Source organism: Amblyomma mixtum, chromosome 3, assembly GCF_055824585.1.
Source record: "Amblyomma mixtum isolate Tamu chromosome 3, ASM5582458v1, whole genome shotgun sequence".
Lineage (NCBI taxonomy): Eukaryota > Metazoa > Arthropoda > Arachnida > Ixodida > Ixodidae > Amblyomma > Amblyomma mixtum.
Genome location: NC_143014.1, coordinates 418,459,546 through 418,531,449, shown reverse-complemented (window position 1 = coordinate 418,531,449; position 71,904 = coordinate 418,459,546). Strand labels below are relative to the sequence as shown.

The 71,904-nt window shown below is 46.9% G+C and overlaps 3 protein-coding genes across 6 annotated transcripts in view; all 3 read left to right on the top strand.

Annotated features, from left to right (window-relative positions):
• Window positions 1-2,760, top strand: part of LOC149357817 (uncharacterized) — a 19,662-nt gene extending 16,902 nt beyond the window's left edge. For both annotated transcript variants that reach the window (XM_089584951.1, XM_089584950.1), the window contains exon 6: window positions 2,688-2,760. In XM_089584951.1, the coding sequence (XP_089441077.1) occupies window positions 2,688-2,697 (10 nt within the window). In that variant the 3' untranslated portion in view covers window positions 2,698-2,760. The remainder of the gene's footprint in view (window positions 1-2,687) is intronic.
• Window positions 2,761-12,305: 9,545 nt separating this feature from the next.
• On the top strand, window positions 12,306-44,798 carry LOC149357816 (anaphase-promoting complex subunit 10-like). Of its 3 annotated transcripts, none has more exons than XM_089584938.1 (5): window positions 12,306-12,400; window positions 12,822-12,961; window positions 33,491-33,571; window positions 33,645-33,807; window positions 44,427-44,798. In XM_089584938.1, the coding sequence occupies exons 3-5, from the start codon at window positions 33,508-33,510 to the stop codon at window positions 44,710-44,712; spliced, it is 513 nt and encodes a 170-aa protein (XP_089441064.1). In that variant the 5' UTR covers window positions 12,306-12,400; window positions 12,822-12,961; window positions 33,491-33,507; the 3' UTR covers window positions 44,713-44,798. The 3 variants fall into 3 exon arrangements, with proteins under 3 accessions (XP_089441064.1, XP_089441065.1, XP_089441063.1); XM_089584939.1 differs by having other exon boundaries at window positions 12,312-12,400; window positions 33,465-33,571; XM_089584937.1 differs by having other exon boundaries at window positions 12,396-12,961; window positions 33,465-33,571.
• A 25,594-nt stretch (window positions 44,799-70,392) lies between these two features.
• The window catches only part of LOC149357815 (uncharacterized), a 2,517-nt gene continuing 1,005 nt past the window's right edge, over window positions 70,393-71,904 (top strand). The window contains exons 1-3 of the mRNA XM_089576672.1: window positions 70,393-70,427; window positions 70,532-70,676; window positions 71,717-71,844. Of these exons, the coding sequence (XP_089432798.1) occupies window positions 70,578-70,676; window positions 71,717-71,844 (227 nt within the window). The 5' untranslated portion in view covers window positions 70,393-70,427; window positions 70,532-70,577. The remainder of the gene's footprint in view (window positions 70,428-70,531; window positions 70,677-71,716; window positions 71,845-71,904) is intronic.

Below are 71,904 nucleotides of genomic sequence, written 5' to 3'. Positions count from 1 at the left end.
TTGGCGATTACAAAAACAAGCAGATTTAATGGCAGGAAACTAAGACACTTATTTACAAAAATTTACAAAGGAATCATAAGTTTAAGAGTTCATAGCGTCGAGCGTCTGGATGAGCCTGATACCCAAGGCTCAGAGCCACTGGATGAACCTATTACCGTAGGTCCAGAGCCACACTGGATGAACCTATTACCGAAGGTCCAGAGCGTTCGTGCCCACTTTGGTCGCAGGTTATATAGCCCAAGACTCCGCCCCTGCACCAGGCGACATTCCATCGCGACACAAAAGATCGGCACCAGCACGTCACTGCCAACTAAGACACCTGCTTAGAGCCCGCACGTGGGAACTGGCGAGTCCGCATTCCTAAGTCCGCAGTCCGCAGTCCGCATTCCAATAGCATTGTGTCGTGTTGACGTCACAGCCGCAGCTGCGCAGGCTTCCTCTGATTCGTTCCGGGTTTTTTTTTCAAGACGAGGGACACCCTTTCTTCTCCTGTCGTCGGTTGCTTCTTGAAGGGGAGGTCGTTTTCGCCGAGCCGAGTGTGGGAAGAGCCTCATTGGCCACTTCCCAGAAAGTCACCCTTTTCTGTGAGGTCATCGTGGGGTCAAGTTGAAGTCAAACGACCCGTCAAAATTGCCGCTACGTTGAATCTCCCTTTGTTTCATCTCGGGTCTCAAGATGGGTCGTAACAGTCTTCTAAAACGTAACCTTAAACAAGCGCCTTTCCACCTGAAAAAACTAGCATATGTTACCTTAATACGGCCTAAAATCGAATATGCGTCGGCCATCTGGGACCCGGATCAAGCATACCTTATTGATGACTTGGAATCTTTGCAAAACCGTGCCGTTAGATTCATCTTTTCTGATTATTCTCGTCATACTAGCGTCACCGCACTAAAGGCTCGCGCCGAACTTGATACGTTATCACATCGCCGCAAACTATCACGCTTGACCCTTTTCCATAAACTTTACCATCTTGTTCTGCTCCATGACGATTTTTTTCAATCACCTGAATCGTTTTTTCCACGTCGCGACCACCCGCTGAAAGTTAAACGCATATCATGCCACACTTCTTCGTTTGCTAACTCTTTCATACCACGTACTATAGTCGACTGGAATAATCTTCCATCACACATCGCTTCTGAACGGGATCTTAATAAGTTTCAGGACCTTCTTACCCAAATGTCTGTTTAGCTTCACTAATTGATTGTACCACATGCTGCATTCAGCTTTTTTGTTATTTTGTTTTGTTCCTGCGGTTGTTATGCGTCTAAAACACTATCTGTTCTTTTTTTTCTGTAAATTACAATGTATACTACAGGTTTTTGTTTATTTCTTTTGTTTTCTACATGTGCTTTCTGTTCTTATGTATAGCACATTGGCGCTTGCTCAATATTATTTTGTGTTGCGTGTCATTGCTCCCCCCTATGTAATACCCTCGATTGAGGGTCTTTAGGGGTTTATTGAATAAATTGAATAAATAAATTATTGAATAAATGAACCAGACTGTTACAGCACTTATGGACCACATTAGCAGACGGATAAAAGCAAGGATCAGGAGTGTTTTGTAGTGTTCACGGGGCATTATTGAAGATAGCATCCTTGTGATTATTTTCTGGTCATCTAAAGTAAACTATCTTCCCTTTGCGCTCATGTTTTGAGACTGTTCTGAGACGGCGCGCAGCCAGGCTTTTCAGCATGGAAGAGGCGGCTTTAGACAAGGCAGGCGAGCGCTCTGTTCCTGCACGTTATGTAGATGTCGGATGAATCTCGAAAAAATTATATGAACGACGCGCCAGGAATATGACTACTCCAACCCTTCGGAGATGTGCAGCGCACAGTATACGGCCGTGCCAGCGACATGTCTTTCTGTTCAAACTTTCTCTAGAACCGCTGTCACTACGCAGAAGCAGGTAGCAGTATCTATCTGTACTAAGAATTCGTATCTTAAAGGAAAAAAGAAAGCGCAATGTTCACCTTTGGCACGATATCTGCAGTGATGTGCGTTCTGCCGGCTGACAGTACACCGCTTGCTTGGCGTTGTAGGCCTAACCTGTGCTTTACTCAAGCTGTAGCGGGAAGCGCTTTTGAACTAGCCACCAGTGATCACAGAAATGTCTACTTTTTTTACCGCCTCTACAATAACTTTATGGTGGTTTATTTCCCCAACGTCTTCGTAAGTCAAGCGCGCGGAAAAACGGGCCAGGCGGACCGCCTCGCACTGATAGATGCGGGTTGCATGCACGGACTCAGTCTGAGCCGTTGGCAGAACCGTCATTACAGGTCATGATGCACTTGGTCACACGTTGCATGCACGTCTGCATCTTGATTTCTTGGTTGACGTCACTTCTGTGATGTCAGCTTGGTTGACGTCACTTCTGTGACGTCAGCTTGGTTGACGTCACTTCTGTCAATAAAGTGCTCTGCATGCCAATGTCTCACCCATTCCGGACGGTTCCCACCAGCCATCGTATGAAGCGGGGTGTGCATATTCTTCAGTTGTATAATTGAGGCTTTTAATGCATTATTCCTATGGGTTTACGTCGGGCCCGTGCCAATTTGATGTTAAATGTGGATCGTTGCATGAAAAGGGAATGCATAATCAAGATTCCACTATGACTTTTGTAACATTTGCATGCGTTTGTTGTGTATGCATACTATATATATCACTGTTCTTTTTCTTCACCTAGGACAGTCTGAACAAGAGAGACCTGCTGAAGAAAAATTCTGTATATATGTAATAAATAGTCAATTTGCTCCAAATGAGGTGTTTTTGTGCCTGGCTGTACTGCAGGAATGCATGGAATGTTCAGAGTGAGACTGGTGCTCTGTAGCTGCATATTAATTGACAAATAAAGCGTACTTAGTAATGACTACAGGAATACAACACACTACACAAATGCACTACAGAAGGCAGACTACAGAGATACGACACTACAGAATTATGTCACTACAGAAGACAGACTACAGAAATACTACACTACAGAAGACAGACTACAGAAATACTACACTACAGAAGACAGACTACAGAAATACGACACTACAGACTACAGAAGACAGACTACACAAATACTACATGCCCAAAATACGACAGACTACAGAAGTTTTCTGTCGTAAATTCCTGTAGTGCGTTTTGACTGGGCGAAGTTGCCCGCCCATTGCATTTCAAGTTCTGGTAGTGAGCCGATGTTCAAAGACATGAACATTCTGGGCAAGAGTAAAAACAAAATAGCCCGTGAACTTTTAGAAGCATTCCACATCAAAGGAAAAGGCGACAATTGTGTTAGCGATACCTCTGTCACCTTATCTGATAGGGAAAGGAATTTTTTTCGTTGCTTTTTCTGACCTATGCATGCTTGACTCGTCATCCCTTTCTTTTTTCTTTCTTCTTCCCTCGCCCCTTTCTTTATTGCGCGTGTGAATACTGCATACATATGCTGTTGTGGAAGCAATAAATTCAGTTGATAGTTTGCACTCTATCTGTCATCTTCTGCTCCTTCCTATGTACGTTTTTAGTGTGCGCAACGCCATCCCAATAAAGACTGCTAGTCGACCGATAAGCTTGGTAATGTATAGGGCATGTGTGCTCCGTGGACTGGGACAAAACCCACTCGTGAGGCACTGCATACCTTCAGCTTGCGAAACCAGGCGCGCTACTGCACACATTTATGTTGGTTCTTATTATGCCTGCAGTCCATTTCTGTGAGCATATAAGCTTCGCACTCAAAAAATCTGCGGAACAAATGCGATGTTACATGTGAGCGGTGCTGAACCAACGTGTACCAGTGCGCTGTTTCATCGCGCATGCGGCATCGGAAGGCAGCAACTGTGCAAGGACTCCGTCATTTGTGGGCGCGATTTACAGATTGACGCCGAAATAACAAAGTGAAACGACAAAACCGCTGAACAAAGAGGTACAGTGGTGAGCAGCCCTGTCTAGAGCGCTCGGGCGGTGCACTTCCTTGAAAACAAATCCAGATTTTGGGGCAGCCTCTAGGGTCCAGCTGCAACGCTTGCACGGAAGTAGCGCCAGATAGCCTCGTAAACAAAGCAGGCACGAAAACTTTGCCCTGTAATGAGGGGCTGCACTCTAATTTCGGTTTTTGTTACCAAGTGCGCACTGCTCAAGCGCTCTAGACAAGGCTGCTCACCACTGTACATTTTGTTGGCATTGCAATCCAGTCTCTTTCGACGCGATTAAGCATGCAGCGTTCTCGACACATAAGCCACATGGGGTCGAGCCCTCAACAACGTACACAGCAAAAACAGCGCATCACTTATTAAACCTCATTTTGAAGGAACCACAAAGCTCAAATGGGGAGGGTCGATAAAGGACGAAGATACAAGCGCCGTCCCCCGTCCACTGTCCCACCTCGCGCTATGTTACCCCTTCAAAACGAACGCCACTCCAGTAAACCAACTTGCCACCCGACTCATAAAACGCCTTAGCACTCGTTTACTGCAAAATGAGAGATAGGTGTAGTAGCGACAGCTTGGCTTGATATATATACATATAACAACAACTTTATTTCTTAGCAAATAAAATGAAGGGTCTGCAGGGTCAATTCAGCCTCTCCAGCTGGACGGCAGTTGTAGTCTGTCGGCGACCTCTACACTGTCGTCGTCGCCCTGGACTGCACGCCGGAGTCCGAACTGACGGGAACAGCTTCCCATTGTTCTGAGGAGATGTAACTAGATCTATAGCGGAGGCGGATCCTCCGAACAGTTCCAGACTACTATGTGGTCCAAAGTGGCAGGCTCGCCGCATAACTGACTTAACGGATTTACCAGATCGGGGAATATGTTGTAGCATGTCCACGGGTCCGGCTGCGACCGCGCCTCCAGACATCGCCACGTGGTAGCCTGTTCTCTGCTGAGCGAATCGTGCGGAGGAGGCCAGCGCACTCATAGCTATCTTTAGCATTGCGTTATGGCCTGATACGAGCCCAGGGCCTCACTTCGATGCGCTCCCGTGTCAGAAGCCTCCTCACCTACTCGGCTTACAAAACCTCGAGCGCAGCGGTGAGCGGCTTCTTTACCTGGATCGCCCTCATGGGCCGGGGCCCAGACTAGGTCCTCTTCGCTCCTGTCTTTCGGTAACGTTTTTGGAGTTTTATTGGCTCTGGCACAGATGTGTCGCCTTGCAAAATGACAAAGGGCCACCTTTGAATCACTAGGAATTGTTTCGATGAACCGTCGGTCATGGCGTCGAAGGATACTGGACTCGTCAAAGCAGCGCCGTGCCGCGGTCGGCGCAACGAAATCTGTGACCCACCTCGTATGCTGCGCCGAAGTGGTACTAACTGTTGTCGGTGCGTTCCAGGCTGCCCTAGCTGGCGTTCCTTATACTCTGTGTCTGTGAACCGCAGCAGGTGGACATCGGAGACCAGCGTGCACGGCCCTCGGTGGGTTGTTTGGCGGGAAGCCTATCTCTCCGCAGGCGCTCTTGGGCAACGGCTATCCGCGCCGCAACTCGCCCTGTAGCCCGCTTCCACTTCGCAAAATCCAGGCCGTGCATCGTACGGTCCTGCAAGCTGCGAGCGCGTGAAACTAATAATAGCAGCTATTCTTCATGGTGGCAATAAACTATTCCCATCTGCACAGTTATAGCGACTATGAAACGATAGTTATTGAGGTAAGGAAAAGCGCGTTATGTCAGTTATGCGGCGAGCCTGCCACTTTGGACCACATAATCTGGGACTGCTCGGAGGATCCGCCTCCGCTATAGATCTAGTTAGATCTCGTTCTCCTGAACAATGGGAAGCTGTTCCTGTCAGTTCGGACTCCGGCGTGCAGTTAAGGGCGACGACGACAGTGCTAGAGGTCGCCGACAGAATACAACTGCCGGCCAGCTGGAGAGGCTGAATTGACCCTGTAGGCCAGCCATTTTATTTGCTGGAAAATAGTCATTTCTATATACAGGGTCTGTTCTGAAAGTAGTAGGACTGGTTTTTTACTGGTAGAACGGGCGGACGAGAGGTGGCCTGCGCGTGCAGGATCGTTGAAGGGGGATATTAGGAATGCTGGGGAAAATCGGCAAATGGCTCACGGCCGTTGAAGGGAGGAGGTCGCTTGTACTGTGAACCCCTGGCGAAACGTCTCGTCACGCAGAATCGTCGAGCTTTTACTGGATCAGCGATACGCGATTAAATTTTGAGTAAATCTTGGTAAAACGGACAAAGAGACTCACAACATGACCAAGGAGGCCTACGGTGAGGCTTCCATGGGTAGATCAGGTGTTTTTTGAGTGGCACAAGCTCTTCTGAGCAGGTAAGGAAAGAGTGGAGGAAGACGACCGCTCCAGACGCCCTTCGATCAGCAAGACCAACGAAATTGTGTAGCGAGTGAAACGTTTACTTAACAGTGATCGTAGAATGAGTATTAGAATGATGGCTGATGACTTGAGCATTCCTCAAACCCAAGTTTTTGAGATCGTGATAGAAAACTTATCCATGAGGAAAGCGTGCGCGAAGTTGGTGCCAGGAGTGTTGTCAGAGGAGGAAAAGGCCAACCGGTAGGATCTTCTTCATGATGTGAATGAGGACCCCTATTTTTTGCCCAGCACAAGGCGGCAACGCAGCCTCAGCCCCCCTACAGCCTCGACTTGGCCCCGCCAGACTTTTTTCTATTCCCGAGAATAAAATCGACGCTCGAGGGGAAACATCACGGATCGGTACAGGTGGTTCAACAGGCCGTGACGAGGGAGCTAAACAGCATTCCGGTCCAGGCGTTCCTGGAGGCGTACGAAAACTGTGAAACTCATTGGCAGCAGCATGTAGGTGCGGAAGTGTGCTACCTTGAAAAATTGTAATCGTTTGTACTATTCTCTTGAATATGTTTAGTTTAAAAAAATGAGTCCTACTACTTTCAGAACAGACCATGTATATATATATAGGTTGTCCCAGCTAACTTGGACCAAGATTTATAAAATAACTAAGCGTTTTTCAGGACTTAAATCGCGTGGATGTTGTTAAGGTTTATCTAAAGTTACAGTACCATTTTTTCGCTCCTCCTATTTGAATAATTAGTGGGGATAAATAAATTAAGTTTTTAAATATAGCTTGAAACGTTCAGGCGTCAATAGGAAAGTTGTGAAGCTCCACAAATATTGTCCAACCCAGGCACTTCCAACGACATAGACTTAGCGTCACCGTTTTTATTTGGGAAAAACGAAAGCCCGCGGAGTTTAAAAAGTACCACGTGACAGCGCGCTCCGTGCGCCCGGATGCGCCGCGATTACAGCGCTCTCATCCGTGCTTTGTAAGAAATATCACCCGCTTCGGGCCTATCGTGCTGCCCAAGACAGGGCTTCGCGATGTGCTTCGTTCCAAGATAAGCGGCAGTGGGTACGGACGGGAGTTGAAAGAAAGCGCGGGTGCTGTTTTGCGGCGTAATTCACACGACGTTATCAGGCTTGTTATATGCGTCTTTGCTTGTTGAGATCTTGTTCCCAAATTCAAACTCATGAGATTGTCATCGTTCCTCCGCATGCATTCTGCTAACCTGAGTGTGCAGTTATTGCAGCAGAAACGTGAGCCGCGCTTTCAGCTCCCGCCCGTACCCACTGGCGCTTATCTTGGAACCAAGCAGCACGAAAGGCCCGAAGCGGGTGATGTTTCTTACAAAGCACGGATGAGAGCGCTGTAATCGCGGCGCATCCGGGCGCACGGAGCGCGCTGTCACGTGGTATTTTTTAAACTCCGCGGGCTTTCGTTTTGCCCGAATAAAAACGAGCACGCTAAGTCTATATCTTTGGAAATGCCTGGGTTGGACGATATTTGTGGAGCTCCACAACTTTCCTATTGATGCCGGAAAGCTTCAAGCTATATTTAAAAAGTTAATTTCTTTATCTCGACTAATTATTCAAATAGGAGGAGCGAAAAAATGGTACTCAAACTTTAGATAAACCTTAACAACATCCACGTGATTTTAATTCTGAAGAACTCTTAGTTTTTTTATAAACCTTGGTCCAAGTTAGCTGGGACACCCTGTATAATATATATATATATATATATATATATATATATATATATATATATATATATATATATATATATGTGAGAGAAGCCAAGAGCTACAGAAACCAAGGGGACACAGGTGATTTTTCAAATTATTTATTTTATTTTGTGGTGTTGATCAATTAAGAATATTACTGAATATGTTATCGCTTAAAGCTAATTGATTAGAAAAGCAGAAGATTTGACGGCCGTTGCCGAGCTCAGAGGTAGAGCACCGGACGCGTAATTCGGAGGTCATAGGTTCGGATCCCACCGGCGGCATGTGGTTGTTTTTTGTGCTGCTTTTCTAATCAATTAGCTTTAAGCGATAACATATTCACTAATATTCTAAATCGAGCAACAGCACGAAATAAATAAATTAGGAAAAAAATTTACGCTAACTTCGTTAAAACCGTTGATATCGACAATTAAAAATGGTGCTTCTCCTCTTTCTCCCCCAACTCATACTCACCGCAGTGCGCTCCAGGTCCGCGCTTCTCTCTGTGTGTGTGTGTGTGTGTGTGTGTGTGTGTGTGTGTGTGTGTGTGTGTGTGTGTGTGTGTGTGTGTGTGCGTGCGTGTGTGTGTGTGTGCGCGCGCGTGTGTGTGCGTGTGCGTGCGTGCGTGCGTGCGTGTGCGTGTGTGCGTGCGTGCGTGCGCACGTGCGCGCGTGCGCGCATGCGTGCGTGCGTGCGTGCGTGTGCGTGTGCGTGTGCGTGTGTGTGTGTGTGTGTGTGTGTGCGTGTGCGTGTGCGTGTGCGTGTGCGCGCGTGTGTGTGTGTGTGTGTGTGTGTGTGTGAGTGTGATGAGGTAATTTGTGGAACATACTGGCGGAGGAGCCTGATTCAGATCAAGTTTACTGTAATATGGGCGAAGCAAAGCGTGAGCAAAGCAAAAGTGTGAGCAAACCTACAGGTTTCATTTGTGTGCCCCCCACAAACACAATAGAGCAGCAAGAGTAGCATGAGGACGGGGCTTAACTCGAAATGCAGAGGAAGCGTGACTGCGAGTCCTGGTTTTAAATACCGTGTCGTAATTCTTTAATATTAAAACTATAGAACTACATTACTGTGTCTTGCATCATACTGCAATGCTGCGTCGACTGAATGTGCTACAAAGTCTAGCATATCCGTTTATTTAGTGTTTATAAAATCTTGCTTTTTTCACTAGAACAGTATATATGCATATCTTGCAAATATCCAAGGAAGGCAAGCAAGGGTGAGTGAATACTGGAAAATTGCAGTGCAGCACTAACAAGGATGATATGAGAAGAACGCAAACACAAGCGCTGACTAACAACTGTGCAGTATGCAGAACCTACAAGCCAGTCGCTATGTTTTAAGGATGAGTGAGGTGGAGCGAAGTACGCTGCGCAGCACATTTGCCGCCTAGCGTGCGAATGCTTAGTCAGAAAAATCGCCATGCGAATGAAAAATTCATCATCTAAAGCTTAGCACCAGCTCGGAAACACCATTCACTCAGTGCGAGGCCGTCGTCAGATTTTATTCCCTCCTCTGCATTTTTATGCTTACTTTTGCCTTTAATAAGTGCAACTGTTGGTCTTTTAACTTTTTTCCCGGTCTTTACGAGGTCTTAGTGTGAGTTCATATATGCAAGTGAAAATGCGTTATTGGTAGCCTGCAGGCAGTACTAAAATGCTGCTACTGCTAATGATAAGAATTGCCGGGAAAGGAAATGCACCATCTCTTTCACTGCTGGTGCACACTTCACCGACACCGGTGTGGAGAGTCATGATGAATGGAAACTATTTGGCTTTTTGGGGGGTTACACATCTTATAGCGACTCAGTATGTATAAGAGAGATAAGACTCTCGACTATCTTGGGTTCCTTGACGTGCGCCGACATCGCGCAGTGTACACGCGCCTCTTGCATTTTGCTTTCATCGAAATTGGGCGAAATGCAGAAGCCCCGCGTGCTGGGCATGTTTGTGCGCATTATATAAATACCGCATATACTCTTGAAGCATATATAAAACAAGCATAACAAAGAACTTATGAAATGCGGCTTCCGAGTATGACATAACGGCGGCGGAGAGCACGGGACACCACCGACGTGAAGAGTACTGCAGCGCCATCTATTCGCGTCTGGGAAAACAGCCTCACAGCGAATCCGGTTCCCACTACACCTAATTTAGTACAGCATACTTGAGACTATTAACCCGCCGCGGTGGCTCAGTGGTTACGGCGATCGGCTGCTGCCCCGAAAGACGCGGGTTCGATCCCGGCCGCGGCGGCTGAATTTTGATGAAGGCGAAATTCTAGAGGCCCGTGTATTGTGCGATGTCAGTGCACGTAAAAGAACCCCAGGTGGTCGAAATTTCCGGAGCCCTTCACTACGGCGTCTCTCATAGCCTCAGTTGCTTTGGGACGTTAAACCCTAATAAACCAAACTAAACTTGAGACTATTACGCCATCACCGCAGCTCTTTGTTTACATGGTATTTATTACACTAAAAATGAATTCTATTTACATGAACCATTTACAAAGGTTTTAGGAAACGCCACGAAAGACATCTCAAAAGAAGGAGCAACAGAGCACTAGACGGGAGGTAAGGCTGAGAACGTCAGTAAAAGGGAGTGCCACTACGGTTTAATTTCAGTCGGTACATACGCTTCCCTCAGACGACCAAACATTTGGCAGAAATCTTAACGTACTGATTGTTCGAACTGCCAGGCTATGGAGGTTTGCTCGCAATGTCGTGGTCTCTGTCATCTACAACAAAACGGAGAGTTGAGCTAGTTGGTACATGTTGCTTGGAAAAAACAGCGCTAAGAGGAAGGACAAAGAAAAGAGTACAACAGGACCGGCGCTGACTATCAACTGAAAGCTTTAATAGAAACAACACGCAATATATACTCCATCGACAACCAAGAGCGCATGGCAACGCCAAAAGCTACAATGATATGTACCCCCATTCTTAATGAAACTCGGATCTTGTACAAGCACAAAGATAAACTAACACGGAAAATCAGTGAAGCCTTTCATATCAAAAAAAAAAAAACAGTGCATGACTCGTGCGTGAGCATCCCCTCTGTAACAGTTCATGACTGTGAAGTAAAGTATCTTGACCCAGGTGATTGATGTATCATTGTAGCTTTTGGTGCTGCCATGCGCTCTTGGTTGTCGATGGAGTATATATTGCGTGTTGTTTCTAATAAAGCTTTCAGTTGGTACTCAGCGCCGGTCCTATGGTCCTCTTTTCTTTGTCCTTCACCTTAGCGCTGCTTTTTCCAAGCAATCCGTCACCCACCCGCGTTCACGCGTCTTAAACTGCCAGTCTCTCTCGGTGTAGTTTTATAAGGTGGTCTTCATCATCCTCCATACGTGCTGGTGGAAGCGCCATCCGACGAACATGCAGCAATCCGCACAAAATGTCGGGAGCTTAGAAGCAGTGAAATTCAGTTAGAAGACAATGCTATCGCAGTGCTATCGGGTAATGGTGATTAAGCGACCTAAAAACTTTCCTCCTTCGTAGTAGATTCCTTGCTTAGCAGTTATTGTAAGTCTTGTGGTACATGCTACTGCATTGCTTGCGGAATGTTCTTAGCGTATTACTTTCCGTACACCGACACAACAACGCAGTGACTCATTTTAGCAGTGCATACAGATAACAATGAAATGTTACAAGTGCAGGGCGCATGTATGCAGGCAGTGCGTGCCAGAAGTGAAGCCAGAGTGATATCGTGAGGCTCAACTCGTGACTATCTCGATTTTGTCTCGGGTATTAGCTCGAACAGCTCACACGCCCAAACACACAACAATAAAAGCATCTAGCCTCTCGTCCAACTCTGCCTTTGAGAGCTTCTCTTATATTTTATTACTCAGTAATATTGCAAGAAGTTGCGGACTAGAAAAAAACTACTTGGAAAAAACGAACGAAACTATAAGTGAGGGTGAGGGTGAAGAAGGGTTGACGATATGTGTGTGAGGGCGAGGGATGGCCAGCCAATTTTGCGAAGAGAGAGTGGTGGAGGGCCGGATAATTTCTCAAAATTAGGGCGAAGGTGAACGAGGGCCATGTATTCAAAAGTGACGGTAAGGAAGGAAAATAAAAATGGGGGCATTTTGCACCTCTGGTCGAAAAACAATTATCGCTAGAAAGGTATAGTGTTGTCTCCGTTGGTGCTGGCAAATGGTGGATGGGCTAGGAACCTCTGCGTACTCGCTGAGTGATGCGGCAGAATCCGATTGCTGGCCGCACGTGACACATGGTCTTGTATTGTGTCAGTGTCGTGTATCTCTGAGGCAGCCCAATAAAGGGGAGTATTTTTCCACGCTTGCCGGGGCCAGACGTCGGGTTTCGTCTCTCCACCGAGGACAGGATGCACGGTGTCAGTTCGCGTCGAAGGAACGGCACCGAAGCGGCACCGTGACTAGGGCAAGAAGGGTGTGGTGGGGTACCTCAACTATAGACTGGTTCTGAAACCGCGAATGCACACTTTATAGAGGAAAACAAAAAAAGCACTGTATTACAGAACTCAGTACATGAAAGGTCCTTACAGGATGGTCAGCAATTGTTGTCGGAGTCGGCGCTTCTACGCTGTCTTGCTCCATTTCCTGTCGCCATCGTCGGCGCCAGCCTCTTCCGCTCAGGTCGTCTAGCGCCGGAGCCATCTCGTATTCGCAGCGGACGTGCCATGTGTGGCCGTGTGGCATCCATGCGGAGTCTCGCTTTTGTTCCCACTATGGAAGGGGATACTCTTCACGTTAGAGGCCTGTTCTCACCAGGCTGCAATCCCGTGACGCGGGGGAGAAGACAGCCGAGCGATCTGTTTGTACCTGACTTTTTTCTCCCTCTTCCTTTGCAGGTGTATCGCTCTGGCAGAACCGCACCAGTGCCCTCACCTGAGGAGCGTCGAGGGAAGTGCGACCTGCCAGACTCTCATCAAAGCATCCTCGACCGTGGAATCGGCTGGGAACGTCGAGAAGAGCGTGGAGAACAGAAACAGTAAGGCTTCCTCCGTATACGTCCATGCGGCGTTATCTTTACAAAAAAGTTGAGAGTGACCAACGTATTTATGCGATCAAAAGTTTACGGAACGCATGTGTGCGGAAAGAAATGATTTTTCAGAGCACTCACGTACTCTAGTCGCTTGAAATGGCCATAACAATACCACGCGGCTGGGTTGGGAGGCGAAGCTACGATTTTTTTTTTTCGAAGAACTCGTGTCCCGTAATCTTTTGATCGCGATAGCACGTGCTGGTCCTTCCGGTAACAGGATAAAGTCGTCGTCGCGTTCTCTGTCCACTAGGTGTTCGTTCGTAGGCTGACGTAGGCAGTCAATATTTTAAGCGATCGATGTCACAAATGAGGGCTTAGATATGTTTTTTTTTTTCGGGCACCAGTGGCGGAAATCAACTGCGGCGTTTATTCGCCGGTACTAGAAAAAACCCGGGCTATCTTTTTGGTAGCATTCCTAGGAATATCTGTGGCTTCCGAGTGCGGCTCACGGCCCACTGTGCTCACTGTCACGGGTGTGATCCCCAACTCCCATCCTCATAGGCCCGAAACTAAAACATCCTGTACTATCCGTCTCAGTATGAGCTGCAACACACAAACTCTGTCCAGGGCCCAATTCTCGAAGCACTGCGAGCCCAGAGCTACTGAAAATTCCTGCATATAGCCGTTGATGGAAGAAAAAATTTTGGATTGAGTGTTTGTGCTGGTTGGGTGCTGTGTGTGCAAGTCGTCGCAGGCTGTGCGTGTAGCACTAGCAACCAGTCGTTGTTAGTTGCACGCCCAGGTTCACTGCAGTAAATATCTAACGACTTGGCTAAGCCCATAATTGTCTGCGCTTTTAATTTTCAAAACCTGCACTTTACCTATTGCTGTGCGTCCGTCTGCTATGTGGAATCGATGAATACATGTTCATGCATCCCAGGGGGACGAAAACGCGAGCCACTACTGTTCCGGCTAATTCGAAGAACCCCCTCACACTAGGTGGATGAATACAGAACAAGAGGGTTATGATAGGCGGAAAGGTCTCTCCCCCTCTATTCCTTTTGAATTTTCGTATTGCGCGGCCGTTACAATTGCAGCGCGTCCTTGTTTAGTGAGCGACGCCAGGCGTGTTATCTCGGGCGCTATCACCTGCTATGCGATGCCGGTCACTTTGGCGTCGTGTTCCTTCTTGTTGTACTGATGTCGGTGCAGCGGCAGACAGGTACGGTGGTGTTTGGTTCTGTTCTCCCGACCTTCTCAATTGCGAATAGCACAATGAGACCCTCAAGGATGCAGCGAGCCCTGCAACCTGCGAACGTTTTATCGCGCGCCTCCGCTAGTTGCAGCGATTAACAATCATTTAATCACTGCTGTTGATGAAACAGTCATCGTCTTTCGGCCGAAGACGTGTCGATACATTGTGCGAATTCATTATGCAGCTGCATATTAGCTGAATTTGATTGATTTCGCCAATTATTATTATGGAAAGTGAAGATCTTGCATGATATTGATTTGATGTAATTTGTTTTCGTAAATACAAAACAATTTTTGCAATTATCTGGGATTTCAAAAAGCATAGAGCAGGCATTAAATTGCGTACGCTCAGTGTATGGACGGTATGATCGTTCATTAATTTGCTGTAATTCAGTGGGCACGAAATGATGCTCTGGAAATGTCAGCTGCACCATTTCAGAATTACTTCACACCTCTTCACGATGCACCATTATATGTGCACTGTACGGAATATTCTAACATGGATATGTAGCGCCTCGTCTTCGCTGCGGGATAAAAATAAACTTGCTGACAGCGTGCAGATTCCGAGGAGACTGATTTTATTCTCCACAAAACAGAAACGAATTCGAAAGGAGAGCGCGGAGGCACCGAGCGAGAGAGGGAGCAGAGCGACTATACGTTTTGATGATGCCGTGCCGTGCAGGTGTGAGGCATCTCAAGTTATCGACGACCGGCGCGGATGCGCGAGGCATCTCGCGTGTCCGACCCACGGCGGCGCCGGCGCGTCCCGTCGCCTCCTCTCCTCGCCCTCTACAAACATGTAGTACATTTCAAGAAGAAATATACTACGTTAAACCCCATAAACTAAACTAAACTACTCAAGAAGAAATACCTCTTTTCGACTGAAAGTAGCGGCAAGGATGTGTCGGTATAAACATTCAAAGTGTGTTCTCTGCTAACCCTACATTGGTCCAGCGGTTTGGTTAGTTGGCCGGCAGCTCGACCGATTTTAAAATGCTACAACAGCAAGGAAAGGGTGTGCGAAAGCCCAAGAAAAGCGCAGCGCGCGCCTGCGCCCCGAGAAGTCGAACACCGAATCACTCCCCGCACCCCCCCCCCCTTTTCCCTACAGTGAACCCGACTTCGGGCCAATCCGCGCACGAAGCACATGCCATGGGAACAACCCTTGCGCCCACGAGTTTCGGTCGTCTGTTGCAATGGAGATTAATGTTGACCGTTGTTGCGTCCACCACCAGCTATGAACACACCTGACGGAAGAAATGGAGCTAGAATCTGTAGTATACATGGCCAAGAGGAGGTATAGGAGCTTGCAGAGCCGTGCTTAGCCTGTCTAAGCTTTGCCGTAAGGTCCAGCAGCGCCACGTTCTGCCTTCTGGGGAAACAATGTATTCTAGTGGCAGAAAAATTAGGGCGAGGTCAACTGTAGCGTTGCGGAGCAAATGCGATAGCAATGCACTCTTCTATTCCTCTCTAGGTTGTGTACCAATTTCTACTTCTATTCGCTGATTATATTCTGGTACAGAGCGCTTCTTTACTTATTTTTGCTCTTTCCGCCTTAGCCATTTTCATATGACCTGAGTCATTCTTAGCCCAGCGTCTCTTTCCTCTTCCACAAAAGTGGAAGCTGTGAAAAGCTGTGACGACCCCAGGTAGCACCGAACATTACAATAGTGTTATAAAAATGTTATGTAAGTCGGAGTAATGTTGCACATTGCATAGTAACTTTACATTAACATTAAAAATTAACATATAACGTTATAAGTTACATAGGAAACGTTACTTTCACATTCTAAACAAACGTTGTTTTAATATAATCTTCTAAATTTTATTATAATGTTAGAGTCGCAACTATAAAACAACATTGCAAATATATTTCAAGCACGGATTTCCAGACATTTTCTCACTGTTCTTAGAGTAAAGATGTTTTTCAACTAACAGTACCTTGTAACCACATCTCTTAGATAGTACTCGCCATAGATTACGTGAAGAGCCCCATTATTTTGTCACAGAACTTTAGTTATTACCCATTCCCCACTGTCACTCATGGGACATCCCGCAGTAGCGAGTACATAAGCTCGGCGGCATGATATCCGTTTGGAGGTGACTGAATACGAGTTGCTGTGCTGTAGTAGTGGAGTAGTGTAGTGGTGTCGCTCTTGTTCTTGGTTCTTGCTAAGTGTTGTAAGTTGTGTGGCGTCACCACTGGCAGGCCTGCATGCTTGTGCAGGGCTGCTTCACCATTTTCGAGAAAGTTCCATTTATGTTGTTTACAAGTTTCATGAATGTTTGGAGAAGGTTATTCGAACATTTATACGTAACATTACAAAAACATTAGAAAGAAAGGACATTAAGGACATTGAAATAACATTTGAACGTAACAAAAATGTAACATTATCGCAATGTTTCGGTGCTACCTGGGACGGCGCGCGCTAAGTTTTAGCTCCAGCAAGGCTCCTATACTATCACGTTGTAAGCACCAAGATCTCTAGCTCTAGCGCCTTACCGCACACGGCACCACTCGAATCTTTACTTGCCTCCACGAGAAATGCTTTGGGCTACTCGACTCATCCGCATTCGACGAATCATGCTCAACATTTTGGAGACTGTCAGTAACCAGGAGCTGATGAGTAAGCGGCCACCGATGTGGTCGAGCAGGTGTCACTTCAAGGCATGGCAAATAATGGCCGCCCCCAAATCTTGCGCTGCGCTTGCATGTTTTCTTCAAGACTGTACCCGAGCAGAAATCACAGGCGTTCTGAATTTGTAACCGTACTTGAATATAAAAGGTGTTGGCCTACTGGCATAGTCAGGTGCTCTCTGCCCTGCTCTGTATCGCGGTGCGTTGTTTCACATTCTCTTGTGTTCAGAGATCAATCCAATTATGTGCAGAATTGTCGTGAGGAGTTCTAAAGTGGGCTCTGACCAACTGCATTTATATGCTCGCAAAACGTGGTCATCTTTTCTGTTGGCATACAATAGCAAATACGCATCATGTGATGTCGCAGAAAGTACCCCCCCCCCCCACCCCCACGACTTCTCGCTGACTACAAGACTGTCGACATCCAGCTCCAAAGCTGATCATTACTACTGAATGTCATCAGCACGAAGTGATAACAGGCAGTGCTGAATGGGCAAGTGGTGGCACTCTGCCCTGGTGGCTGACAAGTGTGTCCCAGCTAACCTTAGCCAGAGTTTGTAAATATGCCGAGCTCCCTAAGACAGTGGGACTAAATGCATGTTTGTTACTCGCTATTGTATGGCGCAAGTTGCGCTATTTTTTTATTCTGGTTAATTGCATAATTAGTCGAGGTTAATTAACCAGCTTCGCATGCAACGAAGTGTGGCAAAATAAATTTATGCAGAAAGTCGAGGGATGGTCCGAAAAACATACGTTTGAAAACTTTCTAGCGTTCCATTTATTAGGTATTAGGTTTTGCCGCTCACTGCAGATCCCCCGAAGTACAAAAAAATACCACCCGACAAGCCTGCTTGCACGCCGCGATTGCGCGACTCTCAAACGTTTCGCCTACAAACGAATTGATCGTTCAACTGGGGGCGCTGCCGCTTAAAACACGACAGGGCAGTGACGGAGACGTGGCTGTGCGATTTGCGCCAGCCTAAGCGATAAGCATCTGCTTATCCTTATAATGAACCCCAGCGAGGGAAGCATGTCGCTGGCGTAAATGGCAGAGCCAGTGCCTGCGTCGCTGCCCTGCCTTCTTTTAAGCGGGAGCACACCCGGCTAAATATTCTGTTGGTTCGTAAGCAGGATGTTTGTAGCTTTGTAGTTCACGTTTGTAGTTCACGCGAACTGTTTACAAATATGCTGTTGTGTGTCGGCATGTTCGTTTTGTGGCGGCAGCGTGGAGCGGCTTCCTTAAATGGGCGTCCGCAAAGAGCAATGTTTCCAATGTTGCAGCGCCTCCGCACGCGCCTCTTTGAGCAAGCATGCGTGGACGCACTGTCAATGAGTGAGGCTGAGTTCTTGCGCAAATGGTCGACATATTTCATCGTCCTGCGCCGCGGTCGAGTGTCGGCTCAGTGCTCAGTGCTGCGTCACTGCGCATGTGGTTGACTAATCAGAGCATTGAGTTCACAGTTTTGCTTTGTATTTTTTAGTTGACATTAGAAAAAAATAAACTTCTCTTTATATGCCCTGCCTTCTTTTAAGCGGGAGCACACCCGGCTAAATGTTCTGGTCGTTTGTAAGCAGGACGTTTGTAGCTTTGCAATCGCGGTGCCCCAGCCGAAATGTCATGTGGTATTTTTTTGTATTTCGTGGGCATACACCGTTGAAACCGTTGAATCGGTACTTTGGGGATCGGTCTGGAACTTCTCAATTGGATTTTGTAGCCCAACTTCGTCGCTTGCGAAGTTGGTGAATTAAACTCAACTATATATGCAATTAAGCAGAATAAAAGAAGAGTTACTTCAGCCAGCCAAATGCTTGTGTTCGCGTCATCTTAGGGTGCCTAGGCATATTTATAAACCCTGGCTAAAATTAGCTGGAACGCCCTGTATTTGCTTTTCTTTTTTTATATTGCGACCTTACTAAAACGATTTATGTACGTTCGGTGAAGTTCACGCAGCCGAAAAGAAAAAAAAAGTACGTTTCAGGCCGGTAAAGCATGCTATGTAGAACTCGCTGGGCGAGTTGGCGCGTAGCTTTCTTGGGGTGGCTTGCATCATGTCTGTTAGAAATATGCTCCTCGAGCACAGAAAGCACTACTTCCATTTGATTCGGCACAGTCAAAGATTGCGAAAAGAGCACTTGCAAACTCGTGCCTAGAATCAGCCTCAACCAAATCATGCGAGCACGAAATGCATACCAGCTTTCATAATCAGATCACCAGGCTGCTTTCAACCGTTTTCCCCTGCTCGCTCATCACAGCGGTAGCCAAGAACCTTCTCCAGAAGATAAAGAAAGGCAAGCGCAGCTGTGACCTTGAACGCTTTCGCAGTACAAAGCCGTCAGTGGTTCCATACTTGCACAAAATAGCCCACAATTTAAAAAAAGTGGCAAACAGGCATGGTGTTTCGGTGGTTTTTTCGGCCCCAAAAAAAGCTTGCTGGGTTATGCCCCAGGATCACCGAGGAACGAGCCCCACGAAGCGAATGTATGTAAATGAAACATGCTGAACAGTATGTGAAATGTGATGTACCACGGGCGTGGTCTATCAAATCCAGCTCAAGTGTGGACGCGTGTGTGTCGGCAAAGCTGTATTTATTTATTTATTTAGTAAGGAACCCACAGCGCCGTGGCATTACAGTGTGTGTGTGGGGGGGGGGGGGGGGGCAATGTACAAAAAAGAAGCACACATGACACCTCCGCTCGCCGGCAGAGTTACAAGCATAAAGCGTTCGCCATGTACATCTCACTTCAAAACAACACATCACAATCGCATCACATCATTAAAGAACGAAAAAACGCATCATCTGATGTCACACTCACAACATCGCTCGGTAGTCTGTTCCATTCTCTAATGGTTTTCGGAAAAAAAAGACATTTTAAACAATGCAGTTTTTGCCGCGAATTCGCGGACTTTAAAAACATGGTCAACACGGTTGGATCTATAAAAAGGCTCCTGCACATACCTTTCGCGTTCAACCCGAACAGTTGAATAATAAACAGCATGAAATAGCTTCAGACGCAACTTCTTTCGGCGCGTGTCAAGCAATTCCCAGTTGAGTGCATCCTTCGTACGCGATGCACTGTAATGAGCCCCGCGAGTGCCAGACACGAAACGAGAGGCAATGTTCTGCACCCTCTCCAACTTATCTTTATCTCTAGCAGTAGGTGGGTCCCAGACAGTGCACGCCCCAAACAGTGCGGGTCCCAGACAGTGCGGTTCCCAGACAGTGTACAGTACCTGCGTCAATGAACGATCAGGGGAGCATGCTCTTCCTATACAAAAAAGAAAAGGGGCGAACTTGCCCGCCCATTGCATTTCATGCTCTGGTAGTGAGCCAATGTTCAAAGACATGAAGGTTCTGGGCAAGAGTAAAAACGAAATAGCCTGCGAACTTTTAGAAGCACTCCACATCAAAGAAAAAGGCGACAATTGTGTTAGCGATACCTCTGTCACCTTATCTGAGAGGGAAAGGAATTTTTTTCGTTGCTTTTTCTGACCTATGCATGCTTGACACGTCCTCCCCTTCTTTTTTCTTTCTTCTTCCCTCACCCCCTGCTTTATTGCGCCTGTGAATACTGAATATATATGCTGTTGTGGAAGAAATAAATTCAGTTGATAGTTTGCGCTTTATCTGTCATCTTCTGCTCTTTCCGTGTACGTTTTTAGTGTGCGCAACGCCATCCCAATAAAAAGTTGGAGGCTTATCAATGTTAAACCCAGTGGATGCGAAGCAGCCTTCGTTTTGCATTCTTATTATTAACGTCCTTAGCGTTTGGAGGCATCTTGACCGCATACACGACCGGCGCAAAGACGCTGGCGCGGTTGCGGGCACAGAGACTGACGCGACAGCGGGCGCGCGCCGCTTCATCCCTGGCGTGACGTCACATATCACGTGATGCAGCGATGGTGGCGCCGCCGCCGCGTCGCGCGCGACGGCGCGAACCGAAGCGTGGAAGCCTCCGCCGAGCGACGTCCGACGGCGCGATATGAGGCCCCATCTGCAGCCGGTGTGACGTCATCTCGTGACGTCACATCATGTGATCTCACTTCAAGGTCAATGGTGGCCACCGCCGGGCGTCGCGCGAAGGCCCGAAACCTACGTTAATATGCTTCGCATAAAAGACTGCTAGTCGACTGATAAGCATGGTAATGTATAGGGCATCTGTGCTCCGTGCACTGGGACAAAACCCACTCATGAGGCAGTGCATACTTTCAGCTTCCGAAACCGAGCGTGCTACTGCACACATTTATGTTGGTTCTTATTATGCCTGCAGTACATTTCTGTGAGCATATAAGCTTCGCACTCACAAAGTCCGCGGAACAAATGTGATGTTACGTGTGAGCTGTGCTGAACCAACGTGTACCAGTGCGCTGTTTCATCGCGCATGCCGCATCGGAAGGCAGCAACTGTGCAAGAACTCCGTGATTTGTGGCCGCGATTTACAGATTGATTACGAAATAACAAAGTGAAACGGCAAAACAGCTGAACAAAGAGGTATATTTAGTTGGCATTACAAGCCTGTCTCTTTCGACGCGATTAAGCATGCATCGTTCTCGACACATAAGCCGCATGGGGTCGAGCCCTCAACAACGTACACAGCAAGAACAGCGCATCACTTATTAAACCTCATTTTGAAGGAACCACACAGCTCAAACGGGGAGGGTCGACGAAGGACGAAGATACAAGCGCTGTACCCCGTCCACTGTACCACCTCGCGCTATGTTACCCTTTCAAAACGAACGCCACTCCAGTAAACCAACTTGCCACCCGACTCATAAAACGCCTTGGCACTCGTTTACTGCAAAATGAGAGATAGCTGTAGTAGCGACAGCTTGGCTTGATATATATACATATAGCAACAACTTTATTTGTTAGCAAATAAAATGGCGGGTCTGCTGGGTCAATTCGGCCTCTCCAGCTGGCCGGCAGTTGTAGTCTGTCGGCGACCTCTACACTGTCGTCGTCGCCCTGGACTGCACGCCGGAGTCCGAACTGACGGGAACAGCTTCCCATTGTTCTGAGGACATGTAACTATATCTATAGCGGAGGCGGATCCTCCGAACAGTTCCAGACTACTATGTGGTCCAAAGTGGCAGGCTCGCCGCATAACTGACATAACGGGTTTACCAGATCGGGGAATATGTTGTAGCATGTCCACGGGTCCGGCTGCGACCGCGCCTCCAGCCATCGCCACGTGGTAGCCTGTTCTCTGCTGAGCGAATCGTGCGGAGGAGGCCAGCGCACTCATAGCTATCTGTAGCATTGCGTTATGGCCTGATACGAGCCCAGGGCCTCACTTCGGTGCGCTCCCGTGTCAGAAGCCTCCTCACCTACTCGGCTGACAAAACCTCGAGCGCAGCGGTGAGCGGCTTCTTTACCTGGATCGCCCTCATGGGCCGGGGCCCAGACTAGGTCCTCTTTGCTCCTGTCTTTCGGTAACGTTTTTGAAGTTTTATTGGCTGTGGCACAGATGTGCCTCCTCGCAAAATGGCAAAGGGCCACCTTTGAATCGCTAAGAATTATTTCGATAAACCGTCGGTCATGGCGTCGAAGAATACTGGACTCGTCAACGCAGCGCCGTGCCGCGGTCGGCGCAACGAAGTCTGTGACCCACCTCGTATGCTGCGCCGAAGCGGTACTAACGGTTGTCGGTGCGCTCCAGGCTGCTCTAGCTGGCGTTCCTTATACTCGCTGTCTGTGAACCGCAGCAGGTGGACATCGGAGACCAGCGTGCACGGCCCTCGGTGGGTTGTTTGGCGGGAAGCCTATCTCTCCGCAGGCGCTCTTGGGCGACGGCTATCCGCGCCGCAACTCGCCCTGGAGCCCGCTTCCACTTCGCAAAGTCCAGGCCGGGCATAGTACGGTCCTGCAAGCTGCGAGCGCGTGAAACTAATAATAGCAGCTGTTCTTCATCGTGGTAATAAACTATTCCCATCTGGACAGTTATAGCGACCATGAAACGATAGTTATTGAGGTAAGGAAAAGCGCGTTATGTCAGTTATGCGGCGAGCCTGCCACTTTGGACCACATAATCTGGGACTATTCGGAGGATCCGCCTCCGCTATAGATCTAGGTAGATCTCCTCAGAACAATGGGAAACTGTTCCCGTCAGTTCGGACTCCGGCGTGCAGTCCAGGGCGACGACGACAGTGTAGAGGTCGCCGACAGACTACAACTGCCGGCCAGCTGGAGAGGCCGAATTGACCCTGCAGACCCGCCATTTTAATTGCTAACAAATAAGGTCACTTATATATATATATATATATATATATATATATATATATATATATATATATATATATATATATATATATATATATATATATATATATATATATATATGAGAGAAGCCAAGAGCTACAGAAACCAAGGGGACACAGGTGATTTTTCAAATTATTTATTTTATTTTCTGGTGTTGATAAATTACGAATTTTACTGAATATGTTATCGCTTAAAGCTAATTGATTAGAAAAGCAGAAGAAAAAACAACCACATGCCGCCGGTAGGAACCGAACCCACGACCTCACCCAACCCCGAAAGCAGAAAGAAGATTTGACGGCCGTTGCCGTAGCTCAGAGGTAGAGCACCGGACGCGTATTAAGGCGAAAGCCTTTAATGTCTCATCGTTGTAAGCAGCAGTTGTCGACAGAGAATATCACGCTTTTCAGTTGGTCGAAACGGTCGTGACGTCACAGTGCGCCAATTTCAAACGGGGCCAATTGTACTTCGCTAGTAACCATGCAACCAATTGAAGGGACCATATAGTGATGCTCCAAGTAAGTGGGACTGAGCTTAGTTAATTGCTTAATTACCCAAAAAGCCTAATTACCTTCTCTAGTCAGGCCATATAAATAAATAAAACCTAGTAAGAAATTGGTCGAGCTCGGGAATCGAACCCCGGTCTTCGGAGTGCGAGACGAGAATGCTATCCACTCCGCCATGCCAGCTCGATGGTTTGGAATGAACAAAGGCACGTCTAGTGAATACGGTGTCTTCGCTCACTGCCATCCTCCTCCCTTCCCTTCCGGCGAGGTTTAGGTGTCCACCGAGATGTGAGAGAGAAATACATTTCCTTTCCTCAAAAACCAATTTACCGACGAGCGAGGCATAGAACAGAATGGGCGATGGCGTTCTATGGACTCCCTGGCAGCGTTGCACTCTTAGAGGCGAAGCTTAACATCTTAACCACGCATCAGTGACCATACTTTAGGTCAAAAAAGTGCACCCCCCCCCCCCCCCCGAATTTTGACGGGTGTCCACCGAGATATGTGAGACAGTTACTGCGTAATTTTCTTTCCTCAAATACAATTTTCATTTTCTTCATTACGGGCCATCTTCGTCTTTCTTCTTTCACTCCCACTTCCTCCGTTCCTCTACGGTGCGGTTCAGGTGTCCACCGAGATGACAGAGATTAACTGCGCCATTTCCTTTCCTCAAAAACCGTTGCGTTGAAACGGCAAAGCATCGCGCCGAACGGGTGGTGGCGTTCCGTGGACTCCCTGGCAGCGCTACAACACGCTGTCGCGTTCCACTCCTAAGGGCGAAGCTTAAGCTTAATTAGCAGTTAATTAGTATTCAGGCATTAATCAGTAATTAACCATTAATTAGTGATTTGTCATCACTTAGTAATTAGTACTCAATTACATGTGACGCCACCAGTGCCACAGAAGCACAGAAAGTGGTGCGGAAAACGCTTTCGCCTCTACGCACTTTAGACAGTCAAAGTGCCCCCTGAATTTTTTTTCGGAGGTCGTTGGTTCGGTCGCCACCGGCGGCATGTGGTTGTTTTTTCTTCTGCTTTTTTATTCAATAAGCTTTAAGCGATAACATATTCAGTAATATTCTAAATTGAACAGCACCACAAAATAAAATAAATAATTAAAAAGATCCCCTGTGTCCCTTAGTTTCTGTGGCTGTTGGCTTCTCTCATATTTATAACGAGCCCCTCATTCCCCTCGCTTGTTTGCTTAATTTCTTAGCGAGGGCCTCGGTTCTGGCTGCCTTGACGTCATAAGAAGCTTAAGAGGGTTCTCACACAGCTTCCACCCTCGCCGTTCGATGATGTTCTACGTCACATCAGCGGTAACTCAGGACGTATTGTGTCCGTAGATATTGGCGATTAAAAATGGTGCTTCTCCCCTTTCTTCCCCAACTCATACTCACCGATGCGCAAGAAAAGAAAAGTCCGAAGTGCACTCAGGTCCGCGCTTCTTTGTGCGCGTGTGTGTGCACGCCTGTGTGTGTGTGCGCGTGTGCGTGAGTATGTTCGTTCGTGTGTGTGCGTGCGTGCGCGTGTGTTTGTGCGCGTGTGCATGTGTGTGTGTGCCTGAGTGCGTGTGCGCCAGTGTGTGCTTGCCTGTGTGCGCGTGTGCTTGTGTTATTAACCCGGTACCCCATTCGTAAATGCGATGGCAGCTTGACCGCAATGTCGCCTGTCCGGCCGCGACGGAAGAGCAAGTTTTAGAAATTGAAATACAACCGCAGTTTGCGCGTTTTATGAACCGGCACCTTTCCACGTGGTTCGCGGTGGACAGCAACACGTGTATTAAGGCGTAAGCGTTTCTTGGCTCATGACTGACGTGGACGGAAGTTGCAGACAGAAGCCTGTGGACGGAATTTTTCCGTCGAACTGTCAATCGCAAGTTGTGTGATAGATAGATTGTGAAAGTTGAGTAAGCAGCAGTTGATAAGCAAGATATAAGTAATGAAATTGAAGACCCCCAAAATAAAAAAATAAATATGAATAAATGGTGATAATAAACAAAAATGAAATATAAAAATAAAAATAACAAAAACTAGAAAGGAAAGTAAAAATATAAATAAAGAGAAAAATAAAGGGTGAAAGAGAGGATAGGGAATGGCTTTCGCATTTCCGCTTTTAAGCAGACTTAAGTGCAATCCTGTAATTTTTTGCCGAGCGTTTAACATGCGTGCTCAGAACGCTATCCTCCAGGTACTAATGGCCAGTGATGCTATTGTTTAGGACGCAGTGCAAGGAGGGAAAAGAAAAATTATGAGAACGACTTTTGCGCGGTCTGGACCGATGTCCAGTCTGTAAAAACCACACCAGTGGTTTCTTCCGGCACGGTGACAGGGCTTTTAACCGGTTTGCGGTATGTCTTGCTCAGATTCTGAGTGTCACCAGTCCGCAAACCCAACAGAAAGGTATTTTGAAATGTTTTGGACCAAAAACTTTTTACACAACAGCTTTGTGTAGTTACTGCAGAAAAGTTAACACAAAATACTACAAAACAACAGAAAAATTTGTCGTTACGAGAAAAGTGCAAAATATTTCGTATTTTTCCCACGATTCGGATGTTCATTTCCGACTGCGTCGTTTCATTGCCGTCAACGCCGCTTATAGTCGAAGCGTTGACACTAACACTGAATCATTCGCGGCTTACGCTTTACATACAAAAAACTGCCTGCTGACTCTAGTGTAGGAGCCAGAGCCTCGCTGAGTACAACTGTAACATATTATCAGCATGATGAAGTGCAATATTTTCAAGCAGTGCTGACTGCAGTCCGGCGAGAGGGAAACAGAGAGAATAGCTTCCAAACGAAACTTTTTGTTTGGGCTGACTTGCGCCTACAGTGAACAGAATGACTTGGTGGTGGCGTGGAAAGAGAAATTTATTTTTTCTAATGTCAACAAAAAATACAAAAATACAAAGCAAAACTGCTGAACTCAAAGTTCTGATCTTTCAAGCACATGCGCAGTGCCGCTGCACTGCGCACGTCAGTAAGGCAGTAAGAAAGCCACTCGACCACCGCGCAGGACGATGAAGTATGTCGACCATTTGCGCAAAAACTCAGCCTCGCTCATTGACAGAGCGTCCACGCATGCTTGTTCAAAGAGGCGCGTGCGGAGGCGCTGCAACATTGGAAACATTGTTCTTTGCGGACGCCCATTTAAGGAAGCCACTCCACGCTGCCGCCAAAAAACGAACATGCGGCGCCGCGGTGGCTCAGTGGTTATGGTGCTCGGCTGCTGACCCAAAAGACGCGGGTTCGATCCCGGCCGCGGCGGCTAGAATTTCTTTGGAGGAGAAATTCTAGAGGCCCGTGTACTGTGCGATGTCCGTGCACGTTAAAGAACCCCAGGTGGTCGAAATTTCCGGAGCCCTTCACTATGGCGTCTCTCATAGCCTCAGTCGCTTTGGGACGTTAAACCCCATAAACCAAACGAAACAAAACGAACATGCCGACACACAAGAGCATATTTTTAAACACTTCGGGTGAACTAGTGCGCGCTTCCAGGCGGATGAAAAACATGCATGACACTAATATCCAAAAGGTGCGCGCAGCTACACACTCAAACATTGCGTGCTGCGAAGTTTCAAGGACACCGCACTGCGGGCATCGGCCGGAGGCCGCCACGCCCCACGCCGCAAGGCGGCCTCTTGTGGGCAGGACCCGCCAGCCTAGCAGCCAGCCAAAGTCCCTGAAATCTGCAGGAAGCGCAGCTGAGGTCAGTTGGCGCCAGCGTGCCCGTCTCGTTTTCTGGAGTTGTTCGCGGGTCAGCTCAGCGACCGTTAGTGCTTCACACATCCTGGAGGGCGGGGTTTCATCAACATCCAGATCGGGCACGCTGGCAGTCAATGACGCCAGTGTGCGACGCACGTTAACGAAAAATGCCGGCGGCTGCAGGCCCAACCATGTGTTGTGTAAAAAACACGTTACGCGCTGTACCCAGAAAGTATGCGAGCAGTGTTCTCCCAAGATAGTCAGGATTGTGTACAAGATCTCGTACTCCTCGCAAGGCGAGCACATTACACATGGTGCGGATGCAAGGTATACTGAACCCACCCATGTAGGATGGAAGGCGCATAAACAACCGTGACACAAGTTCGGTTTCCCCGCCCAAACGAAAGAGCCACAGGCCGTGGTTAGCCTGCGAGCAAACGTACGCGGCGGATTTGCGACGCGGGCGACAAAAACACATGCGGCTAGGACTGTGGACTTCTCTATATAGCTGCGCTCTGCTATTGAAAGCCGGAAAGTTGACGCCACCGAGAGGCGTTTCTCAGCATTCGTGCGGAGGTTAGTCCATGTTTCGCGGGCTACTTCTCCGCTGGCGAGGAATACTACTTCCAGGACTTTCACTCCCTGCACCCTGCGTAGAAAGAGAAGTTTATTTTTTCTAATGTCAACAAAAGTACAAAACAAAACGGCTGAACTCAATGCTGTGGTCAGTCAAGCACATGCGCAGTGACGCAGCACTGAGCACGTCAATAAGGCAGTAAGAAAGCCGACACTCGACCGCCGCGCAGGACGATGAAATATGTCGACCATTTGCGCAAGAACTCTGCCTCACTCATTGACAGTGCGTCCACGCATGCTTGCTCAAAGAGCCGCGTGCGGAGGCGCTGCAACATTGGAAACATTGCTCTTTGCGGACGCCCATTTAAGGAAGCCGCTCCACGCTGCCGCCACAAAACGAACATGCCGACACACAAGAGCATATTTGTGAACAGTTCGCGTGAACTAGTGCGCGCTTCGAGGCGGGTTAAAAACATGCGTGACACCAGTATCCAAAAGGTGCGCGCAACTACACACTCAAACATAGCGTGCCGCAATGTTTCTAAGAGACCGCATTGCGGACATCGGGCGGAGGGCGCCACGCCCCAAGCCGCAAGGCGGTCTCTAGTGGGCAGGACCCGCCAGCCTCGCAACCAGCCGAAGTCCCTGATATCTGCAGGAAGCGCAGGTGAGGTCAGTTGGCGCCAGCGCGCCCGTCTCGTTTTCTGGAGTTGTTCGCGGGTGAGCTCTACTACCGTTAGTGCCTCACACACCCTGGAGGGCGGGGTTTCATCAACATCCAGATCGGGCACGCTGGCAGACAACGACGCCAGTGTGCGACGCACATTAACAAAGAATGCCGGCGGCTGCTCGGCTGTAGGGCCAACCACGTGTTGTGTAAAAAACACATTACGCGCTGTACCCAGAAAGTATGCGATGAGTGTTCTCCCGGGATAGTCTGGGTTGCACACAAGATCGCGTACTCCTCGCAAGGCGAGCACATTACACATGGTGCGGATGCAAGGTATACCAAACCCACCCATGTACGATGGAAGGCGCATGAACATTCGTGACACAAGTTCGGTTTTGCCCGCCCAAACGAAAGAGCCACAGGCCGAGGTTAGCCTGCGAGCAAACGTGCGCGGTGGGTTTGCGACGCGGGCGACAAAAAAACATGCAGCTAGGATTGTAGACTTAACTATATAGCTGCGCTCTGCCATTGAAAGGCGGAAAGTTGACGCCCCCGAGAGGCGTTTCTCAGCATTCGTGCGGAGGTTAGTCCATGTTTCGCGGGCTACTTCTCCGCTGGCGAGGAATACTACTCCCAGGACTTTCACTCCCTGCACCCTGCGTAGCAACTGGCGTGTTCGGTGGTCGTCGAGCAGAATGTCCGTCGCTCTCGGCCGCGCTCTCTTTAAAGGGATACTGAAGCAAAATCTTAAAATTGAACAAAAACACTGAAAATAGATTCTCAGAATGCGATTACACCTAAATCTAGTCGTCACTGGCCGGCGTGACTGGCGCCCGGCCAGTCACGCGGGCCGCAAGTTGAGTCATGACAGCACTGACATCGCACAGTACACGGGCGTGTTTGTATTTTGCGTCCATCAAAATACAATCGGCGCGGCACGCATAGAGCCCGTGACCTTGAGATCAGCAGCCGAACGACAAAGCCACTGAGCCACCGTGGGAAGTGCTGTTCAGTTGTGTTGACATGTGGGGTTGAAAGAGTCAACGTTAAGGAAGTAGGTATTTTCCTTTCATTGCTAAAAGTTAACGAGCTTACATCTTTTGTCAACATCGCAGAACTTAGCAAATACTGACAGTGGCAAACAGACAATTTTCCCGTCGCTAGTGCACCAGTAACAAAAATAGGAAAGGGAAACGCGGAATGAGATCTCTGTTTCGAAAAAGTCGCAATGTGCAGCAGCGAGTTACTGCAAATAAGATAAACTTATGCGCAAAAAAAAAACGAAAAAGAATTATCGATTCGTGGTTGCGAAGTGGTTTATTTAAGAATAAAGTCCGGCTAGGTGATGCTTTTGATTCACAGACTGCGACATATTACTAGTGCTAAAACACACACAAAGACAGCGAGCAGAAAGAGCGTCGCGCGTCGGTCCTGTGTTTTTCTGCTCGATGTTCTTTGCGTGTATTTTAAAGCTTGTATTATGTCGCGGTCTGTGAGTGCTTAATTTGTGGCAAAGAACGCCATTCGAACCGTTGCACTTCTGCTTCGAAGCTTACATCAGCCCATCGGATAAGGAGATGACAGCAAAATTACCATGTTATGCTCTACACAGCAAAGATTATCATAAACATTCGAGCGGACTATACCCAAACAACATACCGGCTTCGTATCCTATAGGATTTTCTTTTCTACACCGAATTTTACGCAGCGGTCAACCAGTGAGATGCGCTCTCAGTTCCCATTCCAGAGATCATGAGTACGATTACTGCTATATTCATGCCTGGCAGTTCCTGTTTCGTTTACGGTCAGAGTCATGCACGGAGCCACCCAGGCAAATCAAATTTCACGACAGGAGTGGCAGTCAGTCCTGAACGTCTGTTTGAAGAGCGCCCATATTTGAATATTCCGCTTCATCAGTGATTACGTTTCCACGACGGCCGTAGTTGACCTCGCGAACAAAGTGACATGCATAGAGAGCCTTACGCATCGCTCTTTCTTTGTTAGCGTTACACGCAGCGACCGAAGGCGTATCGGTTGTGGAACGGATGACTCTCGCTTCGCCAAGCGCCGCTATGTTTCCACGCCTTGAGAGGGCCAGACTGGGGACCGCTAAGGAGCTAGGTGGAAGCCCCACTAGACTAGCGAAAATTCTCCCGCTTTTTAGTTATTTCCCTGCAAAAGTGAATAAACCCAGGCTTTGTGCAACCAGCAGAAAGGTTTCTCGGCCCCATCGACAGCAGAAGGGTCCTTGTGCACTCGAAAACGCGTTGTGCGCTGAACCGACGAACTAGTTAAGACGGCGACAAGCGGCTCGCAGCCGACGCGCTAATACAGCGGGCGACAACGAGGCTATGCTCGGAGGCTGGATGGCGAATAGTCGTGCCGAAAGCTACGCGCTGGGACGTTCGCCTTTCATTCCGGCTCGGCGGTGCACTACGCTTTGCAGCTGAGTGGAGAGGCGAGCAGAACTTTTTGCATGTATGCGTGGAGTTTAGACGGGCCCATGGAAACTTCATAGTTCATTCGGAGTCTCCACGTTGAAAAGGGTAGAATCCTGTATCACTATCACCATCCTATTTTTTACACTTGCATACAGTAAAGTTTTGTATAACAAAGTACGCAGCAGTTATACCTGTTCTCACAACTTGGAAGCTAATGGGAAGACCAAATTGAGTAGAGGAGAGCTGTCGCGATGGCTCAGTGGTTATTGCGCTCGTCTGCTAACCCGAACGACGGGCGTTCGATCCCGGCTTTGGCGGTCGAATTTCGATGAAGGCGAAACTCTAGAGGCCCATTAACTGTGCGATGGCAGCGAACGTTAGATCCCCAGTTGGTCGAAAGTTCCGGAAACCTTCACTTCGGCGTCCCTCGTAGACTGAGCCGCTTTGGGACGTTAAACCCCATATAAACCAAACCAATGAGTTGAGTACAGCGCAGCGAACTATGGCAGGAAAGATGATAGAAGTCAAGTTGAGTAACCACTTGAGCCATGCGTGCCGACGCCGCCGACGCTCCAAGGTTCGCGGGAAGCGCTGCCGGCCCAGACGAACTGGAAGGCGCGCACCGCAACATCCGCTCTCGAGTAAACCCGAGTCGCAGCGACGTTCGCCGGAATGTGCGGCTGGCCCAGTTGCTTGCGTCTACCCTTGACCGCCGCCGGCGCATTCGAAGGGGAACTCGTGCAGGTTCCACTGACGCACGTCGCGTTGAGGAGCGCAACAATAGTTGTAAGGTTAAAAAGGAAAAGTACAAAGTGGGTTAGGGAACTAACGCTAGTTAGTGATATCCTAGTCGATATCGAAAAAGAAGAAATGGGCAAGTCAGGCCATGCGTTGCGAAGGCAAGGTAACCGATGGTCCTTCAATGACGGAGTGGAATCCAAGAGAGGGCAGGCGTGGCGAGGGGCTGTGGAGTGCGAGGTTGGGTGTTGAGATTAGGAAGTCCGCGCGGTAAGATGGCCGTAGTTGGCATAGCAGGTGGTTAATGGAAGGCTATGGGAGAGTCCCTTCAGCGCACGTAGTTAAGCTGATGATGGTGGTAGTGAAAGGAATCTACGGAGTTGTAACTTTTTTAAAACGCATAATGTTTGCGCCACCACGTTTATACCGTACGACAGCTTAATTCATTTGAGAACAGTCTGAACCCTAGCAGTGCAAACTTATTGAATTAGCGCTCTGGCCAAATTACTTCGCGCTTGAAACAGGAATATTTAAAGAGTCCTTTCTAGAAACATTATTACTCTAGCTCTCAGACTATTGTTAACACCCGAACAAAATTTTTTGACGGCTTGATGTTCAACAAGTATGACAATTTCACCAAAATGTGCTTTCCGAAGTTCGCTGCGATGTCAGGCTGAAAGGCTAGCTAGCGGCAAAAAAAAAAAAAAAAACGTCTTGTGTGTGTGGCACGATGGTAGCCATTTGCACACGCGCACTCTGAACTTCTGCATGAACTTCTGATGCATAGGCAGTTAGTGCTGCATTTTCATTACCACGCAATTATGAGTCATCACCCCTCAGAGCGTGAAGGTGTATTCATGCTTTCTGTTGTGCTTTGAGTCTCTTTGGCGAAATATCAGGATAAAGCACTCCGACGTGAATAGCGGTTCTCACGATGTGGCCGCATTTGGATACAAATTAAGATCTCTACTGACCGCCACACGGAAATTCGTCATGAGTAAAGGTAGTGGACTGTTGAAGGTTCTTTAAAGCTGAACAAACGGCGCACCACCAGATGAAATTATCAGCTCTAGAATATTGATGCCTCTTGATTGTTTGATATAGGCAAACATAAAAAGAACTGTTTTCGTTTACTATTGTGATTGGCCACCAGAGTAATGCACGACTCTATCGACCATGGCCCATTGTTACCAACTACTGTTTCCTGTAAAATTAGGATTTATTCGCTGAATTTACGGCGTTTTTATGTTCTAAATAAATTGTGCGTTCAGTGGTGTTTGTGGTAACGGTTGAAAAAAATGCTAGCGTTGAAGGGCATGTGTTGCGCAAGGATTAATAAGTACCGTTCCAAAATAAAGTGTCCTGGGCCGGGAAGAGCCGCAGAAGCGAACACGATTCATCCACACTCATCATCTTCTTGTCCCATCGCTTACCAGGCTGAATATTGTGTGGCCGTGAATAGGCCGCGTTGGCCTTTTTGCGCGCTATCGTTGTGGCCTGGTTTGAGTTGTGTGTCATGTATTTTCGCACTGTGGCCGAGCGCAACCCGTTTGCTTCTGTTCACTGTAACGGTAGCCGCCCTGAAAGCAAGGGCTTACGAACCGTAAGTAAAGTAAATCTACTCATACGTGTGATCCTGACTATAGTGCCGGCGTTAAAGGAGGGCGCTGGGGATAGTAGGAACTTCCTCCTGGTTAATCATTTCCTTCCTCCACTCTCGTCTTATTAGTACCATGAACGCTTCCTCTGCTCTAGACCTCTCAAATTTGGAGATGCCGGGCAATGTCCGTGAAGTGGGAGCCGTGGCTGTGCGGTCGCTGTCGTCCTGCAAGCCTGGTAAGCTATGAGTCAACTCCCGACCGTCAAGAACGGGGATTCTGATGTATCTTGTCAACGCACTTTTTCGCAGGATTCGGCGTCGATCAGCTGCGCGACAACAGCCGTGATACATACTGGCAATCAGACGGGGTCCTACCACACGAAGTCAATATTCAGTTTGAACGCAAAACGGCAATACAGGCGATCTATATCTACGTCGACTACTATCGCGACGAGAGCTACACACCCAAAAGGTACTTGGCTATTGTCACTCTCATTGACATAACTAGTTCGCGCTGTTGCAGAGAACGCAGAAAATTTTTCGTAGGGTACGTGGGTTTCCGGCTTTTTGATGTCAAGAACAAGTTGGCAGACGTCTATTTGGTGCCCAAACGGTTCTCGTCAGGGAGTGCTCGTGCGGCTATCTTTCTCGTCGACTTCGAGTCCAAACGCGATGCTGCTTTGACTCATTATCACGATGCGCGGCTTCACTTACAATGGTTTAGTGCATTAAATGGCCTCGTCGAAACGGCGTTTTCTTCTCGTATTACTTCGCTTCTGCGTTGCATGTCATATCGATGCCTCTGGAACCATATCCAGGGTGCACGCGGTCACACGTTCCAAGTTCCTGTTATTTCAATGCTGCCACATCATTCAATTTCTTCCGGCATAGATTTTACCAGGAGACTGCTGAGGGTATTGCACCCGCATTCACCGCGCGTGAAGATGCGCGGCCGCTACGTGCGGAAACAGAGCTGCGTCAACGTGCTCCCATGGTTCTCTACTAGCGTGAAAATGAGTTTTTTACCGTGATGTTTAGATAGGCGAACCTGCATGCCTACCACTGTACAAGAGAGGATGAATGTTACTGTGTGTGGGAAACAAAAAAATGTTTAGCGCTGAAGGTGGTGTAAGATTTAAACATGAACCGTGCCCTAATGACTGCTGCCCCTCTTTTTTTTGCCCGCCGCAGCGGCTCACACACTTTGACATTCGGTAGCTTATATCAAGATCGCGCTATGGAATCCCGCGGCCGCATTTCGCTCGAGTCGGAGTGGAAATGCAGAGTGGCCGTGTGCTATTCATGTGAGTCCATGTTGAAGAAGCCAGGCGGTAGAAATGACGCGCGCGCATTACTCTGGAGCCCTCCCCTAGAAGCTTAATACTATACCACCAGATATAATAATCATCTTTAAAATATTTATATTATGCCTCACAGCAATGGCAAAAGCAATACTATGGCAAATTTATATACAGCAAATTATATTATATTTATATTTATATATTTATAAATATTTATATTATAATATATTTACATTTATATATTTATATTTAAATATTCATATATTTATTTATATATTTATATTTATATACAGCGGTGACCTAGGTGATGCAAAGACATACTCCACCACAATACAGAAAATTATTGTGGAGAAGCAACCGCATAGCAGGAAGCATGTATAGCCTTTGTCTAAAGTTTGGAGTCCAAGGGGTTTTCTTTTGAGCCACACTGTGTCGTTCTTTATGGATCTCTCGCGCTCCAAATTTCCTGGACATAAGAAGATTCCTGGTACTGCCTCCTGCATTGGGTAGGACTTCCATGAATGCTCCTGGAGTCCCAATATAAAGCTTGGAAGTGAACCCCCTGGGCTCTGAACTTTTGACAAAGACTGTGCAGACCATTTCCGGGCTAACATTGACATTTCTGAGGGGAATACGAGGAAATTGCCTAGCTCGCTGCTTGATCTTTCAGGCAGAAGTTTTCACATATTGAGTGATTCGAGCTTAGCGTGAGCCAATGGGTCCCTCTCAGCCAGTGCCACACACCACACGTGTATTTGGAGCACCGATCCCGCACGCACACTCAGCTTCGACTAAGGGCAGCGGATTGTCGCAAGTAAACAAGCCTTCAAGTTCATGAAGCGGAGTTCGGCGCACGACAGAAAAGCACACGTGTGCACCACGTTGCATGGAAATAGTCGGAACTAATTTTTCAGTTCACACACTCTAACCAAACGATGTGTAGCGAACGGTGCAACCGGAGAACAGGGTGTTTGTCATGTGAACAAGCAGTTCATTGCATGGCGCTCTCGGAGTACGTGTGCCGAACACCAGTTGACCCATTCCGGGCAGAGAGTAGACATTCTTGTGCCAAAGGTATGACTACTCCTGGTCAAATTCAAAGGAGCACGATGAGAGTAAATCGAGCAGACCACCGGGCAAGAATCAAATAGCCGGACTTTGAAAAACACTGTCAGATTTGCCCGGTGTATTTGGAAAAAAAATGTTCCTGGTCCATCCGATGTACTGAGAGGACGGGGGGGGGGGGGGGGTGCACCGGGACCATCCGACGTACCTTTAGCAACAGCCTTTTCTCGCAGTCAGTAGCGAAAGCAAACCATACAAAAATTTCACTGCTCTATTTAATAACCCCATTGTGAGTTGCATAGACAAAAGACTTAGCAGATGCATGCAATGCCAAAACATGTTGGAGCTAAAGAACATTGTTTTTTGACAGAACTCACAAAATGGGTGCTAACGTGAACAAGAAAGCCTCATTGACTTAGTGTGCTAAAAAATTTGGCTGCAAAAGTGAAGCACTTTGGTTGCAAAGGCTTGTGTACTCACACCATGATTCCAGTCATGCTGACTGACACGATAAGAACAAACACCATGCATGATACGCCACTAAGCCAGAGTGTCAAGCAAGGTACTTTCTTCCAGTTCCCTGATTTTTCTATGGATTCCCTCACTATCTGAGTCAAAATCCTCTGACCACTGAAGAGGCCGGAAAACACGGCGGCCAATGATAATGGACAGTATACCTGATCTGTTGACAGCAAAAAACTACATACCCAAACTTCAAACGCTGCAATCAAAACAAATTTGCTCTTATTTGAGGCAGCTGATTTCTTCTTGAAGAAAGTCCAGCTTCAATGCGATTTATGAAGCTATCTTTGCTTTTTATGTTCCATTTCTCTAACACTGGTGGTTAACAGACTTTATTCTTCTGAGCAAACGTTGTTTCCGCTAAGTGTGTTGATATTTGAAATTCTAGTTTTAAAGCGCATAGTTTCAAAAACTGGCTTAAATTACAAGACAATTGTGTTTCCACCAAATAGAGCAATGAAAAGAACCAGACATTGGACAAATATTTAAATCCTCATCATTTATCCTATTCTTACACCGATTAAGCACCACAAAATAGGGACCAGAAATCATGTATTATTGCCACAATTCATCCGAGGTACAAATTTGTTCAGGGAAAAAAGTTATGATGGTTTGACTTAACGCTTTCATAAGGGAACTGCTAAATGTTACCATGAAGTATGGCAGGCTGTACAATATTTTATGCATGTTCCGACGCAGAAAAGGCACATTTCTAGCTAGAGGCTAATCCAGCTAGATGAAAAATTTCCTCACTGGGGGGATATCTCAGTTAACCTCACAAATGTGACCAACTTAATAGAGGCAGAGTGCAGCGCATTGCTGAGAAACAGAAGATTATGTGCAAAGCCGTGGAAGAGCAGCAGCCTGGGCTACAACATGAGCGCAACAACCCAGCACAAGCCACTGCAGCTAGCGTTTCAGCCACTTAGGGCACAATGATATCAAATTTTATAAGGCGAACATGGCAGGCAGGGTGAGCTAACTTGTAAAGGCGGTAAGCTTCTCGCATAGACCGGATCATGAAGTGTTTAGGTACCGATTCCTTTTCATCTTCCTTCTCCATTTTTACGACATATTTAATGTTAAGAATTTGTCTGGAGCGATGGAGTGTATCCATAATGTAATATTCTAAAACCACGTTGATGTCACCGTGCTTTTGCTTACATCTTGTGAATCTCTCCTCCGTTTACCATACGCCTTTTTCATACACCTGCTTCGCTTTTTGAATAGCACACCTCGTTGCCTGAGGAATGATGACCTGCACATCTAGCACAGTGAGGATACATGGCAGCACTGTCAGCAATCGGGAACATTCTTGAAAGGACGCCTGGTGCTATAAAATTTGGGATCTCGCAAGGCATTATGTAGCTTCGAAGCAGCTGCCTAGCGCGGCTCTTTTCTACTGCGGAGGTAGCTCAATAAAGGCTTCTTTAGAGTAGCGACGGGCACATTGAATTCTTAGGTAAAATCCAAATAAACACAAATTAACCCCGCCGTTGTCGCCCAATGGTTACGGCACTCGGCTGCTGACCCGAAAGACTCAGGTTCGATCCCGGCCACGGCGACCGTGTTTCGATGGAAGGGAAATGCAAGGCGCCCGTGTAGTGTACGATGTCAGTGCACATTAAGGAACCACACGTGGTCAAAATTTCCAAAGCCCTTCACTACATCTCCCATTGCCTGAGTTGCTTTAGGATGTTAAAAGCCATGAAACCATGAAACAAATTGGTCCTAAAAGCACGTGCAATAATATGCCTCGAGCCATATAAGTCATTGTGTTAAAAGAATATGCAAAGCAAGTAGGGCCTTTAAATCTTTCATTATAGGAAAGTACACCTATGAACTCGGAAACTGCATCGTTTCAAATTTAGCCACTTAGATCCAGTACTATATCGATGTTCTGAGGCTTGAACTTGCTAAAAAAAAATATTATGCACTACTAAAGACTGAAAACATGAAATGTATTTTGTATTTATTTTTCGAACTCAAACAATATACTAGAAATCATATTAGTATGTTATACATACGAAGTACTGAGGTGTATTCAGAGAAATTTAAGGAAAATCAAGTTTTTTTCAAATCCACAGAAAACTTGCTTCTTTTTTGGCTATTTTGAAATTTTGTCAATTTTGACGCCTGTAGAGAAAAAACCTACTGGTCCAGAATTATAAAATTCGCCAGAAGTAAGAAAAAGCAACTGGGAAATACTGAGAAAAAGATTCACCGGTGATATCTCAACGCGTCTTGCGTAACGGTTGTGCTAAAAAGCGCCTTTTTTGCAGCGCACAGTTTCTTGAGCAAAGTTCACGATTTTTTCCCCTGAAGAAGAAGGCAACAAACAAAATGTTATCTAATGTTTGCAAGAGTACAGTTAAAATGCTAAGATTAACTTAGAAAAAACTCATGCGTGACAAAAAATATGGTGCATACAGGAGGGCCCCAAACTTGAAACTTTCCGAAATGGGAAAAATCACATTCTCCACCTCTTGTGATTACGATTTTTTCCCAAGAAAACTACAGTGTTACTCGCAAAACCAAGGTTCATTTCTTTGTGTAGATATATTTGCCCATCGCGTGTAAAAATTTAATTGACAACAAAAAAATGGTCTTGGGACCTCGATTACTGTAACAAGCCTATATATATATATATATATATATATATATATATATATATATATATATATATAGTGTTATTAATTGTTATTAAAACATAACCTCCCCAGAAGTATCCTCAAGCAATGTGAGCAATTCGAATCTGCAAGACGTCAAGCATCCTTCAACAATCATCTTCAACCCAATTTACCTCTACACGATCCAGAGGGGACATCCACTACATAAATACCCCCGAAAGCAGAAGATTTGACAGCCGTAGCCGGCGCTCAGAGGTGGAGCACCGAATGCGTAATTCGGAGGTCGTGGGTTCAGCTCCCACCGGCGGCATGTGGTTGTTTTTTATTCTGCTTTTCTAATCAGTTAGCTTTAAGCGACAACATATTCAGTGACATTCTACATTGATCAACACCACAAAATAAATAAATTAATTAAAATCCCCTGTGTCCCTTGGTTGCTGTGCCTGTTGGCTTCTCTCTTATATATATATATATATAAGCCAGATAGTCCGAATCGTAGCTATAGTATACCCTCCAAATAAAGCCGGAACCACATACGCTGCCAGAGCTCAAGATCAAAGAAGCCCCAGCAGCAGTAGTGGAAATGCGATCAAACCATCACAACGTTCATCGCACAGTTACATGAACACAAGTCCTCATACTTACTAATAGTGAAAGAATGCTGACAATTTCTGTGAAGTACCATCTATGACGTCAAATCCATCAAATCTGCATGGCGACACATTCAAATCTATATATAAACAATGGATCCTTACATGGCCACTAAAGGGTTACATTGCATGCACATATGCACTCTTCAGCAAAACCTCGCCCCCAAGTCCTGTGATGCCGTGGCCAAATATATATGACCGCTATGAGCATGCAATGTGTATAACTTCCACCAGAACAGCCATACACTGCTGCACAATCTCAGAAGCAATATAGTACCACCCTCTCCAACCCTTTTATATTAGTGACTGGGCACCATGCAATGCAGGTAGTACAGCCGTAATCTGTAAAGAAGTGGTTGCAGATCGACTCCAGAAAGAATAGTTTTATCTGTCTTTCCTTTCTACAGATTTCTTTAGAGCGCTATTTTACCAGCTGCATTAACCAATCAGCAGAAAAGCAAAATTTCATTCCATAGCTGATTAGTTGTCTGGGTTCAGCAAACATTTTCTTACTTTTTAAAGATTGCTTTTGCACTTTGCCAGCATTTTCATAAAAGGGTCCTATGATAAAGTGATGTATACCTATAACTTCGACCATCACTGGATATGTGAGAAGAGCCAAAACCAAAACAAGGAAGGTTATCACAACTCAGTTAACAAGTGAGGTCAGTACTTACCGCTGTGTAACTCCAAGCAGGGGCTTGTTTACTTGCGGTGCACAACATTGGAAGCAAAGTGCACGAAAAACATGAGCTTCAAAGCTTGGCATGGGTTGGTTCCGTGCATCACTGCCAGGGTGTCAAGGCATAGGGGGAAGCTCTTTGCAGTAAGGAAACTGCCTCCTGCACAAAACAAGTTTTAAATCAGGAATGCTCGCCCGAGTGCGGTACCACACGGAATTACACCTTTTGCAATGATGACTGATTGATTGATTTATGCGGTTTAACGTCCCAAAGCGACTAAGGCTATGAGAGACGCCGTAGTGGAGGGCTCCGGAAATTTCGACCACCTGGGGTTCTTTAACGTGCACTGACATGGCACAGTACACGGGCCTCTAGAATTGCTCCTCCAAAGAAATTCAACCGCCGCGGCCGGGATCGAGCCCGCGTCTTTCGGGTCAGCAGCCGAGCGCCATAACGACTGAGCCACCGCGGCGGCTGCTCCTTTTGCAATGATGAAAGGAGAACATGGCATGTCCCCGATGTCGTCATCACTGGCAGATTCCTGGCATAAGAGGGAGTTAAATGCATATAAGAATTGTCTACTAAAGTAGCACCATGTGAAAGCTGCAACTTTAAACCAGTTAGAAATAAGTATATAGCAGAGCATAAGTATAAATAAGAGCAAAAAATGGCTGAGGCTTAGCTAAGGTTAAGCCTAGTCAGATGCGAAGCATATTGATGGCTAGTTTTGGTAATGCATGGCTTTCCTTGGTTGACGTTCATCCCGCTCTTCATCGGTCTCTGTGGCACGCTGAAGCTTTCGCTTCTCGTTCAAATCAGCCCTGCTTCTAGGCGGCATCCCAACACCTGGCCGCCTCGTAAGTGGCCGGAGAGCGAGGCAAGCTCAGCTTTATACCGCTGCTGTAGCGTCACGTGGTCAGCTGCAGCGCCTCTGATGTGGAGCCTCCACCGCCGCGGCCGACCGCGCGAGCCGGCAGCCCATCTCTCCTCTGCTGTGACGTCATGTTGTCACGTGGTCAGCCGCCGCGCCTCTGATGTGGAGCCTCCACCGCCGCGGCCGACCGCGCGAGCCGGCAGCCCATTTCTCCTCTGCTGTGACGTCATGTTGCCACGTGGTGTCACGTGGTCACGCTAAAGGTCAATGGTAGCTCCACCGCCGCGCTCGACGGGCTGTAGTGTAGCTCTAATAATATGCTTCCCATAAAAAGAGGCGCTCCATCGAGTGGTGTCAAGGGACTGTCCTAGCACTGCAGTTAATCCGGCTGACCGGTAGTGAATAACCTGGCACCTGCCAACCCCCTCAAATGTCACACTACTAGGTCACAGGGGATTATTTAACATAAGTAGAGCGCAGCTTGAGTTTTATCTAAGCCAGCGAGCAAAATGTTTGTAAATGGATGTTTTAAGTAGCATAGTGCGAGGTACTAAGGTGCGCAGTCGCCGTGATCGGCGCATTGGTGCGGAAAGTTCGCGCTCGCGTAGTGCATGCTGAATCGTGTACAGTTATCTCGAGGCCCCCATTTAACGAGTACAAGAACTATTTGCTAAAGAAGCACCAGAAAAACGCATGCAACAGATATCGTATTCAACAACCACAGAGCCCGGGCAGACGCACGCGGCACGGTTGTGGTCGGGGTGTATGGATGGATGGTAGTGGCGTAACCCTTCGTATCGGGCGGTGCCTTGCGCCTCCTAGCCTAGGATTCCACCACCCCCCCTTTTTCAATTTGTTTGTATTTTAATCTGTGTAATTTGGCCATCTTTCATAAAGTTACTCCTGCCTTGACCTCTTCCATGGGCTGGCCGAAGCGATGGCGATTGCCATTGGAGGATCCGGAGTGAGCTCGCATGTCGAAGGGGCTCAAAAATCTGGAATGTCGACTCGAATGACATCAGTGCTGTTGGAAAACTTCCCTGTGGCAGTGCAAGTTCGGCATTTGGAACGCCCGTGTAGAAACTTTCGGCTGAAAACTAAAATCACAATATTAAACCTTACAAAATAAACGCAATTACTGCATTACTTGCACCTGCCTGAATAAACGACGATAAAGATAAAAAGATACAACGTACACTTGTGATCCTTTCTTGGACGAGAAACGAAATTGAAAAGCCCGCGCTCTTTGTCGTGCTCCTCCGCTAACCAATCGCGTACTTCCCTGGCCTAAAATTTCCCGCGCTTACTCGGTTTTTAGGTGTGCATATCAGCAGACAAAGCAAAATTTGTGCCCACTTCACTTTCCCGCAAACTATAACACTCTTCCCTGTTTCTCGCTTGTGTTCCTCTCTCTTCCGCGCGCTGTGCACCTTTTGTGAGACATAGTGAAGCAGCAGTGACGCATCGGTGGTAAAGCGGCTGTGGTGGGCACGCTATTTCGAAAGAATAGAATTCGCTCTCCACTCATACGCAAGCGTGCTCTTGATTCTTTGCAAGTGAATTAGGACGCTCAAAACAAGTTATGGAGACTGCTAGTCTTGAGATCTGTAGTGGTAAGTAAAGCTGCCCGTCCACTTAAGATTTTCCAAGTGCCCCGGCGATTTATCTTCACTGCCCGTTTCAACAGCGGTACAAGCCTGCAACAACACTTCCAAAAGACAATAAAAAGCGTATCATTGATTCCGGTAAAAAATTGGCAGGGGCTTAGCTAAGGTTAACCCTGGATATCTCGAAGCGAAAAGCTGCGGTAATGGTTATAGTTTAGCTTATGGTTACGGTTGGTTATTGGAGTTTAGCGTCCCAAAGCAACTCAGGCTGTGAGAGACGCCGTAGTGGAGGGTTCCGGAAATTTCGACCACCTCGGGTTCTTTAACGTGCACTGACATCGCACAAAACACGGGCCTCTAAAATTTCGCCTCCATCGAAATTCAGCCGCTGCGGCCGGGGTCGAATCCGCGTCTTTCGGGTCAGCAGCCAAGCGCCGTGACCACTGAGCCAACATGGCGGGGTTAACTTATGGTTATGCTTTTTGATTTAGCCTATAGATATGCTTACGGTTAACTTATGGATATGCTTATGGTTTAACTTCCGGTTATGCTTATGATTTAGCCTATGGTTATGTTTACGGCTTAACTTATGGTTATTCTTCGGTTAGCTTATAGTTATGCTATACGTCTGCCTTGTGTAGTTATGAAAATTGCCTATGAATGATATATACCATAAGTTATGCAGGATTATTAAACTTCTTTATCCATCATTGTTGGGCACGTTGAATGCGCACGCCTATTCTCTGGCAAGCGGTTATATAGCCGGCCTCCGCGATAAACACGCGCTTGAGGCGAACGTCAAACGATGACGCATAGCGCACGGCAGCGTGCGCCTGTTCTGATGGGCAAGCGCACCTTATATACCCCTCCTTCCAAATGCGCACTGCGCACGGCAGCGGCGAAAGGTCAAACGATGCCGAGGAGGAGAAGCGGAGGCGCACATGCACAGTAGCCTGCGCCGTGAGTGACGTCACTCATACTCCGACATACGCCGGCTCACGCGAAGTTCGCTTCAAAATGTGCGCCACTTACCTTGTGTGCGAACGGTCTGAACGGTGAATGTCCCGGACGCAGCACGCCGGTATTATTCTAGCTTTCCGCTCATCACGTCAATGCCGCCAATGGATGAATGCAGGACCGCAGCAAATAGGACTGCAGAATGTGCACTGCTTCTCATTCTGCGCGCTAATATTGCGCTTAGAAACTTTTTGACGCTTAAAATATGTGACGGGACTGAAGAAAGGTGGCAATGGTTTTTCGGATCACTTTTTTGTGCAATGGTGGTGCTCACGTGACCAAAGTTCGGTGAGATGGGGGTGTTGCGGCTCCAAAAACAGAAAATTACTTTTTTTTCGTTAACGCGTTTCTGTTAAAGGCGTAATTATGACAACAGAAAATTTCCGTAAAAATACCTGCAATTTCACACACATTTCTTACTATGTCATTCTTGTGTTCACCCTGTCGCACTCCTGCGCCGCTGTTATGCCCAAGAGTGCAGTGTGGATCAGGTGGCCTCTGCGTGATCTCCACAGTCTGGCCACTCCTTTCCTACCCCTCTGCTCTCGACATTCATCCGCAACTGCGCGGAATGCTCCACATTCGTACCACGAACGCATCTTCTAGGCTAAATAGGCGGTCCTAATGAGCTAACGCCGGTGAATTTCAGTTTGCGCCCCACATTGCTGACTGCTGTTGCCCGCTGAATGAAATTGCCCGCATGCTATACAGTGTCAACATTTGGTCTGACCTATGTTTCCAGGATTGCCGTGAAAGTGGGAAGCACTTTCCACGACCTGCGGGTGGTCAAAACAGTTCACCTGAATGAGCCAACGGGATGGGTGCAGATTGCTATGCAAGACTTGGCTGGCCACCCTGTCCGCGCCTTCCATGTGCAGATTGCAGTCTTGGAGAACCACATGGATGGCTTCGACACCCGTCTGCGACAGATCAAGTTGTACTCTCCTGCTCAGCGAGCCATCGTCAGTGTCTTGCCGGGCCTCCACTTCACGAGTGCGGAATGCATTGCCTTCAGCTGCATCCGCTGAGAGATCAGCGTGCAAGCATTATTGCACGATAGAGCATGATGGGATTTTGTACTGATTTAAGCAACTTAAAGCGATTCGTTTCTGCACATGTGTCGTGTTTTCATACGTAATCTTCTCAATCCGGCTATTCTTGTCTCTACTCTTGCTCAAGGTCAAGCATAACTGACTGCACGGAAGAATCTAAAGAAGCCGTTACGTCGTTATTAATTTCAGAAAGGGAACAATGAATTGCTAGACGTGAGCAGTAGTTGTACACAAAGGGCTATACTTCGTGTCATATGACATGCTTGCTTGCTCCAAGCATTGTTCGTCAGCCTGTGTCTGACCACATATGTCTAATACCGTGAGCGCACCGCGCAGTTTTAACAAAAATTATAAAGGAGAGCAAACCACAATATTGGTTGTAATGAAGACAGTACTAACGTACCGCGCGTGCGTGTAATAGCCAGACCGACACAGTGAAACAGACTTCGCCACAGAACCTCATCTTCAGTCGTATTGTATTGCACTTAAGAACCTGACGGCAAAGAGAAGCGCCGGTTGAGCCAACACTGCGGCTCTGCTTTCGTAGTCCAAAGCGTTGCTCGGGAGGCCGCGGCGTATAGCAGCGCACGAACACTCGCTGGCGTTGAAGCAGCGGATCTTTTACGATGCTTCCGCGGCCACATCTGCCAACAGAAATAAAGTGAGCAAAAACGCCACTCCTGAACCGCGCTTAAATGGTATAGCGTCTCGGCAGCTGGCAGGCGCTGAAAAATCTCGAAGAAGACAAGGTGGTGGCCATTCTTCCCGGACATAAGGATGCCCACATTACTTAATCTGCAGTCGCGTCCAATGCCTGTGGTCGGTAAATAAGAGCGCGATTACTTTTCCCAAGCCAGGTTGAGAAGTTTATTCTTTTTAGACATTTCATGTGCACAGTCTTCCCTAGCTGGCCAACTAAGCCGCTTGTGCTCTCACTCCTCACGGGGACGCTGACCCGTCCCTGGTTCATGCATGCTATACGAAACCAGCAGCCTACAAGACCTGGCTCTCATCCGTATTTTGTTGCCAGCATCAGTTTCGCTCTACCGGGACGCCGACTGGATCGTCGGCCACGCATGCTATACGAGACCAGCACTGTACCAGCTCTGGTAAGGAGCTCCATACTGAGTGCGTGAGGAAGAACGTCGGACACCGCCGTATCTTAACAGCTTTCACGAAGGAGAAAGTGGTTGTAGGTTTCAACCAGGACCGCGGTTACTGTACCAGTAGCTTATTTGTGGATTGCATTCGTCGGTGGCAGTCACCTGAGGGACCACGAATGCGCATGAGTTATATGCATCGGCACTATAAGCCAGCACACTGAACTGCAATCCAGGAATGGGTATCTGAGACAGGAAATCAACACTTATGCAAGCATTCGTCGTCATATTTGCTTCCATTGAGTAGCCTACGTATGGAGCGCTCTTCGCAGCCATAGCTTCGGATTTCAGCTAAGAAAGGCAAGAATTGAGGTAAGGTACAAAAAGAGCGACTGGCTCTACCCGAATGGTTTTGTTTCTTTAGCCTGAAATGACAGCCGACTTTAATAATGCCATAGCTGGCTGTAAGAAAGGTCATAATGAGCTATTTATTGTACTTGCGATACTCTACCGAAACTAAATGCGGGTTAAATGCTCTCCAATGTTTCCGGACACCTTATTCCCTTTAAGGGGATAACTTGCACCTTTCTTCTGATAGAGTGTTGCACCTAGCGGTGATTTATTTGTTTCAGGAGAATTTAGAGTCTTTCAGGGGAAAAAAAACAAACTATGGGGCCGCATAATTACATACCTTAAGATGCAACGGATGCGAATTTATGAAGACACCCCAAGCACAGCGCGAGAGATTGGCAGTTAAACACGCGGGACGTTCGGCTGCGGCGGTGATGCAGAAGTGTAATGCACTGGCCAGTGAAGCTAATCATCTCGCGCCGCCGCGGGCTCGAAATCCTCTCACGGTCATTAAGTTTTCATTCATTAGTTGGTTGGTTGGTTTATGGGGTTTAACGTCCCAAAGCGACTGAGGCTATGAGAGACGCCGTAGTGAAGGGCTCCGGAAATTTCGACCACCTGGGGTTCTTTAACGTGCACTGACATCGCACAGTACACGGGCCTCGAATTTCTCCTCCAAAGAAATTCAACCGCCGCGGCCGGGATCGAACCCGCGTCTTTCGGGCCAGCAGCCGAGCACCATAGCCACTGAGCCACCGCGGCGGCCTCCATTTGTGGATAGACTGGCTGAATGTCTTTAAGAGGTCTAAGTAAGTAAGTTAGTAAGAGGTCTAAGAAATGCCTTCTGCCTTACTCTTCCGCGCATACGAAGCTTGTCAAACGAGCAATAGCTTTGGGCGCCTTGAACAATGCCATCAAAAGATCGCGCCATCACTGACAGCAAGCTAGCATGGAATCTCAGCTGAAACGTCTTCGCGAAGCGGGTTTCCCGGATGCCTTCATTTTAGGGATCGGCTTCAAGCTCCTGAAAGATCCCCGCCTATCTAGCCTCCCGATGAGGCCACCGAAAGAAAGAGAGAAGATGGCTGTTATGCCGTATCTGCACGGGATCAGCCACTCGTTGAAGAAGATAGTAGGGCGTGCTGGAGTGAATTTGATCCTACCCGCACCCAGAAAGCTCATTACGCTTTGCAGAATGGTGCACGAAGATGCCCCTAAACCAGCGCGGTGCAGTAAGAACATTGAAAAAAAAAATGTTCACCACCTGTGACACGGAGGTAATCTACGAGATACCGCTGTCATGCGGCGCTTCTTATGTGGGCCAAAGTGGACGCTGCATAAACGACCGTCTACGAGAGCACGCCATTAACATCCGCACGGGATACGGCAGCACGCTGGCAAAACACGTACCTGCCTGTCATTGCACACCTAACCTTGGACGAAGCCAGATTTTGAGGCGGTATAATCATCAGCCCAAACGTGAACTATATGAAGCATTCATCATAGATAGGAAAGGCGCGTCATGCGTTAGCACTCCATCGATGGCACTGACAAAAAAAAAAGATTCAATATCTTGAATAACCATTGACAACACGATACGACAGGAGGATATCTTCCTCGCCTTCCTTTGGTTTTTGTTTTTTGTTTTTTTTTGTATTCCTTTCTGGTATTTATTGCGAGCAATGCAATAAACCATGCAGTTGTAAGTTAAGCGCTGTGTGTGCGCGTGTCTTCTTTCTTCGTCCCGTGTAAGCGCGCTGTTTTACGGTGAGATGATATGCTGCACCTTGTAAGAGTAGAATGGTCACAAAATTTGTATAGCAACCAGATGCCCTTCTCAAGATAAGTCATGATGACTAAGCAATGCGAAAGACCACCCTCAAAAACAAGTTACCCTTCTAACACTGAGCTGGCCTCTCATGCTTCACGCTCATGCCTCCCCTTTTACTGTCATTGTGGGGCACATGGCTACAATACAGGCTTTTCTACTGCTCAGCCTGCACTGACACCTAACATCTCACTGATGTCTTAGCTGCCACTGCTCTTTTTAAAAGCACCACTAAGCTTGATTCAACTTCATATGAAATAATTTTAGTGATCATTAATACTATATGGGCTACCTTTGTGGACCAAACTGAACCTGTAAAGTAACTGCATGAGCCGCAAGAAATAAACATCTGACTGTTCAAGCCTGACCAAAACTAGTTCCATATGCCTGTCATTAAACCACCAACATAAAATGCATATAGCTTAGTGAATTTTAAAAGCACTAGTTAAGCAATTACATGTAGACATGAAATTCGTTTCATGAGCGTCCAGTGAATTTTCGCAGCAGGACAAATGTTGCTCGATTTAGATGGTGACCTTTTTTAATGTTTCTTGTTTTCCTTTCTTGAATAAAAATTTACAGATGCAAATGGATGCTGGTGCCACATCTTATTGGTGCTGCTGTAGTTAGTATACAGAAGTATAAACTTGCTAAACATTCTACACTGGTGAATCAATATATGTGCATGCTACCCCGCATTTCAGATTTCATAAGACAGAAAATTTAGGTGCTTTCATCTTTCCACTGTATGTCAGCGTACAAACACCCTAGACTGGTCAGGGTTCTGCTGCAGGCGGTCCAGCAGGCACTGCTGTACCGCCTGCAGATAACATCACAGACGTCTCCTCTCCTCGCAAAGCCGGCATAAATGCACCCAATGACGGCAAAACACAAGCTTGATATTTACCTAGTAGAGATTAAAACACAATTCAGACTAGTGCAGTAGGAGCAACATTTCACACAATTTATGCTGAAATTAATACCGTCAGCCTCGAAGCATATCAAATAAATAATTAGATTATTTTTTTGTTATGCAGACATGAAATATGGAATCAATTTTATCCATATTTATGGCAATACAGCTAGCTACCACTTAGTGCTTGCGTTTAATGTGCAACAAAGATAAACAAAATGCAGTTATTTCTGGCGCTCAACTTCATCATCCTGCCTATGCCCAAACCAGGTTAAAAGCACTACCCACTGACCCCCAGTTTAGTATTGGGCCAGCTACATCCTATAACCCAGATTTCCTAATCTCGTCTGCAATGTTAACCTTTTTTTTGGAATATATTTCATAAGTTGTCATGGACCATTCATCACCTGTCCTCCGCACCATAAGTATTGCTCATTTCTTCATGATTTAAACCAGAACATCACAGTCGTGTTTTTCCCCTGACTCGCACTACTCTCTGTCTCGTAACGTTACACGCACTGCGCTGTCCTTAGGTAAATTTCAAGCCTTCTCAACATGGCTGCTGCCTGCAAATTTCCCATTAACATCATAAATAATGATTTAAGAACAACATTCCCGTATGCTTTCTTTGGTTTCAATGACTGTTGGCTACCTTCCTATTTATGTTGTAACGAGCTCCTCATTTCTATACCCTTCCCTGTTCTTTCCGTCATTAGGTTATCTTTGCAGCTTGAAAAACGGGCTATAAACTTGCTGCGAATTGAAAATGTGCACGGTGGTAGGTTAAGGACTCCGCAACAATTTCACTGACAATTATAGATAGTGGACATGGTTTATTGGTTTACTGGGGTTTACTGGGGCCCAACGCAACTCAGACTATGAGGGACGCTGTAGTGAAGGGCTCTGGAAATTTAGACCACCTGGGGCTCTTTAAAGTGCACTGACATCGCACAGAACACGGGCCTCTCGAATTTCGCCTCCATCGAAATTTGGCCGCTGCGGCCGGGATCGAACCCGCATCTTTCGGGTCAGCGGCCGAGCGCCGTAAGCACTGAGCCACCGCGGCAGGGCACAGAAGTAGACATGATTCCGGAGTGCTGCTGATGACTTTCCATATCTTCCTCAGCTGATGAGCACGCATTGTGTACTTCAGATGAGAGCAGCGTGGACCCTTCCAGTGACAGGGTGGGATAGCACTGTTGGTACAGGTGTTACCGCCCTTGGAGGGATGTCTTCAGCGGCGTTCTCAACGAGTGCAATGCTAGCCACATTGCTCACTTCAGCAGCTGTTGACAAAAACGTTTGCGGTCTTAGACTTCCCGTTTAGCAAGTTCATTTTTTCTTGTTTCATCATACTTTCTCATCTTTTTGTTTTTGGTCTTTTTAGGTAATTTATCTAAGCTCCACTAAGAACATGAACATATGTAGCTAAAGTTCACATTTACATTGTGATGCAGACGTTAGGACCATTAAAAACATGGAGTTAGTGTAAAACTGCATTTATACAACCAATGAGGAATGTAATAAAGATGCAAAATTTTTAACAATTGCTTTCCCAAAAAGAAGTCTCTTTTATAATGCACCTACGTATTTTTAAGACACTGGACCTTACGAGAAAAAAGTAAAAACTTACAGGCTGTAGAAAGTGGTATCTAGATTAAGAAGTAGGCATACTTTCATAAAGAACTAACCTGGAGCTCAGAGGCATTTCAGAAGCTGCTCCGGCAGCTTCATGTTTAACTGCCGCAGCTTGGAATTTTCTTTCTTGAGGGCTTCCAGCTCCTCTTTGAGCGCATTGCTTTCTCTGTGTGCCACAATGTCCTCATTGGCACTTCTTTTGGCAGCCTTCCTCAAATCTTTCACCTTTCTTGTTGAATATGGCATGGCAAGGACAAGAACTGAAAGCATGATCAATCAGTTTGACAGGCAGAGCAGAACGGTGGGGCTAAAAATTAACATGCAGAAAACTAAAGTAATGTTCAACAGCCTAGCAAGAGAACAGCAGTTCGTAATTGATAGCCAGGTGCTGGAAGTAGTAAGAGAGTATGTCTATTTAGGGCAGATAGGGACAGCTGATCCGGATCATGAGAGGGAAATAACTAGAAGAATAAGAATGGGGTGGAGCGCATATGGCAGGCTCTTTCAGATCATGAATGGCAATTTACCAATATCCCCCAAGAGAAAAGTATACAACAGCTGTATCTTACCGGTACTCACCTAAGGGGCAGAAACATGGAGACTGACAAAGAGGGTTCAGCTTAAGTTAACGACAACGCAGCGAGCTATGGAAAGAAAAATGATGGGTGTAACGTTAAGAGATCGGAAGCGGGCGGAGTGGGTGAGAGAACAAACGCGGGTTAATGACATCCTAGTTGAAATCAAGAGGAAGAAGCGGGCTTGGGCAGGGCATGCGATGCGAAGTCATGATAACCGCTAGTCCTTTAGGGTAACGGAGTCGATTCCAAGAGAGGGCAAACGTAGCAGGGGACGGCAGAAAGTTAGGTGGGCAGACGAGATTAAGAAGTTTGCGGGGATACAGTGGCCACAACTGGCAAAGGACAGGTTTAATTGGAGAGACATGGGAGAGGCATTTGCCCTGCAGTGGGTGTAGTGAGGCTGATGATGATGATGATAGCCAATCTCTGCGACGCTGCGTACGGCCAGAAGTTTTCCATGTCGTCCGTCTAAAGCACTACTATGCACGCTCAAGGACACTGTTCCCACAATCAGTGTTTTTTTCTTGCACAGTCCATTTTATTTGTTTGTAGTCTTATGTTTTAAAGCATTGGGTCGATGCTTCTTTCAGAGGGGAGTAATTCCGCAAACCTTTGTAGTGTTTGTTTACTCTTCAGTGTTACCGGTGCGCCGCTTTATCGCTTTGGCTGTGACGCAAGACGCGAACAGGTTTCTAGACTGATCGCATCTTGGCGGAGCCGCTTCTACGTTGTTGCAGAATCCTCTAGTAACTGCACGCTTTTTCTCGAAAGTTTGCTATCAGCGTTAAATTCAGCATGGCCAAGAGCGGCGGGCATTCTGTCCAACGACCGCAGAGTTGACCTTTTGCTATGCCTCCGCGGAGTTATTCAGTTCTTTCCTTGTGCAAGTGAGCACAAAAGGAGTTTCGTTTAGAAGCCATTTTCGCTGTCTTCCTGCTCTCTGGACTGCAGTCACCACTCTGTGACAATATTTGCCTCAGTTGTATGGAAGGTGTGCACCTTTTGCTGCATATGTCATTTGAAGTTTATTTCCTTGTGCTGTTCTCGATTATTGTGAAACACCTCTGCATCTCTGTGTTGCACATGTTATAGGTCATTGTATATAGAAGCATTCTAGAAAATGTCCAGTGTGTAGTCTTTATTGTAATTACTGAAGCTGAATGTGGCTTGTAATCGCATTTTTTATATGCCATATTTGGCCTAGGGTTCAAATGTCCGTGTGATGGTTTGTTGTCTGAGTTTATTATCTGAGGTTTGTTAGAAGCACGCTGGATTTGTAGTGTAAAGAATTATGGTGTTGATATCTAATTTTCACATATGCTTATGAAAACATGTTAGGAGGTTACCTTCATTACCATTCTACTCAACATTGTTTCACACAGGTGATTAGATCTAGAAGGGCGACCTTCTGCTGCATACGTTCTGCTTGAATTGGTTTGTTGAGGCATTTGCATCAGCACCTAACATCCAATGAAGCAAGTTTAGGCATGCTTAAGCATGAAACACTGCTGCCCTTCGCTTTACCTGAAAAATGGTTGGTATTGTTCGATACTGCACTTTGTGATCAGGGCGACAGGCGCGTTAGACAAGAAGTTCAGATTAGGATGGATGCACTCTACCAATATTTGTCTCTGCTATGTATGCCCCCAAACTGAAGTAAACTAAATGAGGTACTGCAGTGTAGTTCTATATGTTTACAACAGCACACTAACTTCCTGTGTGTGTCAGCTGGAATGTAGTTGATTGGTGTCCAAACCTTAATGCCTATTCAAAGTATTTTGTGTGCCAAAATTAACCAACCCACTCTTAAGTGCAATTGACGACCAAAACAGTGTGCACACCACAACCCATGCAGTCTGGTGTATGCACTACAGCACACTAATACTGCACACTGTGGACACCAAAATACACCAATCAAATGTGGTGTGCATGCTACAACACACCGCTTTCTGGTGTGCACGATACAACATGCCAACCCATTGTGGTGTGCCCGCTGCAAACCCGCCAACCCAGTCTGGCGGGCACACAGCAACACACCAGCCCAGTCTGGCGTGCACGCTGCAACACGCCAACCCAGTCTGGCGTGCATACTACAACACACCGCCCCAGTCTGGTGTGCACATTACAACACACCAAACCTTTGTTGTGTGTACGTTACAACACACCAAACCGATCTGGTGCGCACACTACAACACGCCAGCTCAGTCTGGTGTTAACATCAGAACACACTAGGAAACACCAGGAAACACCAAGCCGTCCTGGTGTATTTTTCAACTGGGATATATATATATATATATATATATATATATATATATATATATATATATATATATATATATATATATATATATATATATATATATATATATATATATATATTCTTTCTACTGATCAAGCTCTTCACCGCCTCCGTGTGTTTCGTTGATCACGTGTAACTTGTTGCTTCTTCATTCTCGCTGTTCAAGATGGTGACTTTTCATCTTAGGACTGATTATAAGCAAAGTACATAATGATGTTCTTGATATATAGCTAACACAGAAGATAGACTAAATTTCGCAAAGTAGCTGTTGTGCATTGTGATTCATTTATCGTCCTGTGATTCACACTGTGACTCATTTTCGTTTTCTAGCCATGTGCCTGTCGCTTTTTATCGAATTTTTTTCGGTTCATTATCCTGTGCGTTGTTCATACCTACATATATTGTACGATCCCTTTCAAATCAGACATTCTGACGAAGGCCGTTCCACGGTCGAAACGTCAATAAAGTGTTTCAAGTGTTTCAAACGTTGGTCTACATTCTTACTATATATATATATATATATATATATATATATATATATATATATATATATATATATATATATATATATATATATATATATGACAGAAGCCAACAGCCACAGAAACCAAGGGCACAGGGGATTTTTTTTAAATTAATTTATTTTGTGGTGTTGATCAATTTAGAATATGTCATCGCTTAAAGCTAATTGATTAGAAAAGCAGAAGAAAAAACAACCACATGCCGCCGGTGGGATCCGAACCCACGACCTCCGAATTACGCGTCCGGTGCTCTACCTCTGAGCTACGGCGACGGCTGTCAAACCTTCTGCTTTCGGGGGTATTTTATGTTTACAAGTAACCTAACCTTGAGAGTGTTCATCAGCGCCACCCACGTTCATAAGCGGCGGACGTAGAACGTCCTGAGTTACCGCAGGTGTGACGTAGAACGTCATCGAACGGAGAGGGTGGAAGCTGTGTGAGATCCCTCTTATGCTTCCTATGGCATCAAGGCTGCCAGAATCGAGGCCCTCGCTAAGCAATTAAGCAAACAAGGAAGGGGAATGAGGGGCTCGTTGTAAATATGACAGAAGCCAACAGCCACAGAAACCAAGGGCACAGGGGATTTTTTTTTAAATTAATTTATTTATTTTGTGGTGTTGATCAATTTAGAATATGTCATCGCTTAAAGCTAATTGATTAGAAAAGCAAAAGAAAAAACAACCACATGCCGCCGGTGGGATCCGAACCCACGACCTCCGAATATATATATATATATATATATATATATATAAAGGTACCGCAATTTAGAAAAAAGAAAAACAATATAGCTGAAGTTGTGGAACTTTATCAGCGCAACTGCAGCCAAGAACACCAGAAAGTATTTCAACTAGCAGCTTGATGCTTATATTTCACGGTAATACAAAAAAGGAAGGAACCATTCACAGACGACGAAACTTCCTTGAACTTCCTTTTTGTAGTCATTCTCTGCAATGCAAGGAACACACCTGAGACCTATCGCTTGGCACCCACTTGCTTCCTTTTCCTGACAGTCCTTGGCGAGCAATATTTTCAACCACGCTTCTCGACGCTGTAGGTTGGAGGGAAACTCATGAGATCTCACAGTTGGGTGTTTTCTGGAGTTTGTGACACGCAGTGGCACAGAGCAAATGCGCGGCATGGTGCCCCGTACACGTCACCGATCTCCACACACACGTGCACAAAAAGCCCAAAGCGTGCACAGCAGGCACTAAGCAAACACTCATTCACACGCACAGAAAAACTCAAAAGTCCAGCGCTGCAGGCGCGAGGCAAACGTGCTCACTGACGCGCACCCCAGAAAATCCACAGAAAGCACTGCAGACACGAGGAACGTGAGGCAAACGCGGTTTTACACGAGGCAAACGCGCACGGACACGACGTAGGAAGCTGCGCTTCGAGAGTCCACCCCCGGTAAACCGGGCGGCGTGTGCCCGAGCAGTGGCGCCCTCACCGAGAACAGTGGTCGCGACTGTAAACTCCGCCAGGACGCGCTCGCCCATTGTCGGCGGCGCGACGTGGCTGGCTGCACCTCGCTCCGCGCTTTACATCAAGCGACCTTGCCAGTAGTTTGCAGTACTTGCGCATATATGTGCTTACATACGGGAACCCGCAACTAACATCTGCCGCCGAGGGATCCATTACGCGCAATAAAGAGACAGTGCCGATGGCACTGGCACAATCGCTTTCATGCACCGTGTGCAGCTCAGCAATAAATGCGTCATTATTGCAGGTTACGGCAGTTATAAGTTAGAAGCCGCGGTAAAACAGGGGTGATTTCCGTGTCCACGCGGTCTTCTTTTCACAAGCATTGCGTGGGCGACTCCACCTGCATTCCCCGCGCCCAGACGTTGAGTTGCTTATCGAGCTTTCGTGTTTAGTCACCATGATGTGCTCAGTACGAACTGGTGGGCTAGTTGGTTGCACATGCCTAACGATCCCCAGCACAAGTAAGCGACGAAGACTGACAGAAAACACACCACAACGCGCTTTTCATGGTGATGAGAACGTCGAAGGCTGTTTAACCTCTAATTACATCGGCAACTACTCGAAGGACAGTTTCGAGCCTTTTGCTTTTCGGCGCCATCCGATGAATTCTTCCTAGCACTGAAAGCCGCGCTCCAAACAGCGCGAAAAGGAAAACCATCTAGCTGTTTTTATGTCATGCGTAGGTAGAGCAGCACTGTCGGTGGCGGCACTGAAAAAATAGAACACAGAGCTAGAAATACCAAATGCCTAATATTCTCAGATCACGTCGCAAGGGCTGTCTTTACAGACGGTACAAGAAACAAAAAACAAAATGATTTCTCCGCGTTGCACGCAGCCGTGCACTGATGTCAGTGGTCATTACGAAGACGAGGGCAACGTTCCCAACGTCTTGCTAGTGCTTTTCAGGTGCGTAGTTTTCTCACTGGAACAATGAGAACATAAGTTCTGCTTTATAAAACACACATTATGATTACCCGCACGATTCCGTTCTAGACGAGTAACAAATCACTACATAAGTAGATAGTGATGCTATATATATATTTCTTTATATCTTTATTTGAGGCGTTTGTGCACAATTCTCTCTGGAGGGATAGCAAAAGCCCGAGAAGACCCTCACGTGACTATGCCGCCCTACAGTAGTCGCAGCAGACGCTATCCGAAACAAATTGTTTTACACCAATCACACAAAACACTTGCCTGAAAATAAAGACAAATGGAACGATGAATACGTATTCACAGTATGTAATTTTCAGGAGCGTATACTAGAGATCAACGGTGGAATATGGAATAAAAGAAAATTGTTACGCTTCTTATTGATTTTAACATTCAAACAAAAAAGATTTGTTTGAGTACAAATTGTGTCAAAGACACGCAAATACAAATAGCATCGTTTGAATTTTCCATCAGTCGAAGCGCAAGACGCTATGGACTGAGAAAGACGTGTATCGATGTTAGTATGTCACCGCTCGTGCCAACGCTGATTTTACAATCATTTCTTAGGTGCCGATGCCTGAAGGTCCGAGGGCCGCTGCCATGCTCGTTACGCAGAAGACAGATTGCACCACGTATTCCTTGGTCCCCTACCCAATTTGGAAAGTTGAACTTCCGTAGTTGTACTATTTCGGAGGTATCTATACAAACCCCGAATTTTCAGTAGGGGTTCTTTTTCCTTTACAAAGAAGTAGCTTTGACCATGTCCCCGTGCACGCAGCCTGGAGCACCTGACACTGCGAGGCCAGGACAACTCGAACGACAGCGGGCTCCGGGGCGAGTTGTGGCACGGAGTGGCGTCGTCCAAGGAAGCCTTGGGCGAAATTGGTTCTCCGTCAAACATCCCGCCGGAGGCCGTACTTCTCTTCGATGCCAGTCTGGCGTCGTTTATAGAGCACGAGGACGCAGCGGTGGAGAAGCCGCACCCTATCGGCGTTCGCTAGCATCGCTTCGCCCCGGTAAACGAGCTGAGTCGCCGTCCTCGCTAAGTCGGCCTTGCTTGCGATTTGTTAATGCGTGCACTAGGCACCCACGGCGCCTCGCCAGATTCTGATGCGAAGCGCGGCTCGCGCCCTCAGCGCATAAAGGACGTAGTACGAGCTCAAGAAACTAGCAATGTCGGCGGTTAATACCTGCACAAACCGAAAGCGAGACTTACGTCTATATTCTCTCTTGCGCGCGTGAATGTCTGTCCAGTGCATTAACACTTACATCTTGTCTTGAGATGCATATGTACTTTGTTTTTGGATGCTTTTCCTTAGATCCTTGTCATATATATGGGACGTGTGCGTTTCCCTACCTGTATCAATGATCAATGGGGTGGTCAACAGTTCCGACACCTCAGAGAACTCTTACAGAAATGTGTGGTGATTTTTTTTATTTCAAGTGTAATGATTATAGGTATCACAGTCATCAAGTATTTGTGATCACTTCTGAGTGGAGCTTTGATGCACTGCTGAAGAAATAGGCTACTTTGTTGTGTTCCTTTAATATATTTTTTTGTGCTTGCGAATATTCTCATCTATTTGAGGTCGCAAGCTTAAAGTGCAGTTATATATGTTTCATGATACATTCAAACTACTAAGCAACGTTATGGTAAAAAAAATGAAACATCCAGAATGCCATCTTCTTCCTAACGTAATTTAAACACCACATGGAATTTCTACGTTAATGGCCCCTTAAACAGGGTATGACTATTCACAAAAAAGATATACATATCAGATTTTTGTTGAAACGTGGAACTCTGTGGAACACGCCGTGGCGAACGGCTACGGCTATGTGTTTCGGCTTGGACGTGCGGGAGATGGCGCCAGGAGCCCGCGCAGCTAGAGCGGCGCGCTGCCCTGGCTGCGAAGCTAGTTACGGGGGGCAACGGGGACGCCGCGAAACGCTGGAACGGGCGGCAGATAGCTGCGCTCTAAAAAAAAATGAAAGATCCGAAATGCCATTTCCTTCCTAATGCCTTTTTGAGCTCTACATAGAATTTCTGCGTTAATGGTCCCTTCAACAGGCTGTAAGTACCCAGGGAAAAAAAAAGCTATATGTCATATTTTCGTTGAAACATGGAAGTGTTCAGAGCAATTACCGTCAATGATTTGAGCAAACTGCGCCCCTCGATAATCTCAATCAAGCATGTGACAAGAAGATCAAGAAAATATGGGGCACTCTAATAAAATGAAGATATATAAGTCACTCCGAGGCATTGACCAAATTCGAGCTGTTCTATAGGCACCGTCCGCCTCCAACTCCGGAGCGTCAAGCGCGCCACCAGCGCTGGCACGCGCGCCCAGTGTGAGCAGGCGGCGCGCGTTCAGTGAAACGGCGACACTTACTCGCAGCAGCGGCAGTGTGCTAAGCAAAATTTTGCGGTGCGCTTGTGAGGTTATTTCAGCCACCAGTTAACTTTGTAAACAGACAAACAAATTGCTGTGTGGTATGCTGCAACAGCTTTTACCGAAATTTACCTAGGACTAAAGGCGGGGACACATGTCCGAAAAGTGCGTGCGATTCACTGCGGCGCGTCATTGCGACCGTCGTCGCAACGACCGAACGCAGCTCGTTGCATGCGTCCAACCTGCTCGATGCCAACGACGAGCCGCATGCGGCGAACGCAACGACGGCAAGCGGGAGCGAATGCGAGCGCGGAGAGCGGCAGCGTCATGATGACGTAGAGCGCGAGGCAGAAAGCTCGCAACATAAGCAGGCATGCTATGTCGCTGCTCGAGCAGACTTTCTGATAACAAGGCAATCTTGTATTTTCTTGGGATATTTGTACACGATCACAAGCAGCGCTGACGCACCGCTGCACGGCGGCGAAGTGTGACAGCGGTTGTGGGCGGAGCTTGGGTAGAGCGGCGCAACGATGCTCACCGCTCCGTGTGTCCCTGCTTGCAGTGGGATGCCAGTTCGCACGCGACGATCGGTGCGGCGCGTTGGTGAAGTTGTCGCACATGTGTCCCCTGCTTAAGTCTCACGCGCAACTTACCGACCTAAAATGGACACCATAAGCCCTTTTAATTCTGGAACGCGTCGACCTTTTACTTCCATTGCGATTCCTTATCGGACAGCTCACCCTGTGAAATATGCCGCGAAGATAACAGGTCTTACTCTGTCTTCTTAATTTCTTAAGTTGGGGGGAAAGTACGATATGTGAATGAAAAAACAAGATAAACATTGTATACTGCACTCGGTAATGAATAATATCCAAGCGCTTCTTCCGAGCACAATAAGCGGCCCTTGCCGTGCGGCTGCTGAAAACGAAATAATTTCTCTTCTTGCGTTTTCTTTCTAAGCACCGCATACTTCACAAATTCCCTTTCAATTTTCGGCTTTGAGAAAAAAGCTTAAGGGGGGCGCAGGATTTTGTAGTTGACGCGCGACATCTACTGGTAATTATGTAACGTCATGCCGCAGTAATCTCTGCATTAGTTTAAGACTACCTACCTTAGTTGCAGTTATGCGCGGGATCTTTTGTTCTTTTCAATCAACTTTCTTCTTCTGGGTGCTTATAGGAGCTCGGCTACTAAGACATGTTTTTTTATATATTTCTGCTTCTACATCTGAGAGACTGAGACATATTCACCAGATATGTTTTCTTCCATATCAGCCTTCGAATACCAATTCCTCCTAGAAACTCAAAGCACCAAATCTTGCGGGGAAATGCCGTTTTTTCTGTATCAAAGTCGCGCCGTTCGGCACTCTCCCTTAGCTGGGGATTTCGGGCCGCTTTCTTGTCCCATTCGAGCATTTCAGTTGTGCCTTCTTGATTGTTTTTCCTATTAGGAAGGTCTTCGCATTCTCCCAATTCTTCGGCTTGCAAGAGGTCATTCAGGCTGTATTTAATGCCTCCAAAGTGGTTGAGCACATATTCTACCTTCAGAAGCTCTGCAATTCCCAAAAAACAAACATAAAATATATAGCCCGCACAAAAGTATCTTGGAACCATCAGTGTTTTCCTTTTTTCTTGGCGGTGCATCACGCTGACATACGCGATACCCCGGCCAGCACTTCACGCCTCTCTTCCGACGAAATTTCTTTTACGTCAGGAGCATGACAGGAATTAAAAAGCTTGTTGCCGTTAGCCAAGTTCAATTCTCGAAAAAAAAATCTCAACCCAAAGGGGGACTGGAAGCATCGCTCACGGGTTGTCATATAGTCATGGAAAATAGTCTGGTACGGAGCTGAGCCATCTCACTCGGGACGCCAAACTGACCGTTGGTGGCACGGAACGCAGCTCCGCTGGTGGAGGCGCCTGGTGGGCGCACGGTGCCTAAACCGCGGTCAGTAGCTCATATACTGGCAATGAAAGACCACCCAACATATATAAGTCGGGAGTTGGTAATAGGCACAGTTTTCCCAATTACATTTGGTGATACGTATGCAATATATAGAAGGTCTAAACCAGGAGGTTTAACTGCGAAGTTCTCTGAGTTTATGTGGATCGTTACTGCATGAGCAATTAAAAAAATTGAGAGTGTTTGGAAAAGATACTGCGGGGTTGTCTTCACACATCATAAATTGCGGAGAAAGTTTTCCGCGAGAAAAAGGAACGCCGCAACTGAAGAAAAATTTATGATATCAGTTTAGTGCAAAAAGTTAATGCAAAGCCTCTTTAAGTATCCACGACGTCTGTCTCATGCGATACTACAAAAGCTGTTGCCTTTCTTATTAATTTCTTATTCACGATAGATCCATTTATTTAGACTAACTTGAAGGGTGACCGGGTAAAAAAAAAGATATAAGTAACATATTCAGCCAAAAGATAATAAAATAATTACAAAGATTGGTTGATTCTGTAGCAATAGTTAAGGCGTTTGTGAACAAGTGCGGATCCTGAATGGCTATAGTCGATGCGCAATGGCGATTCCACTCCGTTCACAAACCTGTTTGCTGAAAGTAAGTGGGCAACGGTGGTTGGTTTCTTAGCCCCGTGGCGAAGCACTTATGACATCGTTTAATTTGAGCTATGAATCTGTGTAAAGCAAGGTGAACCCTTGTCCTCACGTGTTGACACCTTTCGGTCCTCAGAAAAGCCTCCTTCAAGCAAAACTCTGTTGCTCGTTTTCTTTTGGTAAAGGGGGTAAACGGTATACGTGGCAGAAATGACAGAAAAAAAGCGTTTGGTCTCCGGTATGGTGCGCCGTCCATCAAATTATGATAAATACACGCATAATTATGATTCCGAATGTGTATATTTTGAAGACGTGATTTTGGACGATAAAATATGTTATAAAAATAGAAAGCAGCGAGATGGGCAGATTATAGATTGGACTTCATTAGGAGTCTGCTGGCGGTTATGATTAGAACAACACAAGCTTAATTTTGTTTGCCCAATTTCTAATGAGTGGATGAGGTAATACTGATGAAGGACCCAAAGAGATGTGCCGTATTCGTGTTTGAAACGATATAACAATAATGATATCAGAAATTCCACGCCCATATTTTTAAGGAAGTTCTGCCGAGCCCAAATCAAGACTGCTCCCTCATTTCTCGTATTCCGCGCTTTTCCAATGTCTGCCCCTATCCGAGGCTAACAGACTGCTGTCGCTGTGCGCTCCGCTCCTTTTCCTGTTCACAGATGTGCGCAGTGCGTGAAGCAGCGAAGCGGGAACTGGATTATGGGTCGCCGCTGTGCTTTCGTCAGCAGTGCGCTTGTACGTGGAGGCCTCGTAGGCAGGCCACTGCGCGCTGACGACAGCGGCCAGGAGCGTCATAACCAACCGCTATGTGCGATGTTTTATGCCAGCAAATAAAGAGTTCATGCAGTGTTATTTTCAACGTCTGGGTGTGATTTCCTACCTAACACACACCGTCGTTCTCGGTGTGAAGTCGTGCCTTTTTACGGGATATTTACGACAACATGCATAGCAATTTTTTTTCTGGCAAACAGCATAAACTCCACTAGAAGACGATGCAATTCAAGCTGAGATATTCTGAAGTCTTCATTGCCACTTTCTTTACAAATTTCACTGGCAGCTTACCTCGTTCATTTTAACAGCGGACGCAATGCCTTGGTTGTTCATCCTTTGCTGCTGTTCACGCATTTTCTAGAGTCCAATCCCATAGCGCTTTCGGCTTGTCTCCGCTTCGGACAGGTTCGCATCCCGCGCTGCCACTGCCTGGGACATGTTTGGATGGGGCCTCACTGCCTCGTTTCGGTGACATTGATTTACGAATCTGCCCATATACTTTGACAGAACCTCGGACAGCGAACGTAGAAGGCAGGAGCAACTTCTCGCTGTTAAGGGCATACAACAGCACTGGTGTTATGCTCAAAAATACGAACTGAATTAATCTTGGAGCTAGAAAAAGGACGCACTAATCAATTTAGTCAAGGGTTCGACAGAATCCGGTCTGGCGAGGGAGAAGCATAGTAGTAAAAAACATCTCTGCTTCTCCCGTAACCGAGAGTAGAGTAAGCATGAAATGTTTACGGGCCTAATGTCATCTCGGTGGTCACCCGAACCGCACCGTACAGGAAGGGAGGAACGCCATCACCCGTTCAGCGCGATGCCTTGCCATTTGAACGCAAGGTTTTTCGAGGAAAGGAAATGGCGCAGTAATTCTCTGCCATCTCGGTGGACACCCGAACCACACCGTAATGGAAGGGAGGAACGCCACCACCCGTTCGGCGCGATGCCTTGCCCTTTGAACGCAGCGCTTCTCCCCCGGGCCCCTGTGCGCCTGCGCGGCTTTGCTTCGATGCGCGAAGCCCCTAAGAGATCACGTATGACAACGAAGTGTATCGTGGCATTTATGTGCTTTTTGCACGCGTTATTAGAAATCGGAAATTATAATTCCGTGCATTATCAAACGCACAGCGACTGATATCTTGATAAACATTGAGAAGGCACTGGCAGCAGTTATTTTTTGTGACACCTTTGGAGACCAACCAGCGCTTGCATGCCGATCGCGTAGGAGGGCTTACACAGTCTCGTTAAATCTCGTTAAGTCTCGTACGTTGTCCGGATGTTCTCGTTTCAGAGCACATATGATTGGATTTCAGTGCCCGGATGATGGCTCTCGGTCTCGGCGTGACGTCACCACACTGCCGACAACGGGGGCTAAAAGCCTTTCATGCTTAATAAAACATACACTCGCCAAAGATGGTTTTTAAAACGTTGTTTCGGGACCCTTGCGGGTCCCTTGTTTTTAATGCTGAAAGATGGACGGAATGGGCCGCTTCTTATATGCGCACTTGACAGCGCAGTGAGTGCGCGTAGTTATCAGGGCGATTACCCTCTGTCCTGTTAATGATATGATCCGTGATCTGTATATAAAACGATTCTAAAAGCAGTCGTGACGATAAGGGTTTCATGGTATCTAAGTTTGTGGCGTTCTCCCAGTCAACGATGTGGTTCATTCCTTGAGCATGCTCTGCCAAGCCCCGACTTATCGGACAACAGAAGTGCGCGAGCGTACCTTACGTGCGGTGGACAACTGGCACGGATATTTTCAAAATAAGACGTGAGCATTGCGCATGTGCCGTCCAGCAAGCTGAAACTACAGCTCTGTCACGTAAAAGACCGTCTGGAGCGCCCACGTTTCCCCGGAGTGGTGTACAAAATCCTGTGCAAAAACTGTGATGCATCATACATTGGCGAATCAGGCGATTTCAAAAAAAAAAGATTAAGAGAACACAAGAACGACGTCAACAAATGTTGCACCTCATCCAACCCGCTGGCAGAGCATGCTCAAGGAATGAACCACACCATTGACTGGGAGAACGCCACAATCTTAGATACCATGAAACCCTTACCGTCACGACTGCTTTTAGAATCTTTTTATGTACAGGCCACGGATCATGTCATTAACATGGCGAAGGGTAATCTCCCGGATAACTACGCCCACTCACTGCGCTGTCAAGTGCGCATATAAGAAGCGGCCCATTCCGTCCATCTTTCATTGTGAACAAGGGATCCATAGGGGTCCCGAAACGTCATGTTTTAAAAACCATCTTTGGGGAGTGTATGTTTTATTTTGCCACTATACTAATCAACTTGACATGCTGGTCTTCGGTGACGGCGTACCCTTACAAAAATGCTTCTTGAGGGTGTTGAAGTTCTCATGAACACACTCAACATGCAATGTTGAATTCGTGCTGGTGCCAGGATGACCTAGTGTTTTTGAATTATTGAGGCCGAATTGAAACTGATTATAAAAGTGGCCGTCGTGCTGGAGTTGAGCATTCTCAATAAAATATATGCATTGGTTTCATGTTGAAATTACTGGGGTGAATCAACACATCATTTTTAATCTCGGCTGTGGCCACAAAAAAATTAAGCGCTGTGTGGCTGTAATCAGGGGGATATATACGTTTCCACTGCCATATAAGCGCCGCTAACAGTTCAAATCCGCCAACCGCACGCTGTGATCGCGCGCGCTACCGAGCGCAAGCCGACCACGGCGGGCCTAGCTCTGAGGGAGACCAAAGGAACGACGCACTTGGCACTGAAGTTCCAGCCCGTGCCTATTATGGTTGGGAGGGTTACAGTTTAGCTCCTCATTATCGATATTTTAAGCCGAAGTTCTCTGAATATGAATTCTCTCTCAAAGTTCCATTGAGAAACATCATGCGAAAGTATCAGGAGGTGGGGAAGAAAACGAACGAATCACACGCGCCATCCTCCTATTCCTTCTTTTCTTGTCACGTATCTTAAATGCCCCGTATTTCTCTCTTATCGGGGCTGTTGCGGCCCCGACCGCCGAGCGCCCGCAAACAGAACTCTAGTTCGGCCGGCGCCCAATAGCTCAAGGCAGCCGCAAATCTTCACTCTTTTCGAAACCAGGCGCCAGGGGTGAAGGGGTGTGACGGGTGTAGACGACGCCAAGAACGGTGGTGCCATCACTTCGCCGTTCATACAGCTGTCGCACTAAAAATAAGAATGTTCAACCTGCTAATCAATGCCCAACACGCTCTTCCCACTACTCAAAGGCTTTGCACTTTTTTTGCCGGCCTAACGTGTTTAGGGACCCTTAACGCGTTAAGCTTCAAAAATTTGACTGCGTCACTCACCAACGCTGTTGATTGCCGAATGGTTTTATTGTTATTGTTGTTGTTGCGCCCTCAGACCATCGTACATACCCACGACAACTTTTGGGCAGGCAAGAAAAGAATCAAAGCCTGATAATAGAGCACAAAACTTAGGCAGAGCGAAAAATAAATATCACAAAATGAGCAGCGATTTGATTACCAAAATAATTTAAAAATCTGGCCAGTTCAGGCAGCGGCTTAGTAACGAGTTTCAGCGACAGCCGGGATGATGATGATGTCCTCAGGCTTAATGGCATATACCCACGGCGGCGGATTGGCCTGGGTGCATAACTGATACAAACGCGCTGATGTCCCTACATTATCCCGCTTTCTTCGTCCTCTTCGCCTTGCGCTTCTTTACTGTCTTTTTGTTATTTCTTTTCTTCTTCTTCTTTATTGGTGTGCTTCATGTCGCTTTGGCTTCATACTTCTTCTCTTGTTTGGTCTTGTATTTCTTTCTTTCAGCGTTATTCTCACCTTCTTCATTACCTTCTCTTTCGCTCATTTGCATTTTCATTTTTTGGTCGCCTGTTTTCTTTCCTCTACTTATTCCTTCCCTTCTTTCTTGTCTTCTTACTGACCCTTCTCATCTAATTCTTGGCTTCATTTTTTCTTTGTGTTCTTCTCTTCTTCTTTCGTCATGTTGACATCTTTCTTATTTCTTCGATTCTCTCTCTTCAATTCTGCCCTCTTCTATTCCTTTCTTCTTTTTGTATCTTCTGTTCTACCTCGGCTTGTATTGGCTCCTGGTTTGGCTTGCCACGGCTTGTGGATTTCTAAATCTACAAAACTACGGACTTGTGTTGGAAAACCATTTTAGGTTATGCCCGTATTGGAATAACGGCTTTCGACGTAAAAAAAAAGAAAATTATCTTATCCCGACCTTAGAATGGCGTAGAAAAGGACTGGTGCAGAAGAGTAAAATAAGAATAAACACAAACAGGGCGTGATCGGGCCGCCCAGCTGGGAAGCCTTGCTGAAGAAAAAAATAACTTGTAGACGACGTAGAGACCTACCCCCGTCTCTATATCCCAGCTGTATAGCCTCAAATGGCCGTAAACAGGGTACTGACACACGTGGCGGTATCTTATAAGTACGAAACAGCTGTAGCTTACCGGTACTCACCTGTGAAGCAAAAACGTGGAAGGTTACCAATAGGGTTGAACTTAAACTGAGGTCGACGCTGCGATCCATTGGAAGGAAAATGTGGCAAGTAGCAGTAAGAGACAGGAAGAGAGCACAGTGTTTCAAAAAAAAAAAACCAGAGGTAATTACACCCCAGTTGAAATCAAGAAGATGGAATGAACAGTGGTATGGCATGTAATGCGAAGACAAGATAACCGATCGTTGCAAAGGGTAAGGAATTTCACGAGAAGGCAAGCGCAGCAGGGGCGGTAGAAATATAGCTGGGTGGGTGAAATTAGGAAGTTTTCGGCGATACGGTCGCCCCGCTGGCACAAGAACAGGCTAACTCGAGAGTTGTGACTCAGGCACTTGCACTGCAGTGGACCAAGTAAGGCTGATGATGATGATAGGCAGCATCAAGCTCTGCAAAGGAATTTCCAGGAAAGATATGCTGAAGGAGGAGAAAGAATAGGAGGAGATTATTCAGCGTCTCAGGTTCATAGTGGAAATGGCACATATGATTTGTATCTTGCACGCATGATGCCTAGGATTGCATCAACAGTAAAAACAGCTTGCTAAAACGGGCAGTCGCCCACAAAGAAAAACAAGGAAGTGCAGAAGAGGGCCCTCAAGGCAAGCTATGCCAAACAAAACTGACGAAAGTTCGTTGCAGTTCTGCAGAACCTTAATCCAGAGCGAAACGTGCTTTTGTGCAATTCCATCTGCAATTCTTGACACATTTCTTTCTGCACTTCTTGCTTCAATTGTTTACACATTTCTTCTTGAATTCTTTCTCACTTTTTAAATTTTGTTTTTATTTTTGTGTTTTTATTCTCACTTATGTGTAATTCAATTTTATTTTTATTTTTTCGTTTTCTTTAGTTTATATATTTATATATATATTGTTATTATTTTATGGCTTATAATTTTTTTATGTTCAATTTATTATTTCATTTTATTATTGCTGTAGTGTAGCAGCCGAAGCCCTCCTTTGCCAACGCCGCATTGTTCACCGCTCTGCAACGGCCTACCACCCTCAAACGAATGGCATTACTGAACGGTTCAATCGCACACTGAGCGACATGATCGCCATATATGTTGCCTCTGACCACTCAAATTGGAACCGCATTCTCCCATTTGTGATATATGCTTACAACACTGCCAAACAGAGCACAACTGGCTTCTCTCCCTTCGTTCTTCTTTACGGCGGCGAGCCTACCTGTACCATGGATACCGTGCTTCCGTATCGCCCCGATGTCTCCGAGTCTCTTACCCTTTCTCAAGCAGCGACCTATCATGAAGAATACCGCCAGCTTGCACTCTTTCTTACAATGCAGGATCAGAATCGCCAGAAACACCTTCGCGCCCCTACCAGTCCGCTTCCTTCTTATACCCTAGACTCGCTCCTGTGGCTTTGGGTTCCTTCAACGAGTCCCGGTCTCCCCACGAAACTGATTTCAAAGTACCAAGGCCCGTACCGTGTCGTCTGCCAGACCTCTGAACCGCTTTCGCCGCCCCAAGATGCGCGCCGTCGCGGCCGTGAAACAGTGCACGTCGACCGCCTCGAGCCTTACTACGATCCGCCTACCGTGTGTGCTCCCAAAGTCGGCAGGATGCCTCCTTTTTCGCCTGGAGGTAATCGTAGTGTAGCAGCCGCGCTCTCTCACTGTGGGGAACTGTGTGGGTGAAAGATGACGACGATTCAGAGGCGTGAAGCTCGCTCGCAGCCAGAACCTTTGCCTGGAGCTTTGCTGGACGTTGGCAGACGACCAAGGTACTGCTGAACCACAACACCCTCTTACATTGTTTTCATTTTCTATTTTGTCATTTTTATTTTGCTGTCGGCTGCCTCCAAAGGTCGGTTAGCATACCGATATTAACTTGAAGAAAAGAAGCAGTAGAGATTTCGGTCTAAAAATCAGCCCTCTCATTCATAAGAATAAGGCAGGGAAACAACAAAAGACGCACATATATCCGGTTTGATTATTTTAGGCCTTTAAAAATTCATCTGCATCAGCTGGAGAAATGACATCGCATTCCTCAGGACATAACTTTCTGATCGCCTTAACCATCACCAACAATTCTGCGAGGGATATAGGCCCGAGGAGATGGCTGGCAGGGTAGGTGGGCTTATTTACCTGAGTCCAGATAGAATGAATTACTTCCAACGCCAGTCTTTTCTTCACAATTTGCAGCATCAGGAGCAGCTATACTGTACGACAGGTATTGCGCTAAGTGGCCCTATACCACTCTTCCTGAGCACTTACGCACAAGTAAATACTAAAGTTTTCTCTCCCGCCACAAAATATTACGCTTTGAGTATCCACTATATATTGTTCCTCCAGAAGTTTTACGCTGCCATCCAAGTCACTGACTTGATATCTTATTTAGCTTTCTTGAATGCTGTTTTCTTTGTTATTTGTTATTTGCTTAATTGCTTAGCGAGGGCCTCGATTCTGGCAGCCTTGATGCCATAGGAAGCATAAGAGGGTTCTCACACAGCTTCAACCCTCTCCGTTCGATGACGTTCTACGTCACACCTGCGGTAACTCAGGACGTTCTACGTCCGCCGCTTATGAACGTGGGTGGCGCTGATGAACACTCTCAAGGTTAGGTTACTTGTAAACATAAATACCCCCGAAAGCAGAAGGTTTGACAGCCGTCGCCGTAGCTCAGAGGTAGAGCACCGGACGCGTAATTCGGAGGTCGTGGGTTCGGATCCCACCGGCGGAATGTGGTTGTTTTTTCTTCTGCTTTTCTAGTCAGTTAGCTTGAAGCGATGACATATTTTAAATTGATCAACACCACAAAATAAATAAATTTGTTAAAAAAAAAATAAAAAAAATCCCCTGTGCCCCTTGGTTTCTGTGGCTGTTGGCTTCTGTCATATTTACAACGAGCCCCTCATTCCCCTTCCTTGTTTGCTTAATTGCTTAGCGAGGGCCTCGATTCTGGCAGCCTTGATGCCATAGGCAGCATAAGAGGGTTCTCACACAGCTTCCACCCTCTCCGTTCGATGACGTTCTACGTCACACCTGCGGTAACTCAGGACGTTCTACGTCCACCGCTTATGAACGTGGGTGGCGCTGATGAACACTCTCAAGGTTAGATTACTTGTAAACATAAATACCCCCGAAAGCAGAAGGTTTGACAGCCGTCGCCGTAGCTCAGAGGTAGAGCACCGGACGCGTAATTCGGAGGTCATGGGTTCGGATCCCACCGGCGGCATGTGGTTGTTTTTTCTTCTGCTTTTCTAGTCAATTAGCTTGAAGCGATGACATATTCTAAATTCATCAACACCACAAAATAAATAAATTAATTAAAAAAAAATAATAATAAAAAATTTCCTGTGCCCCTTGGTTTCTGTGGCTGTTGGCATCTGTCATATTTTTATCCGAGGTCAGCCAGCAGCGCAAGCAGCACCGTTTAAATCATAATACGCCGGCATTAGGGAGTATGTGGGTCGGATTTCATTAGGCAATACCGCGAGTAGGGAATTGAGATGTGCAGGCAGAGATATTATTACTGCTTGTTTCGTGTCTGTTTTCTGCACAAAATTCGCAGATGGCGAAAGCCTGCGGTGTTGCCGAACGTTGGACATAACAGAATTTCTGCGAACCACTACAATCATCATGTCACTGAAACGATGAAGAGGCTTAAAATCGCGACCTCGCAAGGCTGGTACATTCCCCGTGCGCGTGCAAGCGTTCTGACCCGGTTCGATTTCAGAGCCGAGTCTTCTCTAGGTGCTGCCCATCGTCGCCTCTTAGTCTCTATTCAGGGCTACTGTGCAACCTCAGCTAGCAAGGCATTTCCACCCAGAGTTCACGTAAGTATCCTTGCAGCCGTCATCGCGTCCACAGTGACGACCTTTGAAGGTGCCACCAGACGCAGTGCCGCAAAGCTTTTCTTCTGTTTCCTTTTCGGGCGCAGGCAGACACTCTTATGCAGTCTGAAGCACCGAACATGTGCTGCGGCCATGCCCGCGAGCCCTCAAGTCTGGAAAGCCAGCACCCCTCCAAAGTCCGGGAAGCGGGAGCTCAAGTTTCGCGCTCGCCCAGTTCATGCAATTGGTCCGGTAAGCCACGGGCCCCCTAAATTTCAGAAGCGCCGAATTCCGCTAGAGGTTGCGTGGACCTCACGCGCTTCGCAATATGCGCCGGCATTCTCGAAAGGTTTCTCGCTCGGAGCCCCATTCAGTACACCGGCGTTCTTTGCATTCTGCAACTAGCTCAATACTACGATCATCGCAACGTTTACTGGCGCTTGATAATGCCCCGGACAGCTTTCCGTAAGTTGGGCTGTCCGCCAGAGCAGAAATCGATGCGCTAAATGCGATTTGACCGCGAGCTTCGGTGTAAAAAAGGCTGTCTGGGGATACGGTTGTGTTCAGGCCCATTCATGTGTCTTATTTGTCTCAGACCTTAACCTTTGCAGGTGGAGATAGGCGGTTTAGCCACGCGCGCGTTTTTTCGCCGCGCTGCATTAATTAACCTGGCAGCATAGACGTGAATCCCAAGAAGACGTAGGGACACGTCACGTGATGCCTGCTCCACGAGCAAATGCTTCGTTGTGTTAATCTACTTAACGGTGCTTTCATGCTGGGCATAATCATGGTGACACCAGAAACGCGAGAGCGTACCACTAGGTACAGGTACAGCCTCTTGCTACACACACAGCACTATTAGCTTATTTGGAGAAGGAAATCGTTCCTTGCTGCCCATCCTGTGTTGTGTGCTCATGTCATTCTCGACAGCACCTCTCGGCAGAAATCGCCAACGCGAGGACAGTTCACAAAAATGCCGATATGACCATGACACCGAGGTTCGCCAGTTGCTTCAATGGCAGCCTTGTTGTGTTTACAAACCCACTTTCTCTATTCAGTGACAATTTCGACTAACTTCCCCTTGGAGGTGGATGATAGGAAATTCTGCTCTTTTCTTTAATGCTTTTTTCATTTCTCGTAGCAAAGAAAAGCGCCGATGCACCCAGTGCTTTTATGTCTCGGGTACGACTTCGCGCAAAAGAAACAAAAAACATGCACCAGCTTCTTCTTCCTCCTCTGGCGTTTCAATATCTAGAAAGGGATGCTCTGTCCCATACTTGCCTCTTGCTCAGGTCATTCTGGTCGACGCACTGGCATCGGAGCACGCCATGGTCATCTCCCAGCACTACGCCTTCGCGGTCGAGGACGGGAACCAACCGTTGGGCACGGCATCGCCACGGCACCAGCCCGAGCGTTTAGGGTGAGTGCGCTTGCAGACAAATTGAAAGGCCCTTCTTATTAACAAGCTCCGCACGTTGAA

Bases quoted from the DNA above. Each gene is read 5' to 3' on its own strand.
- LOC149357816 (XM_089584937.1), top strand. From the start codon at position 12,651: ATGTGTGGCCGTGTGGCATCCATGCGGAGTCTCGCTTTTGTTCCCACT. The intron at 12,962-33,464 runs GTAAGGCTTCCT...TCGTCTTATTAG, and splicing joins GAGCGTGGAGAACAGAAACA to TACCATGAACGCTTCCTCTG. The intron at 33,808-44,426 runs GTACTTGGCTAT...CTATGTTTCCAG, and splicing joins GAGAGCTACACACCCAAAAG to GATTGCCGTGAAAGTGGGAA.